This window comes from Lathyrus oleraceus, chromosome 3 (assembly GCF_024323335.1).
Source record: "Lathyrus oleraceus cultivar Zhongwan6 chromosome 3, CAAS_Psat_ZW6_1.0, whole genome shotgun sequence".
Lineage (NCBI taxonomy): Eukaryota > Viridiplantae > Streptophyta > Magnoliopsida > Fabales > Fabaceae > Lathyrus > Lathyrus oleraceus.
Genome location: NC_066581.1, coordinates 231,993,156 through 232,065,244, shown reverse-complemented (window position 1 = coordinate 232,065,244; position 72,089 = coordinate 231,993,156). Strand labels below are relative to the sequence as shown.

The window sequence follows — 72,089 nt, the reverse complement described above, 5'->3', positions numbered from 1 at the left end:
TTTTCCATCATGATTTCCAAGTTGGATTTCCTAGGGGCGTTATTGTTAGGTGTAGATGGGATTGGCTTTTGATATCCCGGAGGTATAGCTGGGGCTTGATTCGGAGATTGTCCAGGTGTGTATAAAGCATTATTACTCTTATATGAAAAATTTTGATGATTCTTCCAATTTGAGTTATAGGTTTGCGAGTAGGGGCTTCCTTGAGCATAGTTTACTTGCCCCGCTTGGATTCCTGTTAGGAGTTGACAATCTGCAGGAGTGTGACCTTGGATTCCACAGACTTCGCAATTCTGAGTTATGGCAACCACGGTGGCTGGAGGTGATACATTTAAACTTTCAATTTTCTGGACCAGAGCATCCACTTTTGCGTTAACATGATCAAGGTTACTTATCTCGTACATGCCAGTTTTCGTTTGAGGTTTTTCTACCATTGTTCGTTCGCTTCCCCACTGATAGTGGTTTTGAGCCATGCTTTCGATAAGTTGGTAAGCATCAGCATAAGGTTTGTTCATTAGTGCACCACCTGCGGCGGCGTCTATTGTTAACCTCGTGTTGTACAAGAGACCATTATAGAAGGTATGAATTACTAACCAGTCCTCTAAACCATGGTGTGGACAAAGTCTCATCATGTCTTTGTATCTTTCCCATGCTTCGAAAAGAGACTCGTTATCTTTCTGTTTAAATCCATTTATCTGGGCTCTTAACATAGCTGTTTTGCTCGGCGGAAAATATCGGGCAAGAAAGACTTTCTTTAACTCGTTCCATGTGGTGACTGAGTTGGAAGGAAGAGACTGGAGCCATCTTCTAGCGCTATCTCTTAACGAGAAAGGAAAAAGACGAAGTCGAATTGCCTCTGAAGTGACACCATTAGCTTTAACAATATCAGCGTATTGGACAAATACGGATAAATGAAGGTTTGGATCCTCGGTAGGATTTCCAGAGAATTGGTTCTGTTGCACTGCTTGTAACAGTGAAGGTTTAAGTTCGAAGTTGTTTGCTTCGATTGCGGGTGGAGCAATACTCGAATGCGGTTCATCTTGCGATGGAGCGGCGTAATCTCGAAGAGCACGAGCTAGTTCTGCCATCTCGGGTATCGGCGAAGGAAGAAGATTTTTGAGATCAGGAAGTTCGACAGGAGGGAGGTTGTTTGCAGCACGATATTCCCGAATTCATCGTAAGACTCGGAGATATAGTTTGATATCGTTGATTCGTAAGTAGAACGGCTCGCCTTGTGAGCGAGTATGTGGCATACAAATCAACGAAAGAAAGAAAAGAAAAGAAAAATAAGCCTTAGTCTCTACAGCGTAACAGAAGAGTTACGATATCGACTAAATAAAAGTCCCCGGCAACGGCGCCAAAAACTTGATCGCGACTTTATGAGTCGAATTTGGGGTACAAACTGCAAGTGCACAGTTCTATCGCGTAGTTTTAAAAGATATCGATCCCACAGGGACTTATGAATCGATATACCGTTTTCTAAGGTTACTTCGTAAAGCTAAGGCGGGTAATACTTCGATTGTTTGGGGAAAAGTTAAAACTAAAAATAGGATCTAAATTAAATATCAACTAAACGGATATCGGTATGCAGTTCGTCGTAATTAGGGAATCAATTCTTCGTTGGTTTCTTGGTTTTAAAATAAATCTTTTCAGTTGACACTTTTGATTAAAAGTCTTATCTCAAACTCTCGCTCTGTTGAATAAACTATGATTTTATATTAACGTAGCTGTCACTTATTAGTTAAGTCAAAAACCACTTTTTGAAAACAATAGAATCCGTAGAAACTCTTTTTAAGAAAACACTAATCGTTTAAACACCCTTGTCTCAAACTCTCGCTCTGTTGACTTAGGTTATATAATTAAATTCAAATGCTTAACTCTCGTCCTCACATTCAACCTTTAAAATTACTTTTTGAAAAAGATTAGAATTTAATTAACTCTAAAAATTGCTCTCACCCTGATCTAGAATTAATGTCCAATTTACACTGTCCAGTCAAAAACTCAAACTCTCGCTCTATTGATTTTAACTTCTTTATGTCTTTTACTTTCGTACAAAAACCTTGTTATTAAACCTGTAAATTGAGACCGTGAAAAGAGTGATTTTAATTTTAAACTTAATTAAACCAACTTAGTTTTGATTCCTTCATTCCGCTTACTCTACATACCGATACCTAAATAAATTAGCCAGACATGCTAAACAGATCTAAATAATTATCATGCATAAACAAATTCATCTCAGGCAAATAATATAAATCAACAATAAAGCAGGGCATATATAAATTCAAACAATAATTAAAGAACCCGAGTAATTAATAGCAGTCTTGAACATCCACCACAGACCGGTTGGATTTGTTCTTGAATTCTTCAATCAGACAGAAAAATAAAAGTGAAGGAATAAAAATCTAGGGTCTAACGTAAGGTTAGATCTAGTGAAAGGTACACAATAGTTTCCGGTGTAGAAATTATTGTGCGAAAAATTAATTAATTGCTGGAAAAGAAAATAGAAATTGCCAAGGAAAAAAACATATAAAGACTGTAAAAATAATGCTGTAAAATATACTTGCACTGCTGGAAGAGAAAAAGCGCGAAAAAGAGAAACAGCGAAGAAGAGAGACGTAGGGTTTGCCAAAAAAAACTACTATTTATATTGGTCACTTGTTGTAACTGTTTCCAAAGGTCTTCCGTGTAAAGATTCTTCACGTTGCAAATGGTCAAGCGTAACAATAGGCCTCAACGTCTTTGTTGCGCTTCTGAAGCCAAAAATATAGGGGAATGGTGTGACGTCCATCACACCATGTGTTACGTTCGTAACACAAGTAGACATGGCGTGACGCTCGTCACAGCTTGTGTGACGCTCGTCACAGGCGCAGCGCCTGTGCTTTTGGGCTGGGCTTTGGCTTGGTGGAATTTGCTTCTTTTCATTTCTTTTTGCACCTCTTTTTCTTCCTTTTTCACTTGTGCTTAAAATAAGCTACCTGAGATAAATAGAAAGAAAATACCAAGTAATATCGAATAAAATGAAGCAAATTGAAGTAAATAATAATATAATTTAATTAAATCGAGTCCTAGAATGTGATATTATTTCATGTTATCAAAGGTCATTGATGAATTAATTAGCCTTTAGACATTAGAGATTTCATTGGTCAAATGAGGGAATGGGAAAGAATAGGGATGAAGATGAAGAGGGAGGGAAAGATATAAACACAAATTGATCATGGGAGGAATTTCATCAAATCAAAATCATTCATTCATTTTGGGAGATGAAATGTACATTTCATCAATCCCCTAAATCCAATGATTTTGATCCAACAAAAGTCAAATCAACTTTGACCAAGGCCCAAACAGAAAGTCAAACATCACAAGACCCTAAAAATGGCTCAACAACATTTTTAAACATTTAATCAATTAATAATCAATTTAAAAATGAATTAAAATACATTTTAATTTGGTCAAAACCTAAAATCCCTTCAAAGCACCAAAAAAATGGCCAAGGAATTTATCCTAGGTCAAACAAGGTCAAAGGACCTTAGACCAAAAAATTCATGATAAAGTCAGAAGTATTTGTATATAATTAAAAATATGCACAAAAATATTTAATTCATGAAAAATATCAAAATTAATCCAAAAAAATAATCTTAATTCAGAATACGGAGGAGAAAAATATTTAAAGATTTTTGGTGAAAGTCCCATATTTTTTGGATTAAAAATGAAATTTCTATGAATTAAACAAAATAAATGGATTAAATGAAAAATCAGAAATAAAAAAGAAAATAGAAAATACAAGGGTCATCAGATCTCCCTCATTAATTGAGGTGGCATATCTGATGGTCACGCGTGTGCTATCCATGGTGGAGTCAAGTCAATACAATGCACGCGTGGTAATTCAACGGAATGGCTCAAATTAAAACATTTAAACATGATTAGATGGTCAGGAGGCGTGCCAACGTATCACCGGAGCTAGGGCTCCGGTCTTCTTCTTCGGTGGACCTCACCGAATTGGTCCACCACCAACCACCACAAAAATAAAAAACAAGGACATGGATCCACATGAAAAATGCTCAGGAGCTCGAATTTGGCCTCAATTTTCTCCAATTCCAAGTATATTGAAAGATACATGGATTTGAATTTTGAGGATCGTGAACCGAGTTGCTTCGATTTGACCTCAAAGCAACTCAATCTTGTTGCCTACATTGGTAGGACTTCAGCCGATCAAAAATCAAAGAGAATGGTGAATAATTGAGAGAGAAACGAAGAGAGGAAGTTTCTGAAAAATCACCTTCGAGGAGCTTGATTCTTGCTTCCAGTTGGCCTTGGCTTGACTTCAGATGCTTGCAGGAAGTGAATTGGATCAAAAAATGTCTTGGATTCTTGGAGTTTCAAATTCAAAACAGAATTGAAATTGAAACTTGATTTTCAATTGAAAACCTTCAAGTTTGTCCTCTAATGGTGAAGGGCAGGGTTGCAGGATCAAAGCTTGGGCAAGGTGTCCGCAATTCTGAGCAGAAGGGGTTGTATTTATAGGCCAAGCAATTGATTTCCACACACTTCTATCAAAATTCCAAAAGTAGTCATTCTCACTTGCATGGATGGATTGGCGTGTAATAGGCCCATGAAGTGATGTCAAAAGGTCCAAAATTGATCATGAGCAATGCTGAAAGTGTATCATGAAGTCATGCAATTGGAATTGGGAAATGATCATGAGATTCATCCTAATGGAACCTTGAAAAAAAGCCATACGCAAGTCATTCAATCATTGGCCAAATGAAGTGATTTTGGATTTTTTGGAAAGGTGAGATCAAGAGGAACAACTTTCATGTTTACCACTTTTCCATTTGAAGTGTGTATCATGATGCATTTTGAGGCGGAAGTTTGGAAAATCAAACATATTTGAAATTTTTCCAAATACCAAGTCAAATGTTCACTTCTTCCACCTTGAATAACTTTTGCTATGGGCTTCAAATGGAAAAAGTTACTTCATAAAAGTTGTATCTCTTTAAAACCTCTTAAATTTGGTCACAAATTTGAACTCATTTGGATTTGGCATGAAGGAGTTATGCATTTTAGAAGTTGAGGAAAATTGCTTGTTCAATGGTAATGGCCCAAAATGACCTATAATGTTTCCTCTTGGAACATGTCCTTGCAAGTAGAATTTGAAGTTTCTAAAAGAATAAAAAGTTAGATAAGACATCTTGAATTTGATCATGAAACTTGGATGGCCTTGATCTCATAAAAATTGAGCAAGTTATGGTCCTTGGAAGTTGACCTCTTAACTAGGGTTCAGACAAAATGACCTATAATCGTTCACCATAAAAAATGACTTTCCAAGCAAAACTAGCTCTTTACCTCAACATTAATGTTGTTTGGAATGTCATAAGGAGTAACCTTTTATATTGTAATCATTTTCATATGACAAATATTGTAGGAGATAGGGTCTAGGGAACCCTAGTTTTGACCAGTTGACTTTCTCTGGTCAACCACCATGAACCAACTTTAAAACTTGAAGTTATCTTGATCTCTTAGACTCATGGAGGATCATATATGTATAATATGATGTATAATTAAGTATCCCTTTAAATATAAAATGTTGAAGAAACTTGCTTAGGAAGTCATACAAGATACCTAGATGAATTAGGGCTTCCTAGGAAAACAAGCTTCAAATTCTTGATGAATTCTTGATCAAAATGATACATGAAGAACATGGAGACCCATATATGATGTCTAGAATCAATGTAAACCATCTTTTGATTTATCGCCTTGCATTAAGGGTCTCAAACCCTAGATGTGAGCTTGATGAGGTATTGGTGGATGCACACACTACATACAATAGGAACCAAGCTATACATAGACATATTTTGGTATTTTGGTTAGTAAACAAATAAAAATGAAGTATGATACAATCAAATGTGCTTGGTGATCTCTCCCAATACAAACCCAATGAATGAGGGGTGAGGAAGATGCCAAAGTGTGATCCCAAAGTCAATGCATATGATGAGATAACATGAGGGATCTTAGGGTCAAAATTGGGGTCTTACACCAACTCGTAGGTCAACTTTACCTTTTGCAAAATCTCTACTCCTTTTTAGTCCCTGCACGTTGGTACAAATGTGAGAACTGCATTCAGTATCTAATACCCATGATGCAGAAGTAGATAGATTAATTTCAATAATAAAAATACCTGAAGTTGAAGTCTCTACTCCATTCTTCTTATCTTCCAGGTACTTTTGGCAGTTTCTCTTCCAATGTCCGGTCTTACCGCAATGAAAGCAAGTGTCATCCTTTGTTATGCCTCCACTAGGCTTCAAAGCAGGAGCAATGGGTTTGGGTTTGGCAACTTCCTTGCTTTTCCCTTTAGCGCCCTGCTTGGTGGGCCTTTTGTTCTGTTTCTTTCCATTTCCGGTCATCATAATGGACTTCCCTCTTGACTTCAAATTCTGCTCAGCAGTTCTTAACATGCCTAGCAGTTCAGGAAAAGTTTTTTCCATATCATTCATGTTGAAATTAAGGACAAATTGACTGAAGCTCTCTGGCAAGGATTGCAAGATCAAATCAATCGCAAGTTCCTTTCCAAGGGGAAAACCCAACCTCTTAAGGTTCTCCACATACCTAATCATCTTGAGCACATGTGGACCTACAAGGGCTCCCTCATCTAACTTGCCTTAAAAAGGGCTTTTGAAAGTTCAAACCTTTCATACCTTGTCTGATCTTGATAGAGCATCTTCAGGTGTCCGATCATATCGAAGGCTTCCATGTTCTTATGTTGCTTTCGCAACTCTGAGTTTATGGTAGCTAGCATGAGACAAGAAGATTCATTGGCATCACCGACATGCTTCTTATAAGCATCTCTTTCTTCCTTAGATGCAGAACTAGGAGGTTCCTCTTTAGGAACAGGTTTCTCCAAGACATACAGCTTTTTATCATGCTTGAGGACAATCCTCAGATTTTGGTGTCAATCTAGAAAATTTGTCCCATACAATTTTTCCTTATCAAGGATTGATCGTAAAATGTTGTTAGATGTGTTTGTTGTCATGGTAATCTACATGAAAAATATGAAAATATAAGTATCATTAAAATAACATATTTAATTAGGCCTTTAATTAAATATGCTCCCACTATTTTACTCAAAACAAATGACCCTCACCATTTGATTCGAAAAATCCCGTTGGAAGATTTTCTAGTAGGTCGAGATCCATATTTCACTTTGTTTTAAGTCTGCGTACACGGATTACACAAAATTATGTTATTTAGGTAGGAACTCCTTCCAATTGTATCTAATACAACTCTCGAATATTTTAGTTTGGTGAATAACTCCTTATTCGAATCCATCATATGGGTCATATCTAACTCTTGCGTCTAAACGTATATAATCTTATTATAATTTGTTTAGTTAAGTTTGACCCATTGTTTTAGAAATTGGATATTACAATTATCCCATCGCACCTTACTAATATAGAACATGCACCTCGCGTAGGCGAAACCTACATTATTTGATACTAATCTTGATGAGTGCTAAAACTTCGAAAGTATAAACTTTAATTTGAGAGAATTTGTAATTATTTTGATCTCACCGGATTATTTATGATATAAATTGTCTCTCACATGCATCAACATACATTCACATGCATCAACATACATACAAAATGAAACAGTTATGGCCCCTAGCGCAACTGTTCTCTCAAGCCAATGAGAGAACCTAAGCTAACCTAATAACGATCTAAGCTTCTCCAAGCAAGATCTTCAAGGTTATCCTCATTTGATATTGTATTCTTCTCTTTCTTCATAATGTTACATTACATAAAAGAAACTCGTTTTACATACGAGGGAGTGAGATGAGAAAAGAAGTTACATTAACATATTAAAAGAGAGGCACGACACGCAGGTCTTATTTTAAAATCCAAAAAAAAAAACTAAGGTCATAACTGATCACCACAAGACAATAATAATAAACACATTATTATTATTAATTTAATTTTTGTTAATTAAATAAACCAAATTAAATTTCGGTGATTGATCACACTACGCAGAGTTAACTCGGGGTTCTATTTCCCCGATCATGAACCCTAATGCAGCAATTTCATACCATCAAACACACTTCGATTGATAATTCACTATGATTGATCAACACGTCATTGCTTCACCATACTAATGTCGGATTCCGAAGCAAATGATCATTGATCGCTCAAAGGAATAACAATTATTAAGTGTTTGAATGAACGAAATAGAAACAGTATATCATATATACAATATTTTGCATCAGAATTACCTATATCATATATATAAATTGATTGATCTCATTTGTGTAACCTATGGGAGATCGATGTATCGCTGCTTCACAATACTAACGTCGGATTCCAAAGCATAGTCAACATCAATCATCCAAATCATACACACATGATGCCAAATTTAATTACTCATTTATTATTTAATTCATTATGTCTTTTAATCGTATTAATACAGAAAATACAGAAAATAAACAGCTATCAGAAGCATGGTTTTGTAGGTGGCTCTGATACCACTAAAGGAAAATTGCGATCAAAACGCAGCAGAAACTAAAAAATTTCCTTTAGTGATCCTTATGAATGGGCATGATCAGTGATAGAAATTGTTACCTCTTGTGGCGATTGAAACCTTGATGTAGATCTAAGGAGTGATCACGAGCGTTGAATGGTGACAACGCCTCTACTCAGCCCACACGAACGGATTCCTTCAATCTCAGTGCTAGCTGCTACGAATGAAGGCTTTGAGTGAGAGAGAGAGCAATGAAATTTCATCAAGTGAAATGCTTATGCACAAAGGTTATATATATATATAACCACTTGTATAGGCTGCAAGCTAAAAATACCACTTAAGTGTATGTGACCCACAACTTATAGTATATCGAAAATCACTTAAGCGTGTGGTACCTTACCATATTTCGTATTCTACTTAAGTGCACCGTACCTTACGATATTCTACAATTCACTTAAGTGCATTGTACCTTACGATGTTCCTTATTTACCCTGTCTCTCATCAATCGGTTCTTTTGTGTGTGGCCCTGTAGGTTTTCATAATATTGGCAATTATATTAAATCATTTATTTAACAAAATAAACAGTGAGCGGTATCTAGCAACACATCACTGCTACCCAAGACACGAAAATGTCAGGTGATCTGACAAATCCTTTTTTGTGATAATACTTGTGTGTACAATTACCATTTTTGCCCTTATGTTTATATTGAACACAAGGTATAGACTGTATCATCCTTGTCCAGTTCAATATTGGGCCCTTAGACATTTATCATGTTACGCGGCACGGGCAAACTCCATCTAGGTCACTCATGTCCCTCAGTGTCACACCCCGATTTTGACCCAGAATCATCAATTTAACACATTTATCATAGTCGTTGCATCTTTGTGTATCATAACATGTATTCCATATCGCATAATGCCTAAAATGTAAATCGAAATAAATTTTCGGATCTACAGAAAAACCGGTTGAATCAATTATCAAATGTGTGTCAAAACAGCGGGCGAAAAAGTTTCAAAATCAAGCTTGCAAATATCAGTTTTATAGATCTACGTTTCGTGTAATTTAATCTGGTGTGCTCGTTTTATTTTGTCGACTACTTTTTCAGTCGAATTTTAAATAGTCTGAGCCTTTTAACCGGTCAAATTTTATTTCAAAATTGGCTCAAACGTTATATATTTCCGAGAGGTTTATTTCGCACCGATCATTTTGGTGCATTTAGTTTAATTTTTCAAGTACTTTCGTGCCCAAATTGTATTCATTTTTATCCCTTTTAATTTTTGCGTTTTGTCAATATGTGCTAAACAAATAAATAAGATTAGTCATGTTTTCATTTTAATTTTATTATGTTTATTTAATTTATTTGAGTTTATTTGTTTTGAATAATTTAAATTCTTTTTAATTCACAAGGACATTTATGACATTTGTATTGCATGAGTAACCCTAAGTTTTGGTATAAATAAGAATGTGGAAGAGGAGGAACGGAGGGCGAATCCCAATCAACATGTGGCGACCCCTCACATCCAACATCATTCTCATTTTCAAATTAGAAAAATAAAAATAGAGACAAGGCAAGTTGGAGGGAGAGAACACGTTTTCAACATACCACCTGCAACATTTCCTTCTTCTTTTCAATCACATCTTGCATCTTTTCTACATCACATAACATCATCTCATTATTTTTTACCTCTTAAAACTCCAACATCACCTCACTTTCTCTTTCTCAATTAGACTTGGAATACTCTCTCTCTCTCTCTCTCACTTGCATTGAATAAGAGATGGAAAAAAATCATATTTCATAGGCTAAGATCCAACACGGTTTTGAGAGGACCATTCATAATAAAATTATCTCTCATTTTGAAAAACTGATACATTGATACCACTTGCAACCTAGACACTATTTCTTCATTCTTTTGTTTTTTTCCTTACACAGTAGAAGGAATACATATTTGTATCAACACCAACCTTTATCCATTCTTCAACAACACCAATAAAAGCTTCAAACATACTCACACTTATTTCATGTTAAATAATGTGTAGAGAGAAAGAAACAACACAAGTCCAAATCTCTACAACCTCTTCCCACACCATATCATCTTAATTTCTACACACAACACCTCACAACTTCATAACAATAAATAAACCATTTCTATCCACACCAACCATATACATACATTCATTCTGATTTTTTATTTATTTATAACTTTATAATATATATACTTGCAGATTTTTTTATTTTTTTAATATTTTTATAATATATATACTTGCAGATTTTTTATTTATTTATAAGTTTATAACATATACATACTTGCAAAAAATTTAATTATTTATAATTCTATAATATATATATTTTTCCAGTTTAAATCTAAATAAAAAATGAAAAAAAAACGTAAAGTAATATATATATATATATATATATATATATATATATATATATATATATATATATATATATATATATATATATATATATATATATATATATATATATATATATATAATATATATATATAATATATATATATATATATATATATATATATATATATATATATATATATATAATATATATATATATAATATATATATATATATATATATATATATATATATATATATATATATATATATATATATATATATATATCTATATATATAAGTCGATTTTGTTAGTTTTATGTCGATTTTGTTTTATATTTTATTTTATTGTTAGTTTTATGTCGATTTTGTAATAATATGGATTCATTGTGAATAGCATGTGTGTGTCGTGTTAAATTTGTATATTTTTTTTATTATTTTGAGTTGATGTAAAAACTATAAAAGTGCTATAATGATAATATACATATTTGATTTGTTGTTTGATTTTTCATTGTGTTGCGATTCGGGAGTTAAAATCCAATTTGACTTCCGAAAATCGCTTGGACGCATAGATTTTGTTACTCGACTTCTTATAAAGTGATTCATATATGAGCCCACTTTAAGTTAGTTTAGAGAAAAATTCGGTTTGCTTTCGATTTCGGTTGGATTTCGGTCTCGTAGCTTACTCTTTGGCCTTCTTACAATGAGCTCTTAAGCAACATCAACTTAACTTTCAATAATTTCAAACCTCTGTATTTTAATTATTTTAATTTATTATTCAAGACATTTTCATAATTATAAATTGGAAGAAAAAGATTACCTGGATGGAATATCCAGTCGTAATCCTGAATATTAGGCCCAAGTTGTAAGAGCTTTTAAGCCATATGTATTCGTCTTCTCTTCAAAATACTTGTAAATATTCAAACTTCTTTTCTCAATAAAATTGAAAGAAAAAGATTACCTGGGTGAAAGTTCCAAACGTAGTCCCGAGTATTAGACCCAAGTTGTAAGAGCTTGCAAGTCATACATATTCTTCTTTCAAGCCCAAAAATATATTCAACCAATCAAACTCTTTTTTTCTCGCCGTCGTGCGATCTTCAAAACATTTTCATAAACGAAAGACATCTTGTCTTAAGATGATGCAAATCAATGTTTCAGCCATAATTGTTAAGTTGAGATAAGCGATGTTTTTCCGAATGTTGATTTGTAAATCCATTCGATGTGTGGTATACGTTCGCTCCTCGTCTGTTTTGGGTAAAACAATGTTTTTGTCGATTAATACAATATAGATTTCGCTAAAATTGACCAACAAACAAACATTTTCTACCTAGAACTACGTAAGTCTTGAGTTCTCTATTGCACCTGGAGATACATAGGAGCACGATTTGTAAATCTTGTCTGGCTCATTAATAAAAAGCTTAGGTTTAGCCCCCTTCGTTGCCAAAATCCAAAAACATTCTTCTCTTTCCTACTCTTTATTTCCCACTTAATAATTTGAGAAGCCTAACATTTCAAACTAACACTAACGCGCACAATAAACCCAACGGTTCCCGTTGAGTACAACGGACGTGAGGGGTGCTAATATCTTCCCCTTGCGTAATCGACTCCCGAACCCTGATTTGGTTGCGACGACCATAATCATTGTCGTTCTTTCTTGGGTTTTATCGATATTTCCCCTTTCCTTTTTAGGAATAAATAAAGTTCGATGGTGACTCTGTTTAGTCCATCATGCGAGCGTGCGATTGTGCTTCGCTTAAGTCGTGTTCTCATTTTTCGAGGTGCGACAAATGGCGACTCTGCTGGGGACGACAGTTTCCCTAAGTGAGTCAAGCCTAGTTAGGTCATTTGTGTGCCTTTGTTTTTTTACTTGTGTAGTTTTTCTTGCTTTTGCTATCTTTATTGTCATATTGATATAATCTATTGTATTGGTTCCATTATGCTTTGATACTTGGATACTCTGATTGCAAACCTTGTGGGAAAGACTTTTCACCCGAGTCTCGAGTAAAAACATAAGATAGGACGAGGTTGAGTAGTGCGGGTCCGCGAGATGACTTTCTCGTTGGGTCAGTGCCAGAACCTTACTTAGAGTAGATCCTTGGGAGGATGTTGTTGTCCGGCAAGTAAGTTGTTGTAAGCTTCGATATTTTCATTAGGATCCATGACTCTAAGTACCATTTTCAGAACCTTAATCATGTGTCCAACTAGCAAAGATGGTTGCATAGTGTGGGTCCGTGAGATGAATTTCTCGTTGGATCGATGCGAGAACCTCAATTAGAGTAGATTCTTTGGATGAAGTTGATGCTCGACAAGTAAGTTGCCATAGGCACCACATAGTCTAATGGATCCATGACTCTAGGAACCTTTGTAACCCTAGATCATACCCGGTGAGAACCTATTCTTGGAAAGCAATTAGATTCATCAGTACCTCAGACTTTTGAACCTGTGCATTGAAAAAAAACAAATATATATGGCTTGCATTACATTCATTCACATTCCATTGCATCTGCATCTCATCAGAATGCATGTCATTTTCCAGACAAAATACAAAAAATACTCATCCATCCTTTGTCCATGATCAGCAAAGTGATTCCCGGCACGCGTTTAGAACAAAGAACCATGTCTCAGGAAATGATGAACGAGCTAAGGAAAAGTCAAAAAGCATTGAAAGAGGAACTCAATCTTTTGAAGAGCCAAATAGGATGGGCCGTGGAAACCCTGCAAGCCTTATTGAGAAAAGAGGGTCATCCCATGCCCATTGTAGTAACGGAGGGAGCTACTACTTCACATCCATCGGGTGTTACCCCAAGTCAAGAGAAATTCTATGTGGAAACTCCTCATCTACCAGCATATGGACCTCCCATAGGATGTCATCATGAACAACCTTTGGCTATTCCTCTTCAAAATCACCGAAGTCAGGTTCAGAGCAAAAATCAGAATCAGAACAAGGGGAACAAAGATCACAATGACCCAATTCCTGTGCCATATAGCAAGCTCTACTCGCAGCTGATCGAGAATGCTTTGGTGACCCCTCGAGCTCTCACACCTACATCACCATACCTTCCATGGTACAATCCAAATGCAACATGTGAATTCCATAAAGGGGCAGTGGAACATGACCTAGATTCTTGCTTAGCGTTGAAGGCCTTGGTACGAGAACTGATTAACAAAAAGATCTTAGTCTTTGAAGAAGATCACCCAAAGGTCAAGTGAGGATACCATATTGGAACAATGGGGCACTCCATCGAGAAATGCAAGAGTTTTAAGCTCAAGCTGCAAAGATTGATTGACATAATGTCACCAACGCTCAAGGAGGAAGGCTCGGGTACATATATCTTGATTTCTGGGTCAGGTAATGAGAAAGGCAAAGAACCCCTGAAACCCCTTAAGGTTTTGTACCACAAGGAAGAGGTCGGGGATGTGGCTAACGAGATATCATCGTTTCCTGGTAAGAGAATTGACGTATCGCCTTGGATTTCCAATGTTATGAACCATGCCAACAGAAGCAAAGGATATGTGAGTAGTGAATCCAAGAGGGTTGTGTTCAACGATGAGATTGAAGGAAAAGAATTTGAAGATCGTCGTGCCAATGTCAAAAAGCTTGTTGATCTCAACCTTCAAGTGGCTGAAAACGAGCATTTAGCAATGCCCAAAGTGCCCCACCAGCAACCACTACTTTTTGGTCTTCATTACCAACAATCTTGGTTTGCTCCTCATCCAAATCAACGAGCCCAAGGCCCGAGATATCGAAATCAACATTAAAATCAGCCTAGGCCTCGAAATAACCTGGAAACAAGAAATGATCCTCGTCATCCAATCCTCATGACATATAGCCAACTTCTACAACCTCTGATTCAAAATTCATTGGTGGTTCCCAAGTCTCTCAAGTCGGTTCCACAACCTTATCCATCCGGATATGACCCAAATGTGCAATGTGGATATCATGTCGGATCAGAAGGGCATTCAACTGAAGACTTCAATGCTTTCAAAGCCAAAGTATAATAACTGATTGACAACAGGTGCATAGCCTTTCAAGAGAGAAGCTTGGTGGTGAACGTCAACCTATCACCCGGATAAGTGCGAAGACCTCAAGGGGTGTCCCCCGAAGTTAATGGATCAAGTTTGAAGAAGTCATTTCCCTAAAGCTGACAATCATTTCGCTGTTTCAGCATTTCTTTTGTAATTTCCTTGCATGTTGATTGCTAGTTGCTTTAAGCATTGTTGTTTTCTTTGAATTGGTAAGATTAACGAAATGTTTATGCATATTTTGAATTAATCCATTCGTATTCACTCGTTTTTCATTTATGTTAAAAACAAAAACAAAATACTTCTATCATTTACTTTTGTTTATCAAACCATTGTGTTAACAAAGATTGGAAGGAGGATGATGAAAACGAAACACCTGAAATTGTTGTGGTATGCTTTTGAAGAAAACCTTATCGATGATGTAAGGCATTGTTTCAAATCCCCAAACACCGAAGAGATAAGGAGTTAATCCCTAGTCAACCACTTTGAGCCTAAAAGTTGGTGTTTCTTTCAGATTTAAAAATCCTTAATCTTAACTAGGGGAAGGATAGTTATGTTCAGATAGTAATGTGCATTCAATTTTCAAGAGGATTCGTCCATCTCTATACATCCTCCGAAGAAGTTCAACCACTTGTTATTCTTCGCACACATCTTGAAGTGTTGTGGAAACTGAGAAAATAAAAAAATTATAGTAGTTCTTCCTCATCCACCAATAACATGGTAGTCACAATTTTTCAAAAAAGAAAGAAGAAAAAGCCCGCTAAGTCAAACACCACAAAAAAAATGACTTAGGCAAAAATCAGGGCATTACGGTGGACCAAAGGCTTCAAAGAAGCGGTCCAGGAAAAATTAGGGATAAAGAAAAACAAAAAAAAAAGGTCCTCAAATTCTCAACAAAATAAAGCGAAATAAGGTGACTACCATTTCAAGAAAATTAGTCTTGAATCCTCATCACACCTTTGAACCCTCTTGGAAGTGGAATGCGTGTGTCGAATTAACTGAATGTAGGAATTGGAGATCATCAAGAAGAAGGGATGGGTTAAAATTAAATTTGAGTGTTATATCCTTTTGTCTAAAAAAACCGTGAACCATGCCACATTACAACCCTTAAAAGACCTAATTGAGGTTGGGTTTATTCTGAAAGCATACTACAACAAGGTTGTGTTGAACTGACTCCAAAGGATCTTTGTGAATCATTTGATTGCACCATCTTGCAAACTGTGAGTGAATAGATCATCGTTGTGTTCTTATCAGTGACCCACTCCCTATATTTCACCCGTTCGTATCAAAAAAATTTGATTTCAAATTTTGGCATAAGCACTGCATTAAGATTACCATTTATGAACGAACAATCTTATTTGCGAGTCAGCACTTAGCATCAAAGAAATTCCAACAATATATAGTTGAGGAATTTGATAAAGTGAAAGAAGTACAATCAGGGCAAAATCACTTTGAGTATCAGTCAATCCAAGCCAATCACCCTAAGGGTTAGTTAGCCAAGAGTAATTTGCTTCAAGACTCAGACCGGGGCAAGCCACCTCAGAAGCTCATTGAGTCCAACTATCCAAGGACAATCAATCAGAAGTCTACCATTCCAGGTTTTGGTTAATTAGGGTCAGACCATTGCGGTAATCAAATGTTGTGTCAAGCCATCTCGAGATCATTTCATGTCAAGTTGTTTCAAACTAAATTTCAAGGTGAACATTTTCAAAGACCCAGTAGACTGGGGCAAGATGATCCAGAGAGGGACAAACCCCCTTCATGTTTTTAAGCTGCTCAAACAAATTCTACCATACACCAACAACTATTGAGTTTAAGGCGAGTGCCTGAAAATTATGCTAGCACGATTCATTAATCCTCCAAACGGATCTCGTTGGCTAAGTTGTGGTTGTCAAGCTTGATAGAATTCTCCTTTGACAACATCTATCACAAAATATTTGGTTGAGTTCTCGGTGTTGAGGAATCATGACTTCCATGAAAAGCCTTTACAAACTCCCAGTCCCCTCAAGTGTCAACATTCTCATATTATGATCATTCATATATCATGCATAAAAAAAATCCAAATCATGCATAGCCGAAATGTACTTCGTGCTCATTTTGCATTGACCCAGGTCTTGTTGTTGATCCTATATCATTTGACCTCTAATTCCAGTTTGTCTTTGGTTCCCTTAAACCATCATCCGGTTTTCGCAGTCATTTTCAAGTCCAACTCAGTTGGCACCTATCAAAAAAATTGTCCATAAGGTTCAATTCCTTTTTGGATTATCCGATGAATTTCCGGATTACTCCTTTGTTTATTGATGTATCTCCATAACTTGTCTGATGTAATTCTAGATGTTTCCCCACCTATCTGATGTATTCTCGGATGTGTCTGTATTCTGATGTATTTCCAGAATTTCCTTGATGTATTACCAGATGTGTTTATATTCTGATTTATTTCCAGAATTTCCTCGATGTATTATCGGATGTATCTATATTCTGATATATTTCCAGAATATCCTTTGTAATTCTGATGTATTTCCAGAATTCGTTTCTTTTACTCTCCGATGAATTCCTGGACATGTCATTTTTGTTCTGACGCACTTCCAAAACCCATATGTCAATCCCTGGAATTATTTAAAGACTCATTGGTGTCTCCTAAAATTCAGTTGTTACTAGGAATTATTCCAATCTCAGTGGTTACTAGAACTTATTTTAAATCGAATTATCGTTGGCATCACTGTCACTCCGTTTCTAAATACAATCGTAATTGGTATCTGAAGTTTAGTTGTTGCCAACATCATTTCAAGTCTAATTGTTGTTGGCAAAATCCTTTAAAAGATGGTTGTAATCCATTGCTTACGATCAAAGTCCAATTGTTGTTGGCAAAACCCGTTAAGAGCTGGTTGTAATCCATTTCTTAAGGTCAAAGTCCAATTGTTGTTGGCAAAATCCATTAAAAGTTTATTGTAATCCATTGCTTACGGTCAAAGTCCAATTGTTGTTGGCAAAATCCGTTAAAAGTTGGTTGTAATCCATTGTTTACGGTCAAAAGTCCAATTGTTGTTGGCAAAATCCGTTAAAAGTTGGTTGTAATCCATTGCTTACGGTCAAAAGTCCAATTGTTGTTGGCAAAATTCGTTAAAAGCTAGTTGTAATCCATTGCTTACAGTTAAAAGTCCAATTGTTGTTGGCACGTACATAGAGTTTGATTACCATGTCTTTCCTGATGGTTCCGTGAAAGTCATGTATGACTCATCATCTTGAGGAATTCCCAGAAGCTTGGAGGTTTTTCGTGTTAGAAAACTCCAATGATGTTGGTTTTATTTGATTTCTTTGTAAAGAATCATCGTAACTTTTTGCGTGGATGATCTACTTTTAAGAAGACTCTCGCTTATCTTTGTTTTGCATAAGTTCCCTGTTAGAAATCTCCAAAATTGTCAGATGTATCCTAAAGTGTTCGGTCATGTATGAACTTGTTGATGAAACTTGATTTGTTTGTTTTCCAATATTGTCAGGTCATGTATGAACCTGTTGCTGAAGTTTTCTATGGGTTTTCTAGTGTCGTCAGGTCACGTCTGAACCTGTTAACAAAATCTCTTTGAAACCTCCTGAATTGTCAAGTCATGCATGAACCTATGGATATACTTTATTTGAATTTTCCAGTGTCGTCGGGTCATGTATGAACCTGTTGATAAAACCCCCCTTTGATTTTTCCCAAGTGTTGTCCAGTCATGTCTGAACCTGTGGGTGAAACTTTCTTTGAATATCCTAATGTTGAGGTCATGTATGAACCTATTAATTAAACTTTCCTTGATTCCGGTATTGTCAGGTCATGTCTGAACCTGTTGCTGACACACTTTGAATTTTCAAACGATGTTAGGTCAGGTATGAGCGTGTCAATGGCCCTTTCTTTGTTTGTTTTCCAATGTCGTCAGGTCAAGCATGAACCTATTGATAAAACTCCCTTTTGATATCCCTCGGCATTATCAGGTCATGTTCGAACCTGTTATTGAAACTCTTTGAATATTCCAATGGACAGGTCATGTATAAACCTATTGATGGAATTCTTTGATTTTTTTCAATGTTGTCAGGTCATGTATGAGACTGTTGATGGAACCTTTTGATATCCCCTAGCATTGTCAGATCATGTTTGAATATGTTATTGAAACTCTTTGAATATTCAAATGTTGTTAGGTCAGGTTTGAACCTGTTTTTGAAAATTCTTTGAATATTTTGGTGTTGCCAAGTCACGTACAAACCTATTGTTAAAATCTCTTTGCATATTCCCATTCGTCTTTCCTCCAGCAGGATTGTTATCCCCAATGAATTTTTACCCTTATTTTTTGTTTTTGTGGGTCACCTTTACCATATGTCTCCACCATTCCCCAAAGATCTTTGTTTCATTCTGCATTCATCATAAAACATCCTGCTATGGTTTTGAAGGTGAGAAAAACAAGAAAGGGGGGGTTTGAATTGTTTTGGAAAATAAGCGCTTTTTCTAAATGAAAATCACACAAGGAATTTATATTGGTTCGCTTATAACACAAAGCTACTCTAGTCCACCCGGCCAAGGTGATTTCGCCTTCAACAAGGACTTAATCCACTAATCTTGAAAGATTGATTACAAACAACGTCTAAGAGAAAGATCTCTTAGTCCTCTCAAGTATACAGACTGCACTGAGTCACTTGAGGAAATACAACAAAGATAAAGACTTATGTAATCTAGAGTGCTTCTAAGATAAGCAAATATTACAACAGTAAGAACAAAGTGTTTCACGTACTAAGCAAAAGCTTCGTGAAGATTGAGAGAATAAAACGTGTTTATGTGTGTTGATGTTTCAGTAAATTCTTCTCTCTTTTTTTTTCAATGTTGATATGCAGTCCTTTATATAGAAGAGAAGGAGCCGTTGAAAAATCATAGCAGATAATAACTCTTGAATAATAATTAGTGCCATAACTTATGTTGCTTGTTGCCAAAACAACTTTCTCTCCTTGAATGACTACTTTCCAAAAATAGTTCCTTTTCATTTGAATTTTGAGTTAACGTCTCTTTCTGTATTAGGAAATCCATTTCCATAACTTTATTTGAAGTTAACGTTACTCTTCCTTATTTAGCAATTCCATAATCAGAGTCTTCGTGTTTCTGGAGATCTTGGAATCTTGCTATCTAACTTCTGATGTTGATCTTTTTTGAGTTCTGATGGTTTCTTCAGATAGCGCTGAGAATTTCTGGAGTTTGACATACCGTTGTTCAGAGTCAAAACTTCTAGAGCGTACTTCTTGTTCAGATGCTTCTGATATTTTGCTGTTTTGCTCAGAGTTAGACTTTCTTGAACGTGTTTCTACTTCAGATGCTTCTGGTCTTCTGATAATTTGTATCTGATATGATTATGTATCTGATGATTTCTTCCTTCTTTCCTTAGAACCCTGCACACTTAGAAACTTTTCGTTAGGGTGCCATTTTTGGTTTCATCCTTTGTTATCATCAAAATCATGGAATCTGTTGTAGAACAATTTTTGTTCTTACAATCTCCCCCTTTTTGATGATGACAAAACAAACTTAATTAGCAGATGAAACATAAACAATATCAGATCAGATAGACAAGAGCTCCCCCTGAGATAGGCTAGGGAGTTCAGAAGTTCTTACCAGAGCTTCCAAGCAATGAGGTTTCTTGATACCTTCTGCAATTTCTTAAGTCTAGAGTTAGATAAATTTATTTTTAAGAAAAATATGTAGCAGAGTGCTTAAGGTATTTAGACAGTATTTTCATCAGAGCTATTAATGATTTCTCCCCCTTTTTGTCAGAATCAAAAAGACAGCAAAAAATAATTCAAGAGAAAAACATTGTATTTAGATAAAAGGCAAAAAGAAAACAAGTAAACATCAGAAACAAGAAAAGCAAAAAACAAAATCCTAAGTGCCTAGGGGTTTGGAGGCGGAGGCATTCTCTGAAGCAATAGAGCTAGCATGTTCAGAATGTTGTCGTTGACAGTGTCTTGTTTATCCATTCTGGCACGGAGTTCCTTCTGATCTTTCTTCAGTTCTTCTAGCGTCTGGAGAACCATAGGAACAACAGATGAGGACTCTCCCTGAGTCAGAGCCTGCTGTGCTTCAGCAGCGGCCTTTGCTTCAGCTTCAGCAGCAGCCTGTGCTTCAGCTTCAGCAGCAGCCTGTGCTTCAGCTTCGGCAGCAGCAGCAGCATCGGCCAGAGCCTTAGCTTCAGCTTCCTTTGCCCTTTCTTCCTCTAGCCTTCTGGCTTCTTCTTCAGCTTCTCTTGCTAGTCTCTCTTCCTCTAGCCTTCTGGCTTCAGCTTCTCTTGCAAGTCTTTCCTGGAGTCTTGCCTCAGCATCTCTGATGTAGCCATTTCTGACTTGCTCAGAGATGTTCTTCAGCTTAAAAGCCTCAGAGGTCATCCAGCCAATGACTTTGTTCCAGTGTGTCCTTACAGAGTCAGGATCATCACTGACTTCAGAGTTAATGGTCAGAGACTTGACCTTTTGTACTGAAGCCCCTGCGACCAGCATTATGGCTTCCTCAAGGGTAGGTACGGAAAGGTTAGGTTCAGAGGTTTGAGGTGAAGAGGTTGGAGGGCTGAGGTTTAATGTTAGAGGTTCAGGTTCAGCTTCAGGTTCAGGTTCAGCGGAGGTGTTTGGGGGGTGATATCAGAGGTGTGGAGGTCAGAGGGTTGAGTTTTAGAAGGTTGGTCTTCAGAAGGGATGTTGGTTGTTTGTTCTGGGGGAGGTGAAGTTGCTTCAGATTGTGTTGGTTGTTGTGAAACAAGGTTTTGAGCCTGAATTTGGGCTAGGGTTGGAGAGTTAGGGTCAGAGTATTCTGGGTCAGAGGAGAGGTCAAGGTATGGAGGTGATTCTGGGGCTGAAGATGATGAAGAGGAAGTGGTAGTGTGAGCAAGATTAAAATTGGGTAGAGGTTGTGAAGTTCTGGTTGTGGAAGGTGGGGTTTCAGAGGATGTGTATATAGGTGGTGTTGGGAGAGGATTAGAAGAAGCCATAAGTTGTTCAGAGGGAATAGAAGGAGCATACGTACCAGTAGTTACTTGCAGAGGCGCTGGAGATCTGGTTCCAGAAGTTTCTCCTATCCTTGCTCTCTTTGCCTTTGAAGACTTATTCTTAGAGGGACCTCTTTTGAATCTGACAAAGTCTTCTTCTGAATCTAGACAATCTTCCAATCTGAAATCAGATATGTCGACTCCTTCATCCTTCAGACGTTGCATGTAGAAGAGGATATCGTCTCTGGGTTCATTCTTGAAGAACCTTGCAAGACCATGTGGCAGCTTCCTCTGATCTTTCAAAGCGTCCCAGGAGGTGTCCAGCGTGGGTCTGACTTGAATCTCTTTCAAGATTCCCATACTCTTGAGATTTCTGGCATTCAGAGGCCTCCCAGTATCTATCGCCAGATCTTCCATCAGCTTGTTCTTCTCCAGATGATCTACCAGCCCATTTTCGATGAAAACATCAGACAGAAGTCTTCCCAGAGGGATGTAGGCTCTGGGCTTCATGTTGTTTCTTGTCTCCCTTACAGAGTCTCTGAGATATCTGAAGAGTAGTGCAGGAAGGCAGAGCTTCACACCCTTGTGAATGCAATACAGAATGCACTTCTGATCTGTATTGATGTAGTCAGAGGAGTTTGATGCTGGGCGATGATGAATGGTTCCCAGAATGATCTTGAGCCATACTCTGAGGTTCTGATGAAGTTCTTTATTCTTTGAAGGATTTCCTTCAGTGTTGAGTTTGAAGATGGTTGGGTTGATTTCTTCAGCAATGCGCCTTGACCTAGGGTTGATGTTGTAAATCCTTTTTCCTCCATCTTTCTCCATGTTCAGTAAAGAAGCAATTGAATTTTCAGTAATCACTATCTTTACCCCCAAAACATTGGAGACGATGAAATGGTCATCAGCGTCAGCAAATCTCCAGAATTCTTTGATGAGATTTGGGTAAACAGGGCCATACAGCCTTTGGAAGTAATTTTCCCACCCTTGTAGACGGAGTTCTTCAGTAAGATCTACTCCATTTCTCTTCATGTTGTCGAAGTCCACTAGAGTTTCACACAACACTTCCAGTCCCTCAAAGGGAGTTGCTAGGTTAATATGAGGTTGACGATCAAGAACATGGGGTTCCTTGTACACTGGAGTAATGGAGACTCCTGTAACTGTTGGAGTTGGAATGCTTGAACTTTGGGCAGTGGTGTTGGATTCCATTTGTTGAGAAAAGTTGAAAACTTGTTGTTGTTGAGCATCCATAGTTGATGAAGAAGGAGATGAAGATGAAGAGTTTGTAGAAATGCTTCAGAGAGGGTTTGAGAGTGAGTGAGAGTGATAAGTGTGTGAAATGTGAGAGGAGTGTTTAAATACCCTAAATGAAAACACATGCAAAACGACACTCAATTCAGCGTTGGCACAAAACACAAGTTAGCACGCTTGGGGAAAAATGATTAAAGCTCATTAATGAATGTCTAATCCCAACAGTATGCACACTGCTCGAGGAGATCTTAAACGTTTGCCCTTTGATTTTCTTCTGGACAGCTGTCTAGAAGTTCTAGGGTTAGACGCTAAGTGCTCCACGTGTTTTGATGTATCTGATCTTCAGGAATACCAAAGGATTGGTTCCTGGAGATTTCTAACTCAGATATCTTCTTAACTGGTAGAAGTATCAGAGTCAGAGGCAGAAGCACATTTGTTTATGTCAGAGTCTCATTTTATATCTTCAAAGCCACATTTCATTCGGGGCAATTTTGAATGTTCAGATTTTCTAAGATAAAAAGAAATCTATCTTCAGCTAGAGGCTTAGTAAAGATATCTGCCCATTGATGATCTGTATCAATGAACTTCAATGTTACTATCCCTTTCTGAACATAGTCTCTGATAAAATGATGTTTTATTTCAATGTGTTTAGCTCTGGAATGTAGAATGAGATTCTTACTTAGACAAATGGCAGCAGTATTATCACAGAAGATAGGAATGTTACTCTCGAAGATTTGCAGATCTTCTAACTGATTCTTCATCCAGAGCATCTGAGTTGTGCACAGTGATGCTGAGATATATTCTGCTTCTGCAGTAGATAGAGCAATAGTTGACTGTCTCTTGCTAGCCCAGGATATCAGATTGTTTCCCAGAAGCTGGCAATTTCCAGATGTGCTTTTTCGTTCTAGTCTATCTCCTGCATAATCTGCATCACAGTAACCCGAAAGTCTATACTCTGATGTTTTCTCATACATCAGGCCCAGGTTAGGAGTTCCTTTCAGATACTTGAGAATTCTCTTAACTACTGTTAAATGAGATTCTCTAGGATCTGATTGGAATCTGGCACAGAGACAGACACTAAAGAGAATATCAGGACGAGTAGCAGTCAGATAGAGAAGAGAGCCTATCATACCTCGATAGAGCTTCTGACAAACCTTTTTGCTTACTTCTTCCTTTTCAAGAATGCATGTTGGATGCATGGGAGTTTTTGCAGAGTTGCAGTTTGCCATGTCAAATTTCTTCAGAACATCTTTAATGTATTTGCTTTGATGAACATATGTGACCTCTGAAGTTTGGTTAATTTGAATTCCCATAAAGAACTTTAGTTCTTGCATTAAGCTCATTTCAAATTCTGCCTGCATTAACTCAGAGAATTCTTGACAAACAGAGGCGTTAACTGAACCAAAAATAATATCATCAACGTATATCTGGCATATCATGAGATCATTGTTAAGGTTCTTACAGAAGAGTGTGGAGTCAACTTTCCCTCTGATAAAATTGTGTTCCAGAAGAAAATTGCTTAAACGTTCATACCAAGCTCTGGGAGCTTGTTTAAGTCCATATAAAGATTTTTTAAGTTTAAAAACATGTTCTGGAAAATTTGGATTTTCAAAACCTGGAGGTTGGTTGACATACACTTCTTCTGAAATATAACCATTAAGAAATGCGCTCTTGACATCCATTTGATATAATTTAATAGAATGATTAATAGCAAAAGATACAAGAAGACGAATAGATTCTAACCTTGCGACTGGAGCAAAGGTTTCATTATAGTCAATACCTTCTTGTTGACTGTAACCTTGAGCTACCAGTCGAGCTTTATTTCTGACGACTTCTCCTTTCTCATTCAGTTTGTTTCTGAATACCCATCTGGTTCCAATAACATGAGTGCCTCTGGGCTTTGGAACAAGATCCCAGACATCATTCTTTGTGAATTGATCTAATTCTTCTTGCATGGCTGAAACCCAGTCGTTATCTTGAAGTGCTTCATCACAGGACGTAGACTCAATCAGAGACACTAGTACCAGAGGAGTATCTTCAGAGGTCCTGAAGGTAGATCTGGTTCTGACAGGTTCGTCTTTGTTTCCCAGAATCAAATCTTCGGATACATTGATACGAATTTTAACTTTCTTTGGGATTTCTGGGGATTTAATTTCTTCAGAGTTCTGAGTAACAGTTGCTTCTGGAGCTTTATCAGATCCTGCAAGAGTGATTTCTAAACCTGCAAAATTTTCAACTAGCTTTGACTTTTCAGGGTCAAGCTTATCATCAAATCTGACATGAATTGATTCTTCCATAATTTTGGTTTCTGTGTTGTATACTCTGTAGCCTTTAGAACGTTCTGAGTATCCTAACATAATACCTTTCTGTGCTTTGGAATCAAACTTGTTTAGATGTTCTTTAGTGTTTAAGATAAAGCAAGAACATCCAAAAGGATGAAAATATGAAATGTTTGGTTTTCTTCCTTTACACAGTTCATAGGGAGTCTTTTCCAGAATAGGTCTTATAGAGATTCTATTCTGAATGTAACACGCTGTATTTACAGCTTCTGCCCAAAAGTGCTTTGCCACATTAGTTTCATTAATCATAGTTCTGGCCATCTCTTGGAGTGTCCTATTCTTCCTCTCTACAACTCCATTTTGTTGTGGAGTTCTAGGGAAGGAGAAATCATGGGATATTCCATTAGAGTCAAATAATTCCTCAAAATCTTTATTTTCAAATTCTCCACCATGATCACTTCTGACTCTAATCATTTTAGAGTCAAATTCTTTTTGCACTTTGGAGCAGAAACTAGTGAATACAGAGTGAGACTCACTCTTGTGCTTTAGGAATTTCACCCATGTCCAGCGGCTGTAATCATCAACAATGACTAGTCCATACTTCTTTCCATTGACTGATGCTGTTTTCACAGGACCAAATAAGTCAATGTGGAGAAGTTCCAGAGGCTTAGAGGTAGAAACAACATTTTTCTTTTTAAAGGATGTTTTTGAAAATTTTCCTTTCTGACATGCTTCACACAGAGCATCTGAAGAAAACTTCAGTTTAGGTAGGCCTCTGACTAACTCGAGTTTATTTAGCTGAGAAAGTTTCCTCATGCTAATGTGGCCCAAGCGTCTATGCCATACCCATTGCTCTTTATGAACAGACATCAGACATTTAACATTTTGTTCTTTTAAATCAGAAAGATTAATTTTATAAATGTTGTTTTTCCTCTTGCCTGTGAAAAGGACAAAGCCATCGTTCTGATTAATGGCTTTACATGTCTTTTGATTGAAGATTACATCATAACCGTTATCACTTAATTGACTTATGGATAACAAGTTATGCATTAATCCTTCTACGTAAAGGACATCAGATATAGAGGGAAGAGTACCATTACCAATAGTTCCGGAGCCTCTGATCCTTCCTTTCTGATCTCCTCCGAAGCCTACAAATCCAACGTCTTTAAGTTCCAGACTTTGGAACATAGACTTTCTTCCCGTCATGCGTCGCGAGCATCCAGAGTCCAGGTACCATGACTGGTGTCTGAACTTTGCTGCATAGGATATCTGCAACATAAACAATCTTATCTTTCGGTACCCAGAATCTCTTGGGTCCTTTCTGATTAGTCTTCCCAGAGTTTCTCTTATAACTTTGGGTTTTCTAGCATTTTCAAATTTTTGTTCTTGTGTGTGTGTATAGTGATATGAAAATGGAGATTTAAGTTGGTCACTAGTAGAAGTTTTAACTTCCTTAGGATCATACCCAATTCCCTTTTTATTATTCTGACTGACTCCATAAATCATGGATGCCATAATACTCCTACCTATTCCATTTTTCAGAAATTCTTGAAAGGCTTCTTCGTATTCATAAATTATTTTATTTGAAGTTTGTGGTTCTTGAGACAACGCTTCTTCTAATTCTAAGCTTTTTCTTTTTGCTCCATCTCTTTCTAATGTTAAAAATCTGATTGTATCTTCTCGCGCTAGAATTGTCATCTCAAGCTTGCCACATTCTTCGAATTTTGCTTTAAGACAGCCTTTTATATTTTTAAGCTTTTGTTTTAATTTCTGATATGAGCTAAGAGTTTCTGACAAGCATGATTCTAGATCAGATCGAGAGAGTTCAGAAAATACCTCTTCAGATTCTTCATCTGAGCTGCTCCTGGATGTGGTAGCAATAAGTGCCACGTTGGCCTGTTCATCAGAGTCAGATTCTGATGACCCAGATTCACTATCATCCCAGGTAGCCATTAATCCTTTCTTTGTCCTGAAGGTATTTTTCTTGAAGTTTTCTTTTCTAGAATTGTCTTTCTTTAGCTTGGGGCATTCATTCCTGTAGTGACCTGTTTCTTTACATTCATAACAAGTAATATCTTTGTTAGTTTTACCTTTTGAGGTTGATTCTGATCGATCCCCTCTGGGTCTTGGTCTTCTGAAGTTGTTGTTCCTCTTTTTCCAGAGTTGTTTAACTCTTCTGGTCAGGAGGGACAATTCTTCTTCATCATCAGAATCTTCTGGTTCAGAGTCATCAGTATCTTCAGTTTCTACCTGAAGAGCTTTGGTTCTGTCAGGTTTACGTCTTTCATATCTGGACTTTAATGCTACGGACTTGTTCCTTTTCTGAGGCTCATCTTCCTCTAGTTCTATCTCATGGCTTCTGAGGGAACTGACAAGTTCTTCAAGACTGATATTGTTCAGATCCTTTGACAGCTTCAGAGCAGTAACCATGGGTCTCCATTTCTTTGGCAGACTTCTGACTATCTTTTTGACGTGGTCTGCAGTTGTGTATCCTTTGTCTAGAACCTTGAGACCTGCAATCAGAGTTTGGAATCTAGAGAACATTGCCTCTATGGCTTCATCATCTTCCATTTTGAAAGCTTCATATTTCTGGATAAGCGCCAGAGCCTTTGTCTCTTTGACCTGAGAGTTTCCTTCATGAGTCATCCTCAGAGAGTCAAGTATGTCTTTGGCTGTTTCTCTGTTGGTGATCTTTTCATACTCATTGTAAGATATAGCATTGAGGAGTATGGTTCTGGCCTTGTGATGATTTTTGAAAACTCGCTTCTGATCATCTGACATCTTACTTCTGGGAACTTCAGCTCCATCCTCTGTGATAGGAGGTTTGTATCCATCTGTGACAATGTCCCAGAGATCAGCATCATAGCCTAGAAAGAAACTTTCAATTCTATCTTTCCAGTAATCGAATTTCTCTCCATCAAAGACAGGAGGCTTAGCATTGTAACTATCCTTTTCATTTGTGTGGGCCATAGTTTTTCTCGTTCTGGATCTCTCTACACTGTTAAGTGTTTGATTAGAAAATCAATAACAGAGGGGGGGGTTTGAATTGTTTTGGAAAATAAGCGCTTTTTCTAAATGAAAATCACACAAGGAATTTATATTGGTTCGCTTATAACACAAAGCTACTCTAGTCCACCCGGCCAAGGTGATTTCGCCTTCAACAAGGACTTAATCCACTAATCTTGAAAGATTGATTACAAACAACGTCTAAGAGAAAGATCTCTTAGTCCTCTCAAGTATACAGACTGCACTGAGTCACTTGAGGAAATACAACAAAGATAAAGACTTATGTAATCTAGAGTGCTTCTAAGATAAGCAAATATTACAACAGTAAGAACAAAGTGTTTCACGTACTAAGCAAAAGCTTCGTGAAGATTGAGAGAATAAAACGTGTTTATGTGTGTTGATGTTTCAGTAAATTCTTCTCTCTTTTTTTTTCAATGTTGATATGCAGTCCTTTATATAGAAGAGAAGGAGCCGTTGAAAAATCATAGCAGATAATAACTCTTGAATAATAATTAGTGCCATAACTTATGTTGCTTGTTGCCAAAACAACTTTCTCTCCTTGAATGACTACTTTCCAAAAATAGTTCCTTTTCATTTGAATTTTGAGTTAACGTCTCTTTCTGTATTAGGAAATCCATTTCCATAACTTTATTTGAAGTTAACGTTACTCTTCCTTATTTAGCAATTCCATAATCAGAGTCTTCGTGTTTCTGGAGATCTTGGAATCTTGCTATCTAACTTCTGATGTTGATCTTTTTTGAGTTCTGATGGTTTCTTCAGATAGCGCTGAGAATTTCTGGAGTTTGACATACCGTTGTTCAGAGTCAGAACTTCTAGAGCGTACTTCTTGTTCAGATGCTTCTGATATTTTGCTATTTTGCTCAGAGTTAGACTTTCTTGAACGTGTTTCTACTTCAGATGCTTCTGGTCTTCTGATAATTTGTATCTGATATGATTATGTATCTGATGATTTCTTCCTTCTTTCCTTAGAACCCTGCACACTTAGAAACTTTTCGTTAGGGTGCCATTTTTGGTTTCATCCTTTGTTATCATCAAAATCATGGAATCTGTTGTAGAACAATTTTTGTTCTTACAGGTTTATCTTATGTCTGATCATATTCTTAGCAAATAAAAAAACAAAAAGAGTCATAACATCTCATCTCATATCATACCATTTGCATTTCAGGATAAAAATCCGGGTTTTCTTAGTATTTAACTATCTCTCACTATGATCATATGAAGAGTGTCCTGCTTCATATTCTCTAGTTAAAGATACTTAAATAGGGGCAACTGTCACACCCCGATTTTGACCCTGAATCACCAATTTAACACATTTATCATAGTCGTTGCATCTTTGTGTATCATAACATGCATTCCATACCGCATAATGCCTCAAATGTAAATCGAAATAAATTTTTGGATCTACAGAAAAATCGGTTGAATCAATTATCAAATGTGTGTCAAAACAGCGGGCGAAAAAGTTTCAAAATCAAGCTTGCAAATATCAGTTTTATTGATCTACGTTTCGTGTAATTTAATCTGGTGTGCTCATTTTATTTTGTCGACTACTTTTTTAGTCGAATTTTAAATAGTCTGAGCCTTTTAACCGGTCAAATTTTATTTCAAAATTGGCTCAAACGTTGTATATTTCCGAGAGGTTTATTTCGCACTGATCATTTTTGTGCATTCAGTTTAATTTTTCGAGTACTTTCGTGCCCGAATTTTATTCATTTTTATCCCTTTTAATTTTTGCGTTTTGTCAATATGTGCTAAATAAATAAATAAGATTAGTCTTGTTTTCATTTCAATTTTATTATGTTTATTTAATTTATTTGAGTTTATTTGTTTTGAATAATTTAAATTCTTTTTAACTCAAAAGGACATTTAGGACATTTGTATTGCATGACTAACCCTAAGTTTTGGTATAAATAAGAATGTGGAAAAGGAGGAACGGAGGGCGAATCCTAATCAACATGCGGCGCCCCCTCACATCCAACATCATTCTCATTTTCAAATTAGAAAAATAAAAATAGAGACAAGGCAAGTTGGAGGGAGAGAACACGTTTTCAACATACCACCTGCAACATTTCCTTCTTCTTTTCAATCACATCTTGCATCTTTTCTACATCACATAACATCATCTCATTATTTTTCACCTCTTAAAACTCCAACATCACATCACTTTCTCTTTCTCAATTAGACTTGGAATCCTCTCTCTCTCTCACTTGCATTGAATAAGAGATGGAAAAAAATCATATTTCATAGGCTAAGATCCAACACGGTTTTGAGAGGACCATTCATAATAAAATTATCTCTCATTTTGAAAAACTGATACATTGATAGCACTTGCAACCTAGACACTATTTCTTCATTCATTTGTTTTTTTCCTTACACAGTAGAAGAAATACATATCTGTATCAACACCAACCTTTATCCATTCTTCAACAACACCATTAAAAGCTTCAAACACACTCACACTTATTCCATGTTAAATAATGTGTAGAGAGAAAGAAACAACAACTCCAAATCTCTACAACCTCTTCTCACACCATATCATCTTAATTTCTACACATAACACCTCACAACTTCATAACAATAAATAAACCATTTCTATTCACACCAACCATATACATACATTCATTCTGATTTTTTATTTATTTATAACTTTATAATATATATACTTACAGATTTTTTTATTTTATTTATATTTTTATAATATATATATTTGCAGATTTTTTATTTATTTATAGGTTCATAATATATACATACTTGTAAAAAAATTATTTATTTATAGATTTATAATATAGTTTTATAATATATATATTTTTCAGTTTAAATCTATATATATATATATATATATATATATATATATATTACTTTACATTTTTTATTTTATATATTTTTGCTTTACGTGGGTTTATATATATATATATATATATATATATATAATATATATATATATATATATATATATATATATATATATATATATATATATATATATATATATATATATATATATATATATATATAAAACCTGTAACACCCCGATGAAATAAGGATAATTATTTAATTTAAATTAATAGTATATTTATTAATTTAATTAAATAATTGGATTATTATTATTGGATTATTATTATTATTGGAATAAAAGTTGGAATTAGAAAAGGTCCCATTTGGTAAAAAGGGTTATTTTCACGTGAAAAGGAAAAAGAGACAGAAAGGTGGAAAAAGAGCCAGAAAACAAGGGTTGAAGAGAGGAAGAGCTTGAAGCTGAAGGATTGCCGGATTAACTCAGGTAAGGGGGTTTATCGTCGTTTAATGGGTATTATGGGATAACATGTAGTGGGTAGTGATAAACCATTGATTTGACTCTGATTAGAATGATGTATGCTGAAATTTGTGAAATATTAGATGAACGAAATTTGGATTATAATTGAAGGAAATTCGTAGGAATTAGATGTAATAATGTTAGAATTTGTGAAATGGAATAGGGTATGATTTGTGTTAGATGATATGAACGAATACTGTGTAAAAATTGGACTGTGGGAGGTTGGATCTGAAGAATCTCGTAGCAGAGAAAACCATAGCAGATCTGGAAATTGGTTTCTGGTCATACGCGTATGGCACTAGGCAATACGCGTATGAGATGGTCTGGTACGCGTATGGCACTAGGCAATACGCGTATGGATGAGGAAGATGATGTTTTGAACGTGGTTTGGTCTCTGTTGGTACGCGTATGGGGAAGTGGTACGCGTAGCATACGCGTATGAGACAGGTGATACGCGTATGGGATTGGCTGAGAAATGGGCCATACGCGTATGGGACTAGGCAATACGCGTATGGGCAGAATTGTGATTTTCTGAGCTGTTGTTGTGCAGTTTTTTGTTGTTGTTCAGTTGAGTAATGTAAGTTAGCTGATGTATGATAGAGTAGGGATCATTTCCAGTTGTTTTGAGCAGTATAGGTATTAGTAGAGTGTGCTAATACTGTGATTGATTATGTGGCATGACATGATATGATTATGTGATAAATATGCTGATGATGTATGATTGTATGCATAATGTTGTGAATGTATCTGTTATGTATGCAATTGTGAATGGACTGTTTATGGCTTAGAGTGTGAGCATATGTCCATCTTGGATTGTTGTTGATGTTTGCATGCTAGGTGATTTAGCGTGCATAGTATGGCCTTTATGGTGGTAGCTAATTCCCATGGTGAGGAATTAGTGAGGGAGTTATTGTGGATTGTTGTTGATGTTTGCATGCTAGGTGGTTAGCGTGCATATCATAGCCCTTGGGGTGGTAGCTAATTCCCATGGTGAGGAATTAGTGAGTGAGTCACTAGGTCTCAAATGAGTGGGACTAGTGAGCTTGGTAGCCGTATCTGGATTTGATCGGTGAGGTTGAACTATATGTTCACGAATAGTCGGTACCGCATGCATGGAGTCTCATTGCATAATGTATGTATGTATGGCGTATAATATGAATGGATGTATTCCAATATTATACGTGTTGTTTTGGTGATTGTGTGAGTATGATTTTGGAGTTGATAGTGCCGTTACTGATTGTGTGATCTGATTGGGGTGATTGAATGTGTTAACTTACTTAACATTACATGATAATTTATAATGCTTATTATATCGATTGAGGAACTCACCCTTACAACTATGTTTTCAGGTAACGAGCAGTGATTGAGTAGAAGCTAGTCCTTGGAGTCTAGTGTAGTTCCTTAGTGGGTCATGCTCTGGTAGATGTAACATCGGGACGGGATGTTTTACTTGTTTTTCATTGATGATTGTTGAACAAGTTTACATGTAATGTGTTACATGTTTTGCATTGTTGTTAGACTTTATCCGCTGCGAATTATGCAAATGTTTTATTTTAATTAAATAAATGAGCATGACAAGATATTTTGGAAAACGGTGTGAAGTGTCAAGTGTGACACCCTTAAATTGCATATCTACTCTGATTTATGTTTTGATGTTTTAATTTAATTTTGGGGTATTTTAGAAGGGTGTTACATTAGTGGTATCAGAGCATGGTTGGTCGAGTCGAGTCGTAATTATTCTTTTTCCCTGTACGTGATAGGTGTTGTGTAACCCTATCAGTACTTATCGTTTAGCTTGTTGGGTTTTCAGAATAGAGATGGCTGGAAGAGGTAGAGACGATGTTGTGATTGCTGAGGCTCTGGGTATGCTAGCTGGAGTACTTGGAGGGAATCCGAATGTTGTGGGACTGGGAGCTGCTCGTCAACTGAGTGAGTTCCAGAAGAACAATCCTCCAATGTTCAAGGGAGCATACGATCCAGATGGTGCTCAGAAGTGGTTGAAGGAGATCGAGAGGATCTTCCGAGTGACTGAGTGTGCCGATAACCAGAAGGTCAGGTTCGATACGCATATGCTGTCAGAGGAAGCAGATGATTGGTGGGTTGCTACCCGCACTGAGTTGGAAGCTGCTGGGAATGCTGAGATCACTTGGGCGGTGTTCAGGGAGAGATTCCTGAGGAAGTACTTTCCAGAGGATGTCAGAGGAAAGAAAGAGATAGAGTTCTTAGAATTGAAGCAGGGCAACCGGTCTGTTACTGAGTATGCTGCTAAGTTCACAGAGCTGTCGAAGTATTACACTCCCTATGATGAGGCTACTGGGGAATTTTCAAAATGTGTGAAGTTTGAGAACGGGTTACGTCCCGAGATCAAGCAGGCTATTGGATATCAGCGGATTAGAGTGTTTTCGGACTTGGTTGACTGTTGCAAGATTTTTGAACAGGATACCAAGGCCAGAGCGGAGAGCTATCAGCAGAGGGTTGATAGGAAAGGCAAGAATCAGAATGATCGTGGGAAACCGTATGCAGCTGGCAAAGGTTTCCAGAGGCAGAGTGGGATGAAGAGACCTAGTGGGGGAGACTCCAGTGCCCCTGCTAAGTGTTTCAGATGTGGTCAGGCTGGACATCGTATCCATGAGTGTACCAGTACTGAGAAGAAGTGTTTCAAGTGTGGAAAAGGTGGTCACTTGGCTGCAGAGTGCCGGTTGAAGACTGTGACTTGTTTCAACTGTGGAGAGGTGGGTCATATCAGTCCACAGTGTCCTAAGCCGAAGAGAGAGAACCAGTCGGGGGGCAAGGTCTTTGCTTTATCGGGTTCTGAGACTTCTGCAGATGATCGTTTGATCCGAGGTACGTGTTATATTAATGGCTTTCCTCTTGTAGCTATTATTGACACAGGTGCGACTCATTCCTTTATATCTTTGGATTGTTCTGTGAAACTTAAATTAGAGATATCTGAGATGCATGGTAGTATGGTGATTGATACTCCTGCGAAGGGTTCAGTGACTACTACTTCAGTTTGTTTGAATTGTCCTTTAAGTATTTTTGGTAGAGACTTTGGAATGGACCTTGTGTGTCTTCCACTAGTGCAGATTGATGTTATCCTGGGTATGAACTGGTTGGTGTTTAACCGAGTTTATATCAACTGTTTTGATAAGACTATGATCTTTCCTGAGATTGAGGAAGGAAAGAGTTTGTTTCTATCAGCAAGGCAGGTGAATGAGGCCGTAGCAGATGGGGCAGAGTTGTTTATGCTGTTAGCAACTTTGGAGGCTAAAGATAAACTGGTGATTTGCGATCTAGCAGTGGTGTGTGATTTTCCTGATGTGTTTCCTGAAGAAGTGAATGAATTACCGCCAGAGCGTGAAGTTGAGTTCTCGATTGATTTAGTACCTGGTACTAGGCCGATATCGATGGCTCCGTACCGTATGTCTGCTGTTGAGTTAACTGAATTGAAGAGTCAGCTGGAAGATCTGTTGGATAAGAAATTTATTCGTCCGAGTGTGTCACCGTGGGGCGCACCAGTGTTATTGGTTAAGAAGAAAGAAGGTACTATGAGGTTGTGTGTGGACTACAGGCAACTGAATAAAGTGACGATCAAGAACCGGTATCCTTTGCCGAGGATTGATGATTTGATGGATCAGTTGGTTGGTGCGAGTGTGTTCAGCAAAATAGATTTGAGATCGGGGTATCATCAGATACGTGTGAAAACTGAGGATATTCAGAAGACTGCTTTCAGAACAAGGTATGGACATTATGAGTATTCTGTAATGCCTTTTGGTGTGACTAATGCGCCTGGAGTATTTATGGAGTATATGAATAGGATTTTCCATCCTTACCTAGACAAGTTTGTTGTGGTGTTTATTGATGATATTTTGGTGTATTCGAAATCGGAAGAAGAGCATGCTGAGCATTTGAGAATGGTTTTAGGAGTTCTACGAGAAAAGAAGTTATTTGCTAAGTTGTCTAAATGTGAATTTTGGTTAGAAGAGGTTAGTTTTCTTGGTCATGTGATTTCAAGAGGTGGTGTTGCTGTTGATCCTTCTAAGATAGAAGCGGTATCTAAGTGGGAAGCTCCGAAGTCAGTTTCTGAGATAAGGAGTTTTCTTGGACTTGCAGGTTATTATAGGAAGTTCATTGAGGGATTTTCTAAGTTGGCGTTACCGTTGACGATGTTGACTAGAAAGGGGCAAGCGTTTGTTTGGGACTCAAAATGTGAAGAAGGTTTCCAAGAGTTAAAGAGAAGGTTAACTACTGCTCCTATTCTGATATTACCAAGTCCTTCGGAACTATTTGAGGTTTACTGTGATGCTTCATTGTTGGGTTTGGGTGGTGTTTTGATGCAGAATAAGCAGGTTGTAGCTTATGCTTCGAGACAACTGAAGGTTCATGAGAGGAACTATCCGACACACGATTTAGAGTTGGCAGCTGTGGTCTTTGTTCTGAAGTTATGGAGGCATTACTTGTACGGGTCAAGATTTGAGGTTTTCAGTGACCATAAAAGTTTAAAGTATTTGTTCGATCAGAAAGAGCTGAATATGAGACAGAGGAGATGGTTGGAGTTTCTGAAGGATTATGACTTTGGTTTGAATTACCATCCGGGTAAAGCAAACGTAGTGGCTGATGCATTGAGTCGGAAATCATTGCATATGTCTATGTTAATGGTTAAGGAATTGGATTTAATTGAGCAGTTTAGAGACTTGAGTTTGGTGTGTGAGAGTACTCACAATAGTGTTAAATTGGGAATGTTGAAGTTAACGAGTGGTATTCTGGATGAGATTAGAGAGGGTCAGAAATTCGATGTGCTTTTGGTTGATAAGTTGACTCTAGTGAATCAAGGTCAAGGTGGTGAATTCAGAGTTAATGAGAATGGTGTTTTGAAATTTGGTAATCGGGTGTGTATTCCGGATGTTACCGAACTTAAGAAGAGTATTCTGGAGGAAGGACATCGTAGTGGCCTGAGTATTCATCCTGGGGCTACGAAGATGTATCATGATTTGAAAAAGTTATTTTGGTGGCCGGGAATGAAAAGAGAAATTGCGAGTTTTGTTTATTCTTGTTTGACTTGTCAGAAGTCAAAGATTGAGCATCAGAAGCCGTCTGGGCTAATGCAACCGTTGGCTATTCCAGAGTGGAAGTGGGACAGTATCAGTATGGATTTTGTTTCTGGTTTACCGAGGACAATTAAGAATTTTGAAGCTATTTGGGTGATTGTTGACAGATTGACAAAATCGGCTCATTTCATTCCGATCAGAATGGATTATCCGTTAGAGAGATTAGCTGAGTTGTATATTGAGAAAATTGTAAGTTTGCATGGTATTCCGTCGAGTATTGTTTCGGACAGAGATCCTAGATTCACATCGAAGTTCTGGGAAGGTTTGTAGAGGGCTTTGGGAACTAAGCTGAGATTGAGTTCTGCATATCATCCGCAGACTGATGGTCAGACTGAGAGGACGATTCAGTCACTGGAGGATCTTTTGAGGGCTTGTGTTTTGGAAAAGGGAGGTGCTTGGGATTGTTATTTACCTTTGATTGAGTTTACCTACAACAATAGTTTCCATTCGAGCATTGGTATGGCACCGTTTGAAGCTTTGTATGGTAGGAGATGTCGGACACCTTTATGTTGGTGTGAGTCCGGTGAGAGTGCTGTGATTGGACCGGAGATTGTTCAACAAACTACGGAAAAGATTAAGATGATTCAGGAGAAGATGAGGATTGCTCAGAGTCGTCAGAAGAGTTATCACGACAAAAGGAGGAAGTCACTTGAGTTTCAAGAGGGAGATCATGTGTTTCTTCGTGTTACTCCGATAACTGGGGTTGGTAGAGCTTTGAAGTCGAAGAAGTTGACACCTCGATTTATTGGTCCTTATCAGATTTTGGAGAGGATAGGGGAGGTAGCCTATCGTATCGCTTTACCGCCGTCACTTGCGAATTTGCATGAGGTTTTTCATGTGTCTCAGTTGAGGAGGTACATTCCTGATTCGTCGCATGTGGTCCAAGTAGATGATGTACAGGTGAGAGATAACCTGACTATTGAAACATCACCTATGAGGATAGAGGATCGAGAGTTGAAGCAGTTGCGGGGTAAAGAGATTGCTTTGGTAAAGGTAGCTTGGGGAGGACCAGCAGGTGGCAATGTGACTTGGGAACTTGAGAATCAGATGAAGGAGTCTTATCCAGAGTTATTCGCCTGAGGTATGTTTTCGAGGACGAAAACTCTTTTAGTGGGGGAGAGTTGTAACACCCCGATGAAATAAGGATAATTATTTAATTTAAATTAATAGTATATTTATTAATTTAATTAAATAATTGGATTATTATTATTGGATTATTATTATTATTGGAATAAAAGTTGGAATTAGAAAAGGTCTCATTTGGTAAAAAGGGTTATTTTCACGTGAAAAGGAAAAAGAGACAGAAAGGTGGAAAAAGAGCCAGAAAACAAGGGTTGAAGAGAGGAAGAGCTTGAAGCTGAAGGATTGCCGGATTAACTCAGGTAAGGGGGGTTTATCGTCGTTTAATGGGTATTATGGGATAACATGTAGTGGGTAGTGATAAACCATTGATTTGACTCTGATTAGAATGATGTATGCTGAAATTTGTGAAATATTAGATGAACGAAATTTGGATTATAATTGAAGGAAATTCGTAGGAATTAGATGTAATAATGTTAGAATTTGTGAAATGGAATAGGGTATGATTTGTGTTAGATGATATGAACGAATACTGTGTAAAAATTGGACTGTGGGAGGTTGGATCTGAAGAATCTCGTAGCAGAGAAAACCATAGCAGATCTGGAAATTGGTTTCTGGTCATACGCGTATGGCACTAGGCAATACGCGTATGAGATGGTCTGGTACGCGTATGGCACTAGGCAATACGCGTATGAGATGGTCTGGTACGCGTATGGCACTAGGCAATACGCGTATGGATGAGGAAGATGATGTTTTGAACGTGGTTTGGTCTCTGTTGGTACGCGTATGGGGAAGTGGTACGCGTAGCATACGCGTATGAGACAGGTGATACGTGTATGGGATTGGCTGAGAAATGGGCCATACGCGTATGGGACTAGGCAATACGCGTATGGGCAGAATTGTGATTTTCTGAGCTGTTGTTGTGCAGTTTTTTTTGGTTGTTCAGCTGAGTAATGTAAGTTAGCTGATGAATGATAGAGTAGGGATCATTTCCAGTTGTTTTGAGCAGTATATGTATTAGTAGAGTGTGCTAATACTGTGATTGATTATGTGGCATGACATGATATGATTATGTGATAAATATGCTGATGATGTATGATTGTATGCATAATGCTGTGAATGTATCTGTTATGTATGCAATTGTAAATGGACTGTTTATGGCTTAGAGTGTGAGCATATGTCCATCTTGGATTGTTGTTGATGTTTGCATGCTAGGTGATTTAGCGTGCATAGTATGGCCTTTATGGTGGTAGCTAATTCCCATGGTGAGGAATTAGTGAGGGAGTTATTGTGGATTGTTGTTGATGTTTGCATGCTAGGTGGTTAGCGTGCATATCATAGCCCTTGGGGTGGTAGCTAATTCCCATGGTGAGGAATTAGTGAGTGAGTCACTAGGTCTCAAATGAGTGGGACTAGTGAGCTTGGTAGCCGTATCTGGATTTGATCGGTGAGGTTGAACTATATGTTCACGAATAGTCGGTACCGCATGCATGGAGTCTCATTGCATAATGTATGTATGTATGGCGTATAATATGAATGGATGTATTCCAATATTATACGTGTTGTTTTGGTGATTGTGTGAGTATGATTTTGGAGTTGATAGTGTCGTTACTGATTGTGTGATCTGATTGGGGTGATTGAATGTGTTAACTTACTTAACATTACATGATAATTTATAATGCTTATTATATCGATTGAGGAACTCACCCTTACAACTATGTTTTCAGGTAACGAGCAGTGATTGAGTAGAAGCTAGTCCTTGGAGTCTAGTGTAGTTCCTTAGTGGGTCATGCTCTGGTAGATGTAACATCGGGACGGGATGTTTTACTTGTTTTTCATTGATGATTGTTGAACAAGTTTACATGTAATGTGTTACATGTTTTGCATTGTTGTTAGACTTTATCCGCTGCGAATTATGCAAATGTTTTATTTTGATTAAATAAATGAGCATGACAAGATATTTTGGAAAACGGTGTGAAGTGTCAAGTGTGACACCCTTAAATTGCATATCTACTCTGATTTATGTTTTGATGTTTTAATTTAATTTTGGGATATTTTAGAAGGGTGTTACAAAACCCACGTAAAGCAAAAATATATAAAATAAAAAATGTAAAGTAATATATATATATATATATATATATATATATATATATATATATATATATATATATATATATATATAATATATATATATATATATATATATATATATATTGTGTTAATATTGTTTTTATATTTTATTTTATTGTTAATTTTATGTCGATTTTGTAATAATATGAATTCATTGTGAATAGCATGTGTGTCGTGTTAAATTTGTATTTTTTTTTTATTATTTTGAGTTGATGTAAAAACTATAAAAGTGCTATAATGATAATATATGTATATTTGATTTGTTGTTTGATTTTTCATTGTGTTGCGATTCGGGAGTTAAAATCCAATTTGACTTCCGAAAATCGCTTGGACACATAGATTTTGTTGCTCGACTTCTTATAAAGTGATTCATATATGAACCCATTTTAATTTAGTTTAGAGAAAATTTCGGTTTGCTTTCGATTGCGGTTGGATTTCGGTCTCGTGGCTTACTCTTGGGCCTTCTTACAATGAGCTCTTAAGCAACGTCAACTTAACTTTCAATAATTTCAAACCTCTATATTTTAATTATTTTAATTTATTATTCAAGACATTTTCATAATTATAAATTGGAAGAAAAAGATTACCTGGATGGAATATCCAGTCGTAATCCCGAATATTAGGCCCAAGTTGTAAGAGCTTGTAAGCCCTATGTATTCGTCTTCTCTTCAAAATACTTGTAAATATTCAAACTTCTTTTCTCAATAAAATTGAAAGAAAAAGATTACCTGGGTGAAAGGTCCAGACGTAGTCCCGAGTATTAGACCCAAGTTGTAAGAGCTTGCAAGTCATACATATTCGTCTTTCAAGCCCAAAAATATATTCAACCAATCAAACTCTTTTTTTCTCGCCGCCATGCAATCTTCAAAACATTTTCATAAACGAAAGACATCTTGTCTTAAGATGATGCAAATCAACGTTTCAGCCATAATTGTTAAGTTGAGATAAGCGATGTTTTTTCGAATGTTGATTTGTAAATCCATTCGATGTGTGGTATACGTCCGCTCCTCGTCTGTTTTGGGTAAAACGATGTTTTACCAACAAACAAACATTTTCTACCTAGAACTACGTAAGCCTTGAGTTCTCTATTGCACCTCGAGATACGTAGGAGCAGGATTTGTAAATCTTGTCAGGCCCATTAATAAAAAGCTTAGGTTTAGTCCCCTTCGTTGCCAAAATCCAAAAACATTCTTCTCTTTCCTACTCTTTATTTCCCACTTAATAATTTGAGAAGCCTAACATTTCAAACTAACACTAACGCGCACAATAAACCCAACGGACGTGAGGGGTGCTAATACCTTCCCCTTGCGTAATCGACTCCCGAACCCTGATTTGGTTGTGACGACCATAATCATTGTCGTTCTTTCTTGGGTTTTAACGATATTTCCCCTTTCCTTTTTAGGAATAAATAAAGTTCGGTGGTGACTCTGTTTAGTCCATCATGCGAGCGTGCGATTGCACTTCGCTTAAGTCGTGTTCTCATTTTTCGAGGTGCGACAGATGGCGACTCTGCTGGGGACGACGACTTCCCTAAGTGAGTCAAGCCTAGTTAGGTGATTTGTGTGCCTTTATTTTTTTATTTGTGTAGTTTTTCTTACTTTTGCTATCTTTATTTTCATATTGATATAATCTGTTGCATTGGTTCCATTATGCTTTGATACTTGGATACTCTGACAGCAACTTTGAAGATTTTTTATTATTAATAAATCATATATTATAATTCATTTTTAAATACCCACAATAGACCATACACATTAGTCATTCATTAATAAGATCGAATTGTCAAATAAAGTGTTGGTAAATCATACATCAATGTTCATAAAATACAACAAACCATACAAATTTTCAAAATGTTAATATGAAAATACAAATAAAAATATCATTATAGAGAATATTTAACGTTCATGTTCCTCCTCTGCCTCCTATAGTCCAACACATATTGTATATCGGCGAAACATTCACGACATGGTCCCACTCGCCTATTCTTCCTTTAATATCTCCTAATGAGTTGACTTAGGAGGATCTCCTATATCTGGTGTCTTGTAAGAATTAGACACTCTATAAAATCATTGAGTGTAACCTTATACCATATTTCATGGATAAGAAGATACCTCGTGAGGATCTTTGATACTCAATTTAGTATCCAAGACAAACTTCAATTTCAAAATTCCATTCAATGTTGTTACCTCCGATCATTAAATCATCAACCTAGATTAATAAGGGTATTTGCGAGTTTTTTATTCTATTGGTTGTTGTCTTGTTTTAATATATATGTTTTTTGAGATAAAAGGAGGTAATCCATTCTTAATAACACAAACATATATAGTGTACCCAAGTTTTCTAGGGAGGCCATAGTTGGTGATGGATGAAGATTGCAAAGAAGAGGTAAGAACGATATATAGGAAGTAGAGAGAGAAATGAAATAAAAGAATGAAAGAAAAAACATGATTTTGTTATCTAAGGAGATTTGATGATAATGGAGAAAACTCTATACGACCAATAGTAAAGAGCTTTTGTGGGTGGGTTGGGTAAAGCGATAAGTTTGATGATATGCAGATAAAATTACCTCTGAGCATAATCTTGAAGATAGATGGATGAAGCAAACATGTGGTGAGAAGTAATGGAATATTAAATGTGAGACACATTAAATATAAGAAGTGTCTTTCTAAAAACGTAAGTTGTCAAGTTTTATTGAACTATTATGCGAGTAGATATTGCATGCTTCTCTAGCAAGAACCTATTAAGAGGGACAGATAAATTGAATCATAGAAAGAGAAATAAGCATCAAAGTTACAGAAATTCTAAACATCTATTAGTAAATAAAAAATCAATCAATCTAGAATTTAACAAGAGACTGAGTGAAAGAGACAGACGCCTAGAACAGTACCTATCATAAAACTTAGCCAGAAAAATCTGTCTGCATTATTTTGAATGCAAGTGGAGTTTACACATTATACAACAAACACACTTGCCAAATATTTATACCACAATGAGAAAGGAAGTGCAAGTCAGTCCCTCATTTCCAGCATCAATGATTGCTGCAAACCAAAATGGAAGGCAACCAACTGTCCTCCATATCACTTCAAGCCTCAAGGTAAACAACCAATCAAAAGAGAGGACCTGAAATAAAGACCAGCTTATGAATGAATATAACTATGATTTTATTCATATTTATGGTAAACCAATGTGTGTGTTGTGTCTGCCGTCTGTGTCATGTCAGGCGTCTACGTGTCTCTGTTGTGTCTGGCGTGGCGTCTACGTGTTTGTGTTGTGTCTGGCCTCCGTGTCATGTCTGGCGTCTACGTATATGTGTTGTGTCTGGCGTCCGTGTCATATCAAGAACGAGTGCTGGATCGTAAGATCTTACGCGTCAAGGATGTCTGAGAGTGATACGATCAGAGAAAAATCATTTTGGTCTTCAGTGTGGTCACTCAAGGTCGAGCTTTTTGAAGCAAGATCATAAAAAAAGTGTTTGGGCCTTTTTTTTTGCCTAAATTATAATTTTCATGTTTGTGTATGTATGTATAAATATATATGAAATTACTATTTTTCATTTCGATAGGATCTTAAGTGCCGTGCTAACAATCCGGATTTTACGATCTTGCACAAGCCGACCGATCCTACGTAAGATATCGTGCTTGACTACATTAATCTACGTGTCTGAGTTGTGTCTGCGTCCGTGCAGTGGTTCACATAAGCCTATGATTTTATTGGTTCAAAAATTCCAAACAAAATTCAACAAAAAAGTATGAAGAGTGAGAAGAAAACCTCTATGCATTAAAGAGCAAAAGTCGGCATTATGGTTTAACATGAGTCATTTCTGTGATCAGTTTCTTTAGTTGCATTTATTTCATCAACAGTGACGGGCCTTTTAGCAGATTCTCTGACTTCGAAATCAGCATTGCAGCTATGAAGAGACTCTTCAGTTGCATCTTCAACTGTGATGCTGTGGAAATTCAAAACTGTGGCAACAGATGTTCGAGCTGAGTCCTTTACGTTTTCATCGACACTGTAGAATGGATCATACGAGGCTCGTCGCTCCTCATCATCTCCAAACTTCAGGTCATCCTCAAAATTATCAAAATCAAAATTCCGCAGAAGTTCGGGAATCGGAAAACCACCATCATCTGCACGCATTGATCCCATTTCAACATCAAGTTTCTCCTTTGGTGTCAAAATTTCGTCCACAATATTCGGAGTCAATGAACCAGTTGTCATATGTTCATCTTGCTGTACAAATGATCGGAAATTATTCTTTGAAGCGGGAATACTGGAACAGAGTGTTTCTCCAATATTTCTCACTGATCCCCTGTTGTATGGATTCCCCTTTTTATCATATTGGTACCGGAAGTTTTCATAAGTTGTCTGCACAATAAAAGAAATGCGGTGGAGACGAATCAAAAATCAGGAATAATTACAAAATTTTATGCATTTTGAGGAATAAAATAGTCACCTGATTTGTACAAATGAGATAGAAATGGAAAGCTGTGAGGCCCCCGACAAACCAGACAGCAATGAAGCAATATATAATGAGAAAATCCGATACATAATCATGTGAGATTGCGTCCCAAACATTGTTCCTGGTCTTGGAAAGATTGACCCAAGAGAACACAAAGACATATAGGCACAAAAAGGTTGATGTTGTAATAAACATGAAGAAGTGCCGATAGTTTCGCTGCAATTTTGTTACCATGTACAACGGTTAGTTCTTGTGACAAATGAAATAAACAAACAATTCACATTTCTGTTTCTGACCAATAAAACTAATCCAAACAAAAAATCTAAGAAAACATTTTGCAGTAACGCTGACTTACTCTTCCGATGCACTGGCCAACCCAGGGACAATGATGATCAAATCTCTGGACACAGTTGTTGCATATAGAACAATGAGAAGTACGAGGGGGTCGATAAAGCAAGCATGTATCACAAAACTTCACTTTCACCGTGTAACCATTAACCATTACATCTTTAGTTCGAGGTAGTTTCAAATGAGGGGTTGAACCATTAATCCACTCCATGGAAGGAGTAGGTATATTAAATGTTTCGTCGCATTCTGGAGGTGTTGAGTTTCTAGGAATAATTCCAGGATCTCTCGCGGAAGTCAAGAGGAGGAATAGGAAATCCTGCACATGAGAGTCAAGTTACATATCACTTTTAGATTTTAATTTTTCAAAAGAGAAAGACGTTCTAATCGTAATCTACGAGGAGAGAATAGTGAAGGGAATCTACCAGAATAGTGAGAGTTAGACCGACAATCACTACGGGACACCAAAAAACATGACCACTACTTGCATTCTCATTCTTGGCTTTAAGATACATCTTGACACAAAATGTAATCGCAGGTGCAGCAATTAGGAACGATGTAAGGAACAAGGAAGCTACATCAGGACCAAAAACCAGTCTCCCACCACAGAGAAACTTCTGAATAACAAGAAGCGAAAAAAACAAAGCAGAATTAGTAAAGAATAGCATGTTCGTCTTTGATTCAAGATACCTATTATCTAATCACATGTAAACAAAATAAATTTACTTATTTTCAATCCAATACAACAGCTTAAAAGCTTCCAAAGTGTTCCAATTGAAGTGGCACAGGTACCTCAACAGCTTCACGATATCAAAACATCATGGGTTTTGCAATACGATACCGGACATAAGGGAAAATAAACAACAACCAAACAAGTTTAACTACCAGATATCTGCAATCGCAAGCATCAGTCAACGTTCGTAATTTACTATAAAAGCAAATTTAGCATATGTTTAGCTCCGCGTCAGAACATTCAATCTTGCACCATAGACTGTTCCCACTGTGATTCATCAAAGCTCAAAAACTAAGCTTCCACATCAACGTGGCAGCACCGCAGAACCAAACATACGCATAGTATCGCAAGCAAGTAAGCATCCAATACACAAAGACTCGCCAATCATGCATTAAAAGCAATAACAATCATGCTGAAAACCCCTTACCATGGCAACAAGACATCGATAGAAAAGTAAAAAAATGTAACAAACAAAGACAAACAAGTTCAAACTGAAATAGAATTGATATCAAACAGAAGCAATGAACACCATATACAAAATCAAATTTTGATGTCATAATTATGAACTAATAACCAAAAGAAAGGGTAAAAAGCAAATAAGAACTGACATTGCCTCCTCTCCAAACTTGATAGAGCCTCCTCGGTTTCATATCATGGGCCCCAACTCCAGAAGGAGGAGACCCAAATTGCTGACTTCCATTCCTAATCATTGCAGCAGCACCACACGTGTGTCACCGAAATTGGTTTCTAACCTTGACAAAACCCATAAGAACCCAAATCAAGCAAGCTTCAACCCCGATTCAGAATCTTGTTAAAAATCAAAAATTTCGATCAGGGGTTCCTACAATTATCCTATTTCTGCAGTGAGAATGGAGAATGCAGATGAGAGAGAGAGAGAGAGAAAGAGAAGTTTGTTGTTTGGAATCACAGCAGAGGAATTGAGAATGAAGCTGTGACACCAAATTACAAACAGGAAAATTTGATCGAATGAAGGGATCAGAGGAGGAGGAGAATCTCCACGACCCTTTTTTCTAATAGAAAAAATTCCTGAAAGTTTACGAAATTTCCTTTCTCTCTCTAAAAGTGTTTTTCTCTCTCCTCTGGGAAGGAAAACCAAAGTGCTGGCAGCTTAAGGTGTTCTTGGGCGGATGTTTCAATTCTTTGCGGCTTTTACGCGCGTTATGTTTTTCTTTTCTGTCGCAACAAATTTCTTTTATATTAATTAAGACATATATATTTTATCATAAATGAAAAAGGGAAACAATGCGATATATTCGAACCGGAAAATATCTTATATATTTTCATATTAGTTTATTATAAAATAATTTGTAACTAATTTCTTTTTATAGGTTATCAATATCTAAATTAATTTTATGATATTAAACATTTTTTCACTAAAAAGGACACTTGCAATGTATTTAGACAGTACATGTAGTACATGTATAAAGACTTTATTTTTAAGAAAAATTACACTCACACGGTCTATTAAAATAACATATTTTTTTCTAATTTTAAAATATATTTTAATTTTTTGTGATGTCTATTAAAATTGGATCCATATTGACTTTGAAGCATCAATTTTTCAAAATCATAATAAAAACTCGATTACCAAACAAAAGCTTAATATCTCAATTCACTTAACAATTACAGTAACTATTTTAATAAAACATTTTAATAAGACTTATTTTATCATAAAAATAGTCCATTCAATTATTTTCTTAAAACATGTGTAAGTATATTTAATACTTGTTTTGGATCTACAGTATCGATCTCTGATCGTTCTAGAGCGATCACATATACTCTTTTCGGTATCCTAAGACGGACATCCTTATGATCTCAAGAGATCTCAACCGTAAAATACATTCGACGACTCTCTGCAAAGGACGGTGAGCAAATTTGTAGTTCTTTATTTTCCTCTCTCTATAAAGAGAATGCACAAAATTGAGGTAACAGTTTTCAAATCCAATTTCATTTCACTCTTCTTTCTCATATACTAACTCGAGCATTGAAGAGCTAACCTTGCAGGTCCATCCACTCCACCACATCGGAAACTACGATCTTTCATCAGTGTCACTCATCTTCTTATTTATGGATCTAGAACGGAACAATGACGCCATTTGTAGGAATCGATTGTTGATTTCTACGATTTCCACAAACTCACATTCATTCTCTAATTTTCGTTGTTCGTAATTTGTTTCGATCACCAGATCAAGTCTTCGCAATCAAACGCGAGAATCTATCGTGTTTTGATCAAGAGGGCCCGACTAACTAAATATGTCAAGGGATGGAAGTAGGACATAGAAGAATCACCTAAGATTAAATCTCTCTCAAAGACCGTGACGGCCAGGGAAAATGGAGAAAGCAAAAAGGCAGTTAAAGGAAATTGTCCATACATTTTCGGTATAACCGAATGAGCACCTCAGTAAAAAAAACCCTTCCAAAGGCACAATGAAGAGGAAGATCGAGAATTGATGATTGTCTACCATAAGGAAGGAAGCATGTCGGCAAAAGTTCATGATTGTCCTATGTTAGGATTCTTGTACTAAAAAAAAGTCTGAGGCATTCCCAACAAAAATTTTCCCTTTTGATTATCGCTACAGTTGGGATATATATATATATATATATATATATATATATATATATATATATATATATATATATATATATATATATATATATATATATATATATATATATATATATATATATATATATATATATATATATATATATATATATATATATATATATTCTCTTTCTTCCTCTCTTGTATGTTTCTTTATCTCTCTTTGTTTTAGAGTGATCATAACAGGGGTAACAAAGATGATATGCATGATTGCGCATCTGATACAAAATTCACGTATTTTTACAATTCTGAAGAGTAGAGTGTCATACCCTAATTTTGTCCGAAAATTTTAAAACTCTCATTTTGTGAACTTTGAATTGAACTTGAATGACCATGAAATGAATTGAATCTTGTCTTTCCCTAAAAAATCTAAGCTTCGAATATTTAAATTGAAATTGAAACTCTTGAATGAATCTTTGGAAATCTGAGTGAAGCTTGATCTTGAACATGATCATGAATCTTGTATGAAGAAAAAGCCTTTTATTTTGAACTCAAACCAAACAACTAAAGGACTAATGTATGGGAAAAGTCCCATAAAGAAATTAATCAATCATAAACAAACTTCCATGATTGACCATAGTGATACTTGCAATCCCTGATTAAATTAAATATCAGGATGAAAACCACATGATCCATAAGTACCAAAGATCAAGCATTAGGGTTTCCTGGCTTTAAATTCAAGAGACTTTTCATCATTAGTCAATGTATCATAGGATGCCCTAGCTTTGGATTTCAAGGAAACCTTAGCCCTATGTTGATCATAAACATCAGAAACCTTTGAATCCATGATGTTTGCTTCAAAAAATGCAAATGGTAAAATGAATGTGTTATGATGCCAATGAACCACAAACCAAAAGTCATATAAAATGAAAAGGGGAGGGAAAATTTTGGGGTATGACACATCACAGCTGGAGATACGTAGGAGCGAGATTCACATCTCATCAAACACTATAATAAAAAACCCAAAAATATATTTGTCTTGCTTTGAACTACGAAGTTTTGAGTTTCTCATTATACCCGAGGATACGTAGGAGCAAGACTCTCAATCTTATCAAGCACCCTAATAAAAAATATTGCGACCCTTTTTATTTTCCTTTTGCACTTTCAATTACTCGAAGAAAACAATTAACATAAGCGCTAACATTCAATCACGAATTTAACAAAAAGGTTCTCATTGAGTACAACGGACGTGAGGGATGCTAATATTTTTCCCTTTGCATAATCGACCTCTGAACCCAAATTTGGTTGCGATGACCATCTTCTTTTTTCTCTTGAGGGTTTTATCAATATTTTCCCTTTCTTCCAGTGGAATAAATAAAGTTCGGCGACGATCCTGTTCGAATCATTTTTTCTGCGACTTAGCGAAGGATCGTATTTTTCGAGATGTGACATAGAGCACATCAACTCCATACTTTCACATCTCCATTTTCAAGTATCTCTTTCTTTGGTACGATTACGTGGTGCCAAGACGTCCCCCCGTCTAGTAGAGAGACAAGGGAGAATAACCTAAACATATTATGAGTAAGCTCGGAGATGAGTTCCACCCCCCCCCCCCCAAGAAGATTATGAACAAAGGTTAAATTTGACGTCAAAACATTAGTAGAGGTCTCCTCGTGAGTGTGAGCAAGTAGAGAATATAAGACATCTAGAATCTGCATGAATAGAGTTACCTCTCTAGAAGCACCATCCTTAGTGAGACAGGTTCATTTTGGAGAACCTTCATCCCGAGAGGAGTGTTGATCTTTATTTCATACCCTCTTTATTAAAACTTGAGGAGGGGTCGACTCCCCCAAAGTTAAATGCATGCAACATCCATAAGTTGGTTTATCTCAGTTGCATGAGTAGAAGTTTCAGCAACCGAGGTAGGAGTTGGGGCCGAAGCAGAAACAATGGTCGCTAGATGAGCCTCATTCCTTTAAACATATTTTAGTATTTAAAAACTTAAAATAATAATCAAACATATTTTAAAATTTTAAAATAATATTTGACCATATTTAAATATTTTAATTTGTTTAAATATAATTAAAAATTCATAAATATTTAAATTTGTTTAAATATTTTTTTAAATAATATTTAATTTTTAATAGTTTTAATATTTTAAAATATTTTCAATTTTAGTTTATATGAGTATTTATTTAAACATTTCTTCTCAAAACAGCTCATGACAAAAACAACAATATTTAATTTTTAGTTTTTTAAATAATATTTAAAATGTGTTTAAATATTATTGAAAAAATTAAATATTTTAATGTGTTTCAATGTTATTTTAAAAAATTAAACATGAAATTTGTTTGAATATAATTTTTGTTTGTATAATTTTAAATGTATTTGAAAAATTAATATAATTTAAGATTTTAAACTTTTTTAAATTTTTTCATTTATAAGCCAAAATTTATCACATGACATAAATGTTATCACATAGATGAACGAAGAAAACATAAATTATATATTTATAGTAGAATCATCTATCTAAAATATATTTTAAGGGAATTAATCACCTGTTCTTAAAAGATTTAGGGCTCTTACAGTTGAAAGTGAATTACAAAATTTACTAATGTGTAGGGATGAATCTTCTAAAGATAATTGTTGAAGTATGTCTCAAAATTTTAAGTGATAAAGAAAAAGAAAATATACTTTGAGAATGATGTAAACCCAAAATTCGTAAATCTATACAGGAGGTCGATAGAAGGCGTCATAATTGTAAGTAAGTGGTTTGACGAAGGTGGCCAGGGACGACATGAGACGATTGCTAGAAATCAAAAATTGATAATGATGATCGGTCGAGCGGAGATTCAGTTCAGTTTTGTTTGTGCTTTAATCATCATGTTCTGTTTTTTTATCTTCTTTGTTTCGGTCCATGGATCAATTCATTAATGGGTTGAGTTTAGGACTTATCGTAGATTTATTGAGTTTCAACCACTATAAATATGTATCTCTTGTATATTTTCCATCATAACTTTCAGAATTTTAGATATGAAGATAAAGAGAATGTTTGAGAATCCTAGTGGTAGTCTTAGGGGACAAAGGTAAATTTTTAAGAGTGTGCTCTTGGAATTTAGAAAACCCTTGAAGATATATAAGGAGGATCGGAAAACATTTCTAAACACTATATATATATATATATATATATATATATATATATATATATATATATATATATATATATATATATATATATATATATATATATATATATATATATATATATATATATATATATATATATGAAAAATTTGGAAAACACTTTAATAGAAAATAGAATTTGTTATCAAGAACTTAGGTGACTATTTTATTCTAACTCATTTGTAACCTTTTATAACAATTCTTGGAAGGATAATGAATTGAAGAGTTGTTCTCTCCTCCAGAGTAGATCTTTTGATCGAAATGGATAAAAAAGTTATTGTGTTTATTGTTTTTTACTTTATCTTCTTTTGTCAAATTAAATCAGTGTCTTATTGATTAGAAAATTATTTTCTTAAAGACTATATATTTTGGTTGTCATTATCATTTGTCACCGCACATCAAATTAAAACTCTGAATAATGCTTTGCAATAGATTTTAATTATTCCAACCGTTTTTTAAAACAATAGCTTTCATTTGCCCTACTCCTTAACATAAATTGTAGATAAAATTAGATTTAGTATTTTTTTTTAAAATTTTTTTGGTTTAAATTCATATAAATGTTCTACTCTAAATATATAATATATGTAATTATCTCTTTCTGTATACACTTAAATAAAACAAACTAAAAAATTAGTTGAATATTATTTAAATTTGTAATTCTTTTATCCAATTTAATTTGAATATTATTAGTTGAATATATAATTTTACACTTTTAGATTTTTCTTTAAAAGCAACAACTTTGTGATAGACACATTAGATACTCATACAAAACATTAAAATGATATGTGTGTTCCTCCAATTATAATTGCTCAAATACATGTATTTTTAACTAATATGAGACTTCCCCACATTACTCATACTTGTTATTTTCAATATATATATATATATATATATATATATATATATATATATATATATAAAGAAAATACTACTTAAAAAAATTAAAAATTGTAATTTTAGTTTGTATGTATTTAATAATATTCAAATACATTTAAAATATTTTCTTTTTATTTCTTAAAGTTTTTTCGATAATTTAATGATAAAAAATATCATCATATATTTAACTCATTTTAGCTTATGCATTTGTATTAATACTAATATAAAATATTTATAGCATTTAAAAGTGTTGAGATTTTAAAGTTTGATATGATTGTGAATTATAGTTTTGTGATTGTGGTGCGCATCATGTCGACAGATAAGACACGCGCATATATAGTGGGTGGGTGCGCGCGCATGAATGTTGTTGAGTTCTATCTTATCTTAGAGTATGTCTACAATATTCTCTATTAAAATAAAATCATTAGTACTTAGTTGACGAAATGCTGGAACCAGATATTCTATATGCTGCTTTCAAAGCTGGCATTTGGCTCAACGTTACATTAACAAACAAAAATACACTTGTTACTTGCTCCTTCTGTTTTAACCTTCAATTTTCCAACTCATACGGTTTGTATTTTTCTGTTGTGTTGTTATCCATTAATCAGATGCGTTAATTAGTTAGTTTAAGGTAGCTGGTTTAATTAAGGAAAGATACTACTCCATATACAAACCAGCAAACTTAACTAATTGTATCTGATAAGAGTCATGTCCCATTAGGGTGCATATATGATACAGAAATATTATTTATATAAAAGACAACCAATAACTTAAATGACATTGGATAAAAGACAATTAAAAACCTTGTTCATTTATAAACGATCTATTCAGGACAGCTTGAAACAAAATCATATGGATTCACGTCCGAATTTGTATGTTTACCATACCATCTTTTACTAACTTCATTCAAGTTTTATAAAACTTATAACTTTAAATAAATAAATATATATATATATATATATATATATATATATATATATATATATATATATATATATATATATATATATATATATATATATATATATATATATATATATATATATATATATATATAGCAAATACTAATATTATTAAATTGATAATTAGATTTTAAATTCAAATCCAAGATATAACAGAGGAGGGTGAAAATGCTCAATTTACTGCAAAGTATTCTCAAATGACTGCAAGATTATCCCAAGGTTGATGCTCTTACAGTCAGGCAACTGCTAAATTAGAGAAGTGTTTTCAAGACGTAAGGACTCTATTTTTGTCTGAGCAGACCATAAATTGCCCTGAGAAGCAGCTAAAATTTGGTTTTTCCTCGCCATGGCTCTCACCAAATATGTCACCTGGCTGACTAGAGAGCCAGAGAGGTTAAAGGAGGCCAAATGATCCTTTATCTCAGTAAAAGTGGTAGAAGCTATATGTATTTCATGCATTATATTGAAACTTCGGATCACGAACATTCTCCTTTAGTCGTTGCTTCTTAACATGGTTTTACTCTGACCATAGAGCTTTCCAGTGCTCAGCTCCACCAAGGACCAAAGCAGTGAAGGCACGCCGGGCATACTGATCCATACTCGTCAGTTCCTCCTTTAGGGCATACCTAACCAAATTGACAAAATATATGCAATCCTCTTCCAAAGGATGAGTTCGACGATCTCTAGAGGAACAAGAGCTCAACCCCGCCATCAACGGACGGGCAGGAAGCCCCAACATACTCGGCAGTATTAGAAGCATGTTCAAAGTAACTTCACTCCATATCGATCATATTCCCCATTTTATGCGTTAGAGTTGTACTTCATCCTTCATCCAATATTCACATAACCGATGTCATAATAAATACATTATGAATAAGCATATCAAAGATAAAGATGTCAATATCTCACAAAACTTACCAAATATGATTTTTCTTTCTGAGAGCATGCCTCCATTGGAAATTAATAATCAATGAGGCGCTGCAAGCATTTCCGATCGGGGTACCACCCTCGAAGTAACCCAAGTTGCTAATAAAGCTCATCAATCGTTTCTTCTAGTACAAATCTTATATAGTGAGGTTTTCCTCCTTGTATAGATATATGTTATTACCAATAAGAAAGTGACATTCAATCTAGTACTTAGGAAAAAGTCTGGCGCATCTCACAACTACTCCGTCTCCAATGGCAAAAACCATATCATGAGCTTTTGGGCCGATGGAAATGACTAGAAAGAAATGATCTGCAAAAGGTTATAGTTCAGGAAGAGACCCAAAGCCACGCATAGACATCTCCAAAGAAATTAACCCCTACTTCGCGTCTGAGCCACAAGACCACGACGACATTTAAAGAGATGAAAGAAAAGAGTCATTGAAGGTTTTCCTTTTAGGCACTCGTACTAGAATTGGCAGACATTCACATACGCCATCTGGAGGGATTAAGTTATGAAGAAGCCATCGCCATATCTTTAGGACTTCTATCTCAAAGGCAATGAGGGTAGGCGAAAGCCCAGAGCGGAGAAAAAACATTCATAAAAAGGAATGGCACAATTAGTGTATTCACTACATATCTTGTCATTTTCAGTAGGTCTCAGAACACCCCAGTTAGATGATGAGCCAACTTCAACAAAGGCTCCATTGAGACAACCGTTCTAGGAAAAAACATAAATGGTGAAAGAGTAAGCAGAATCCATCTAAGAAGATATACCACTCTTTTGGGGGTTTGTGATCACTCTTATGTGATTTTTTACCCATAATGCACTAACTTTCCAAATGTAGGGAAACAAGGTATCCAAAGAAAGATAACCGCTAAACTGGAAAAAAATGACTTAAAGAAAAATAGCGCAGACTCTTCAAAAGTTATACTCTAGCAAGCAAATATAAGTATACCCTTTCAAATGCGTCAAATCACTCACACACAATACTCAAGTGTTTTAGTTCTCAAGAGTCATAATAATGACACTTCTGAAGTATGGCACATTAAATGTGCGAATCTCCAGAAAATGTAAACTATCACTATTGCAGGTTTAAAATACATAAAGGGTGTGGTTGGTATCCTAGGTTAACATGGAAAACCATCACCCTACTACACTTTGGCAAGGTCTTGAGGGGAAATTGTTCAAGACCGACCATATCAACCTCGACCGACCACCAGGAGGAACTTCACTTCTTCCATAACCTTCCCAGCACACGAGAATCAATCTGATAGTAGACATATAGGATCAAAGCCTCGGGTGCATCCAAATGCTTTACGCAATTCACTCCCAACTAATAGTAAGTTAGTTATTCCCTCTTTACTATATATAGATAAGGCGGAAAATTCAGGTAACAAGTTTCAAACACAATTTGAATTTACTCTTTTTTCTCACATACTGACTTTAGCGTTAGAGTGCTAACCTTACAGGTCATCCCCCCCTCCACCGTGCTGGAAGCTCAAAACCACCATCACTTCTGATCCTAACTCCATTTCTGGTTTCTGAACAGAACAATTTCCGCTCTGGAAGGCGACCTCGCCTAAGCTCTAAATAACAAAAAAATCCACAATGCAAAGATTTTCATAAATGAATCACCAAAGGGCGTGTGCATAATCATTAAAGAAAAACCCCTAAGTGTGTGGCTACAACTGGCCTATAAAGGGCGGATGATTGTGAGAATACAAAGACAAAATTGAATTCACCCCAAGCAATGCATGAAGGACTCAACTTAAAGGATTTCCAGAAGGACTCAACTTAATGTCTCTCCTAAGAGACACAACTTAAAGTCTCGCTTGAGGGACTCAATTTAAAGTCTTTTCCAAGGGACTTAGCTTAAAGTCTTTCCTGAGAGACTTAACTTAAAGTGTTGCCTGAGGGAATCAACTTAAGTTCTCACATAAGGGACTCAACTGAAAGTATCACCTGAGGGACTCAACTTAATGTCTCTTCTGAGGGACTTAACTTAAATTTTTTCCCTAGGAACTCAACTTAAATTCTCACCTGAGAGAATCAACTTAGAGTATCTCCCGAGGGACTCAACTTAAAGTCTCTCCTGAGAGAGTCAACTTAAATTTTCTCCTGAGGGAATCAACTTAAGTCTTTCCTGAGGTACTCAAATTAAAGTGTTTCTGAGGGACTCGACTTAAACTCTCTCCTAAGAGACTCAACTTAAATTCTCGGCCCATGTTGGTTGCCCTATGTATCACAATCAATGTTACTCTTGTCATGAGCACGTGAAATATCAGAGCAACTAAATCACTTTTTCCTTTCCAAGCTCTTATGCTTGAGGAACTGCGTACCAATATAATTTAGTAGGCCTTAGAGGAGATAACCTAATAAGAATAAGGAAATATCATACATGTTAGGGGACAAGATATTGCATATGACTTTAGGTCAACCTAGGCTTTACCCATGACGTCAGGCGTTAGGCAATACCCGCCCGACAAGAATACCTAGTTACTTAATTGGGCTTAACCTATCCAAATTATCTCCATTCATATAGTTAATAAAGGCAATGATGTGTCCCAAATGCCAACTAACTAAGAGTCAGTCAAAAGGAGTAAATTGCTCTCCTCACGATCCAAGAAGAAAAATTCCTCCTATGACCACATTCTTTAGTCAACAGGATAATGCAAGCCACTAATTAGACCCCTAGCCTAAACCCAAGAAGTATCTATAAACACTATGGACTTGTATAATTCATTCATGACTATGCAGTTGTTTTTATTAAGCATGACTTCATAACAACTGTCACAAAATTGACTAATGATCAGTAGGTTATGTTTAAGTCCATCTATAAGTCAAACATTATTAATTGAAATATATGAGTTGTCAATAGTACCCATACTAGTGATCTTTCCTTTCTGGTTTTCTCCAAATCTGACAGTTCATCCCTCTTTCAGAGTTAGGGTTTGGAACATAATCTTTTCTCCTATCATATGTTATGATCATCCACTGTCCAAGTACCGTGATTGATGCTTTGCTTCTCCCTTGAAGCATATCTGTAGAAAAGACAATTTGAGATTTAGGTACCCATAATCTTATGGGTCTTTTAGGGTTATTTCTGACAGGTTTCCTATTGTTTTATACATTTTCTCTCATATGATAAGGTTTAGGATTATTCAATACTTTTAATTTAAAAGTTTGTTGTCTTGAATGAACCATGACCTTAGGTTAAGAACCTTAGTTCTTGCTATCTTAGGTTTTGGCTTCTTCAGAACCTTTGACTTTAAAGTCTTAGGCTCTGGTTTCTTTAGAACCTTTGACTCAAGAACTTTAGGTTCTAACTGATTCAAAACCTTTACATTTTCAGCAACAAGTACAAAATAAGAGTCAGGCCCTCTATGAGTGGAGCTTGAAGAAGAAGGATTTATTGGTTTACTTAAGGTCTCAAACCCTGGATTAAAAGTTTTTTGTGAGTAACCAAGACCTTCCCTTTTGCTTATACTTACTCCAAAGATCATGGAAGCATGTTTAGTTCTACTGAAGCCATTTATGATAAACTCTTGAAGAGTCATTTCATGTTCATCAAGAGGTTTATCAGACACTTTATTTACTAGAGCAATATAATCTTTCTCTAGAGATTCATTTTTATTTTGAACATAATTTAATTCTTCTTTCAAAATATCATATTGCTTTTTCAATATTTTCATGTGTATTGGTTTCTATCGACATCTTCCCATGAGATCTTGAACAAAAGTAATTAAATCAAAACGAGATAATTTAGAAAATACCTCATCCTCATCCTCAGACTCTGAACCAAAATCTAAGTCAGATTTTGCTTAAGAAGATGTAAGTGAAGAGAATGGCGATCCAAAACGCAACAGAATTTAAAATTTTCTCCTTTAATGATCCTTACGAATGGGCATGATCAGTGATAGAATAGTTACCTCTTGTGGCGATCACGAACGTTGAACGATGACAACGCCTCTACTCAGTCCACACGAACGGATTCCTTCAATCTCAGTGCTAGCTGCTACGAATGAAGGCTTTGAGTGAGAGAGAGAGAGAAACGAAAAATGCAAGAGTTACAATGCTTCTACCCAAGGGTTCTATTTATAGAACCACTTGTGTGGGCTTCAAGCTAAAAAGCCCACTTAAGTGTATTTTGGCCCATATCTTATAATATGCCCAAAATCACTTAAGCGTATGGTACCTTACCATATTTTGTATTCCATTTAAGTGCACCGTACCCTACGGTGTTCCTTAGTTACTCTATCTCTCATCAATCTGTCCTTTGTGTGTGACCCTGTAGGTTTTCGCGACGTTGGCAATTATATTAAATCACGCATTTAACATAATAAACAATGAGCGGTATCTAGCAACACATTACATTTACCCAAGACACGAAAATGTCATGTGATCTGACAAATCCTTCTGTGATAATAATTATGTGTATAATTACCCTTTTTCCCTTATGTCTATATTGAACACAAGGCATAGACCGTGTCATCCTTGTCCAGTTCAATATTGGGCCCATAGACACTTATCCTGTTACGTAGGATGGGCAAATTCCATCTAGGTCACTCATGTCCCTTAGCATGTGTCGTGGAGTACCCATCAACTGTCTTTATGGTCATCCAGTTACGGACAATGTTTGATCAACAATAAAGCACTCGACTCTACATCTAGGGTCCATAGTGGTTTCAGGTCGAAGGGTGGTATACACCATTATCACCATGAGAATAACTTATGACACTTTGCATAACATTCTATATAGTATTCTCATAGCGGGTCAATTCAGTATAAATATTACTCTTAATATTCATACCTATGTTTAAGACTTGATAACTCTTTATCCATGATCCATGAGATGTGATCATCAGTCTATAAACATAATAGTCTTCATGCTTTAATGTTATCCCACTTCACAATAAAGCTTGACTACGGATACTTTAAGAATAGTGTCCTTATGTTTAATGTGATCTCATGATTAAGTCATACTTGATACATTAAACGGACTAGCTATTCCAGGGACTTTATTAAACAAACATAATAAAGAAAAAGCCTTTTATTATTAATAAATAATTCGATACAAGTACCAAAAGTATTGGCCTCTAGGGCTTACACCAACAATCTCCCACTAGTATTAGAGCCAATCAGGCATACCCCTAATGCCCATAGATCTAGTATGTCCATCATGCTTCTACTGCGCAAAAGGCTTTGTCAGTGGGTCAGCAATATTGTCAAGTGTAGGTACTCTACATATTTTTACATCTCCTCTATCTATTATCTCTCGAATGAGGTGATAACGCCTAAGTATGTGTTTGGATCGTTGGTGAGATCTAGGCTCCTTAGCTTGTGCGATAGCACCATTGTTATCACAATAGAGACCAATGGGATCCACAATGCTAGGAACTATGTCAAGTTCACTAATGAACTTTTTGATCCAAACAACTTCCTTTGCTGCACTTGAGGCAGCAATATACTCGGCCTCGGTTGTAGAATCAGCAATTGTATCTTGCTTTAAACTTTTCCAGCTCACAGCGCCACCGTTTAAGCAAAACACATAACCAGATTGCGATCTAAAGTCATCCTTATTTGTCTGGAAGCTAGCATCGGCGTATCCTATTACAGCCAACTCTTCCTGACCTCCATATATCAAGAATGAGTCCTTAGTCCTTCTCAAGTACTTAAGGATATTCTTGACAGATACCCAATGGGCATCACCAGGATCAGATTGGTACCTACTCGTTGCACTTAAAGCATACGAGACATCTGGTCGAGTACATAACATGGCATACATGATAGATCCTATTGCAGATGCATATGGAATCTTATTCATGCGATCCCTTTCTTCCTTAGTGTTGCATTACGCGAAAAACCGGCGGGAAAACGAAAGCAACAGAGCCACCACCGTGCGTTATTTATCTCAAAAGAGGGAAAGGAAACGCTCGAAGTAAACCTGGGAAAGACGTGGTCTCGCGACCAGAGAATGATGGGATCGGAAGTCGGTTATGCGAAGGGAAGGTATTAGCACCCCTACGCATCCGTCGTACTCGACGGGATCCACGCACAAAAGGAAGGATAAAGGTTGCTAAACACTGCTCACAAACATCAAACACTGGCTGAAAAGAGACACAGAAAACGACGAAAGAAACTAACTCGGCAGGATATCGCATCCTGGGCCTACGTAGTCTGTCAGGCACAGACATCAGAGTCGACGTAGTTCGGGACAGGGGGAAACGTGCTCGCTAGGATGTCGTATCCTATGCATATGTATCTTCTCGGACTAAAGAAGAATCAGAGCACTCGTAGCTCGGCTAACCCACGCCAAACAGAACCACATAGGAAACCGACTGCCAATCGCTGGACTTATGTCAGACTCCACACAAAACGGCAAACATGGAAACCGAATGCCAATTGCTGGACTTACATCAGACTCCGAACCAACAAACACACACAGGAAACCAACTGCCATTCGCCGGACTTATGTCAGACTCCTCACGCACACAAAGGGTTTAACCGGACGCTGAATCGTCAGAAGCAACAACAAAGTTGAACAAACAAGCTAACAGGGAGTCTGGTACTCGAGCCTGCTAGCTGTCAAGCAAACGCACACAAAAAAGGAAAAGGGTGCCCGGAGAGATCTCGCACGATCTCCTGCCTACGTACCTCATCTGGTATGAGGATCAGGGCGACGTAGTTCCCCTTAACAGGGGAGAAACTCTCTCCTAACCAGAGACTGGGAAATGACAAACTAGAAGGGAGACTGACTCGAGCCTAATAGTTATCATGCAATCCACAATGGTCCTAGGTTGAGGTTTCTATCTAACTTGCACAGGCAGCAAGCTATCCTAAACATCATAAGCAAAGCAAAGCAAACATACACACAATTAGCATACACTATATACAAACAAAGTGGGCTCACACAAGGTTAGGCTGTGAAACACAAGCCAACCGGAATCGGGTGTAGTTAGCTCTTAACCCTAACATTGAGAGTTAGGGTGAAGCAGATGAAATGGGAAGTGAGGATAAGACCTCACAGCTCTTATCCCTAGCCTGGGAGAGCTTCATACAAATGAAAGTGTGGGAGTTCAGAAAGTTGGAACTCTTCTCCACATATGATTGACTCAACAAAGATCTTGGGTTAATATCCACAATGCATCAACATGTAATGTGAGCAAAGGGATGACACACTGACTAGCAGGAGATGGACTACACATCTCTTTTATCTGCCAATTGCCTTATCAAAGGTCTTTTCCTGCTTGGCACAAAAATAAACAAACACAAGCATTGCCTCTTAAGGAGGACTTCAGATAGGTGTCTGCCCAAGTAACAGGGCAGGTCTTCCAGACTACATGAAGTCAGAGATGTTATACCTCAAATGGTTAAGCAACCAAGCAACAGCAAAAACAAGTTCAAAGAACTTAAGCAACTAAGTCAGTACACAACTCACAAAGTCAATCAGACAGTTAATAGTCAACAGTCAACAGACATAGTCAAACAAGCCAAGCATCAATGAGCAAGGCACAAGCTCAACTCAAATGAGCTAAAAGCAACCTAAAAAACAAGTCAAGATTAGATAATCATCAACCAAATGATCCCATTCAAGCAAATGAATCAATTCCCTTATGACCATATGCTCCTTATCCTGAAAACAAAGCTCAAACATAAGCATCAACCACTAGGACAAGGCCTAGGATCAAAGAAGGAGAAATAATTCAAAACAGAACATGAAAATTGGCATGATTCAACTTCAATCCAATAATAACATCATCCAAAAAGTTCCACATCCATATCATGCACCAAGTTCATTTCACAAATCAAATAAGGCAAGGCATGCAGATTGGAAGCTCATTGAAGCAACAGAATGAACACATCCACATTAAGTCCAAAATGATTCAATAAATCTCAAGAAAAATCATGGCTAAACAGCACACACAACATGATCAGCACACCAAAAATCAAGGCATTTGGACAAGTCTAAGCATGGAAATCAAATTCCATAAGGCAAGGCAAGCACAAACAAGCTCAATTAGGGCACAAAATGCTACATCAACTTAACACAAGCCTAAAACAGAATTGACAAATGATAAATGCCTCAAACCAAAGCCAAAATAAACTTCAAAGTGTTTAGAGACAATGTGCAAAATTTCACATTCATATGATAAAGCATAAGCATTTCACAAATCATTGAAGTTCATGACAATCCAAAAGTTTACAAATGACAGTCCAGAAAGAAAAACCTCAATCAAATCAGAAATGATTCCAAAAATTCCAGAAAAATTCATGATCATTCACAACATTCATATCAAGCATAATACAAAATATCATGGCAATTGGAGATCATTTGATAGGGTAAACACGTAGCACAAGATGAACATCACAAGGTGTGACACAAATTGTCACACCTAACTTAGAAAAATCATAACTCAGCAATAGCAATTGATAAAAATGCAAACTCAATACCAAAATGTCCAGCAAGATGTCTAGTTTCACCATGTAAAATTTCATGAGCATTGGATAAGAATTGAGCATTTCACAAAACATATGGCAAACAAGGTCCAAAAAGCATACATGTGAACAATCCCTAAGCAAGATTAAAATCCATCCAGGCACAAATTATGGAAAAATAGTCCTAAAAAACTAGAAATCATGAGGAACAACATGCAAAAATTCCCAGGTCATTTGGATCAATATTCATGGAGTTATGAATTTTCTAAGTGAAGAAAACATTTAAAACAAAACATGAAAGCATGGCATGAATGGATAGCATAACATGAACAAAAATGCAAAATGCCAATTGGAGATGTCCATCAGCCGGGATCAAACAGAGCGCGTTTTTGAATTAAGGCTCTTAACAATGAAATGTGCCGTTTCATTAAAGTTGCGTGGCAAGGCAAAACAGCGAGGACCAATCATAATGCCATGTAACTGCCAGCGTGGACCAATGCATGGCTTATAACAACGAAACACATGCAAAACACACTATCCAGGATCAAACAACATTCTGGAACAGAAACCCTAAGTTCTTCATCATGTTCATACGTGTTCTTGAGCTCAAGAACAAAATCGTCCAGAAATTCAAAACAATCACACCATTGGATTCGTCTTTCAACATACAACACTAATCTAAACTCAATTTAACCTAACTCCACATGTATCAAAAGATTCGAGCAAAAGAAGTTTCACATGTTAAACCTAAATCTAACATATCTCACTCATCTCTTCATGGATTTCATGGATCTAAAGTTCAGTGTGATCAGCATTAAAGGATCTACAACATGCATACATCAATTTCATGAATCATGAGAGTCGAATCCTGACCTTAATGAAAGTGCAGAAGTGAAACAGGTTGATCCAAGCCTTGCTAAGCACAAACAGTTCTTCCTCAGCTCTTGTATGATGGTTTGGATGAATGCTTGATGCTTAACCTTGCACGATTTTGCTTGAATCTTCAATTGCCATTAATGGATGCAACCTTCAACAGTCCCAAATTTGCACAAAATCCTCTTGATCCTGCTTCAATCCAGCTCAAAAATGCTTCTAGGTGATGCTTTGGTCAAGAAACATGCAATGCTTTTGAGGAAAATTGAAGAAAAGTGAGAGAAAAAGTTTGAAGAGATTTGTGAATTAGATCTAGATCTGAGAATTCTGATGTGTTAATCAGGAAAACAGTTATGCTTTAGCTTTTATATGGTCTGTTAATGAAGTTTGTTAATCACAATTAAGCAATGCAAATGAATTAGTGGAATTGAAGGTGTTTTGGCCAATTTTGCAAATGCACCCTATATGCATGAGAAGAATAGAACAGTACACGAATTATGCTTCCAATTCACTTCAAATGTTGTTCTTAGCCAAATGCAAGTGATACAATATGAAGAAAATGCACAATTTTTGAATTTGGAATTTCCCTCCAAAATTCAAATGAAAATGCAAATATTTTTGTGATCAAAATGCATGGCTTATGATGCATGAATTGGATAGTACATGTCAAGAGAGAAATGTTGCACAAAGAACCACTCCATTTGGCCTTATGGTTTGAAAGTTATGCCTTCTTGAAGTTCAAATTCACTTGACCAAGATTTGACCATATCTCTTCAACCACACATGAGAAATTCATGATCTTGGACTTTTTGGAAATGGGAGAACAAGATCTACAACTTTCATGTTCAACAAAATTTCATTTGAAGCATTCTTGATGATGTAATCTTGAGGAGAAAACCTTTCCATTTTTGGCAATTTTGAATTATAAGTCACTTTCTATTTTTGGAAAGTTTTGTCCTGACTTTATTTTCTTCAATGTTGATGTTTGAAATGTCAAATGAGACTTGTTTGAACATGAATGAAGTATTTCTAACCACTTCCCACCTTCAAATCCAACCGTTGACTTTTGGTTGACTTTTGTTGACTGATAGACAGATGAATTTGAGCCTCAATCTCTTGATGAAATGGCTCCAAAATGAAACCCTAGCTTACACAAGCTCCAAAAAACCATATAATGACCCCTATCTCCATGAAAGACCCCATCTCCTTGCAAAACCCTGATAGGCACAATACAACTGATTAGGGTTGACCAGAGGTCAAAACCCTAATCCCAAGGAACATGATCAGGCACAATGAACCTCTTAGTGATGATAAGACCATGATGATGGTGATGTACCATTTCAACCAAGATAAAGATCAACCTCCTTTAGGAACCAAGAAACCCTAATTGAAGCACAAACCCTCAGATGGCTAGTGATCAATTCATGAGACCCTCAGGCCTGCATCTATTAACCTCTCAATCTTCTGATAAAGACCTAGGAGGATGACTTGCTTAATGTTTCCACATGATATGCAAAGATGCAATGACTAATGCCCTACAAGATGAAATGCAATATGCTAAGCTAGTCCCAAGAGAGGAGGGCAAATTTTGAGGTGTTACACTTAGTTGAAGGGAATTGTGTTTTTGATAGACACAGGCCATGTTGCATAGGTATGAATCCTTTCTTGGAATCATGCATGTTAAAGCGTCTCAGCACTTTGTCTATGTACGTACTCTGAATTAGGCTAAGCAGTTTTTGTGATCTATCTCTATAGATTCTGATTCCTAATATATAGACTGCTTCACCTAGGTCCTTCATAGAAAAACATTTCCCCAACCAAGACTTTACTTGTTGCAGGGTAGGGACATCGTTTCCAATGAGTAATATGTCATCTACATATAATACCAGGAACACGATCATGCTCCCACTAACCTTCTTGTAGACACAAGGCTCATCTTCGTTCTTGATGAATCCATATTGTTTTACTGTTTCATCAAAATGAAGATTCCAGCTTCTTGAAGCTTGCTTCAATCCATAGATTGACCTTTGTAACTTACATATCTTTTGGGCTTCTTCTGGTATGTCAAATCCTTCAGGTTGTGTCATGTACACATCCTCAAGAAGATTCCCATTAAGGAAAGCAATTTTGACATCCATCTGCCATATTTCATAATCATGATATGCAGCGATAGCAAGTAAAATCCGAATAGATTTAAGCATTGCAACTGGTGAAAAGGTTTCATCATAGTCAACCCCATGAATTTGTTTATATCCTTTTGCAACTAGTCTTGCCTTATAGGTATGTACCTTACCATCCATGTCAGTCTTCTTTTTGAAGACCCACTTGCATCCTATAGGGTTAACTCCTACAGGAGGCTCTACCAAGGTCCAAACTTGGTTTGTGTACATGGAATCCATTTCAGATTTCATGGCTTCTAGCCACTTCTCAGACTCGGGACCAGTTATGGCCTCTTGGTAGGTCACATGCTCATCTTGATCCATGAGTAATACATCACCTTGATCTGTTATGAGATATCCATATCTCTCAGGTAGGTGACGTATCCTGCTTGACCTACGCTGGTCTTGTTCTACTTGAGCAGGTTTCTCTTCCACAACTACTTGTGTTTCCTGCTCTAATTCCTCCATAGGTGTATCGATGCTTTGTGATTCTTGAATTTCTTCAAGCTCTACTTTAATCCCACTGATTCCTTTGGAAATAAAATCCTTTTCTAGGAAAACTCCAGTTCGAGCGACAAACAATTTGCCCTCTGAAGGATTGTAGAAGTAATATCCTCTTGTTTCTTTAGGATACCCCACAAATAAGCATTTGTTAGATTTGGGCTCAAGCTTAGTTGAAATTTGTCGTTTCACATAAACTTCGCAACCCTAAATCTTCATGTAAGACATATGTGGTTTCTTACCACTCCATATCTCATATGGTGTCTTTTCAACCTTTTTGGATGGAACACGGTTAAGTGTGTAAGCTGCTGTCAACAGTGCATGTCCCCAAAAGGAGTTTGGAAGATCGTCGTGACTCATCATGGATCGGACCATGTCTAACAGGGTTCGATTTCTTCTCTCAGATACACCATTCCATTGGGGTGTTCCAGGAGGAGTAAGTTGGGATAGGATCCCACACTCCTTTTAGATGGTCATCAAACTCTAGGCTTAAATACTCACCACCTCGATCTGATCGAAGAGTTTTAATATTCTTACCTAGTTGGTTTTGTACTTCATTCTTGAATTCCTTGAACTTTTCAAAGGACTCTGATTTGTGTTTCATTAAATACACATAACCATATCTACTGAAATCATCAGTAAATGTGATGAAGTACTGAAAACCTCCTCTGGCTGGTATGTTCAGTGGTCCACATACATCAGTATGTATGAGGGCCAGAAGATCATTAGCTCTTTCACCTTTTCCTGTGAATGGAGACTTTTTCATCTCCCAAGTACTTTGGGCAGTTTCTCTTCCAGTGTCCGGTCTTACCGCAATGGAAGTAGGTGTCTGCCTTTGCTATACCTCCACTAGGCTTCAAAGTAGCAACGATGGGTTTGGGTTTGGCAACTTCCTTGCCTTTCCCTTTATCACCCTGCTTGGTGGGCCTCTTGTTCTGTCTCTTTCCATTTCCGATCATCAGAATGGACTTCCCTTTTGACTTCAGATTCTGCTCAGGAGTTCTTAACATGGCTAGCAGTTCAGGAAGAGATTTGTCCATATCATTCATATTGAAATTTAGGACAGATTGACTGAATCTATCTGGCAACGATTGCAAGATCAAATCAGTCGCAAGTTCCTTTTTGATTGGAAAACTCAATCTCTCAAGGTTTTCCACATACCCAATCATCTTGAGCACATGGGGACCTACAGGGGATCCCTCGGCTAACTTGCCTTGAAAAAGGGCTTTTGAAACTTCAAACCTCTCATGCCTTGCTTGCTCTTGATAGATCATCTTCAGGTGTTCGATCATATCGAACGCTGCCATGTTCTTTTGTTGCTTTTGCAATTCTGAGTTCATGGTAGCTAGCATGAGACAAGTAGTTTCATTGGCATCATCGACATGCTTCTTATAAGCATCTCTTTCTGCCTTAGGTGCAGAACTAGGAGGTTCCTCTTCAGGAACAGGTGTCTCCAAGACATACAACTTTCTATTATGTTTGAGGATAATCCTCATGTTTCGGTGCCAATCCAGAAATTTGTCCCAGACAATTTATCTTTGTCAAGGATTGATCGCAAAATGTTTGTTAGAGGTGTTTGTTGAGATTAATGAAAATATAAGTATCATTGACATATTTAATTAGGCCTTTAATTAAATATGCTCCCACTATTTTACTCAAAACAAATGACCCTCATCATTTGATTCGGAAAATCCCGTTGGAAGATTTTCTAGTGGGTCGAGATCCATATTTCACTTCGTTCTAAGTCCGCGTAGGCGGATTACACAAAACTAGGTTATTTAGGTAGGAACTCCTTCCAATTGTATCTCATACAACTCTCGAAATTTTCAGTTGGGTGAATAACTCTTTATTCCAATCCATCATATGGATCATTCCCAACTCTTGCTTCTAAACATATATAACATTATTATAATTAAGTTTGACCCATCGTTTTAGCAGTTGGATATTACAATTATCCATCGCATTTTACTAATATAGAACATGCACCTCGCGTAGGCGAAACCTACATTATCCGATACCAGTCTTGATGAGTGCTAAAACTTGGAAAGCAAACACATATAATATTATTATAATTAATTTAGTTAAGTTTGACCCATTGTCTTAACAATTGGATATTACAATTATCTCATCGCACCTTACTAATATAGAACATGCACCTCGCGTAGGCGAAACCTACATTATCCGATACTAGTCTTGATGAGTGTTAAAACTTGGAAAGCATAAACTTAATATTTAATTTGAGGGGATTTGCAATTATTCTGATCTCACCGGCTTATTTATCATATAAATCGTCTCTCACATGCATCAACATACATTCACATGCATCAACATACATATATAATGAAACAGTTATGGCCCCTAGCGCAATTGTTCTCCCAAGCCAATGAGAGAACCTAAGCTAACCTAATAACGATCTAAGCTTCTCCAAGCAAGATCTTCAAGGTTGTCCTCCTTTGGCACTGACTTCTTTGCTTTCTTCATAACATCACATTACATAAAGAAACTCGTTTTACATACGAGGGAGTGAGATGAGAAAAGAAGTTACATTGAGAGATTAAAAGAGAGGCACGACACGCAGGTCGTATTTTAAAACCCAAAACAAAATAAAGGAAAACTAAGGCCATAACCGATCACCACAAGACAATAATAAACACATTATTATTATTATCAATTTTAATTCTTTTAATTAATTAAAACCAAATTAAATCTCGACGACCGATCACATTACGCAGAGTTAGCCGAACGGGTGAATTTTGCCTTGCGTTAACCGGTTAACCATATACGTTAACCGGTTAACACTGTTTGAAAATCTGTTCATAATTTGTATTCTGTTTTACGTTAACCGGTTAACCAAATACGTTAACCGGTTAACACTGTTGAAAAACTGTTAGAAAGCTGTATTCCGTTTCGCGTTAACCTGTTAACCATATGCGTTAACCGGTTAACACTGTTCGAAAAAGTGTTTAGAAAGCACAACTCTTGTGCAGTCACAACCCCAATCGCATAACTCTCTGACAACACAACCCTTGTGCCGTCACTAACCCTGATGCACCAATTTCAGACCGTCAAACACATCTCGATTGTTGATTCGGTATGATTGATCAACACGTCATTGCTTCACCATACTAATGTCGGATCAAGAAGCTAACGACCATTGATCGCTCAAAGGAAAACAACCATTAAGTGTTTGAATGAATGAAACAGGAACATTATATCATATATAATGTATTTTGCATCAGGATTACTTATATCATATATATAACTTGATCGATCTCAATTTAATCTTTGATTCATTCTGTCTTTAATCGTATTAATACAGAAAATAAACAGTTATCAGATTCATGGTTTCGTAAATGGCTTTGATACCACTGAAGGAGAATGGCGATCCAAAACGCAGCGGAATTTAAAATTTTCTCCTTTAATGATCCTTACGAATGGGCATGATCAGTGATAGAATCGTTACCTCTTGTGGCGATCACGAACGTTGAACGATGACAACGCCTCTACTCAGTCCACACGAACGGATTCCTTCAATCTCAGTGCTAGCTGCTACGAATGAAGGCTTTGAGTGAGAGAGAGAGAGAGAGAGAAACGAAAAATGCAAGAGTTACAATGCTTCTACCCAAGGATTCTATTTATAGAACCACTTGTGTGGGCTTCAAGCTAAAAAGCCCACTTAAGTGTATTTTGGCCCATATCTTATAATATGCCCAAAATCACTTAAGCGTATGGTACCTTACCTTAATTCGTATTCCATTTAAGTGCACCGTACCCTACGGTGTTCCTTAGTTACTCTATCTCTCATCAATCCGTCCTTTGTGTGTGACCCTGTAGGTTTTCGCGACGTTGGCAATTATATTAAATCACGCATTTAACATAATAAACAGTGAGCGGTATCTAGCAACACATCACATTTACCCAAGACACGAAAATGTCATGTGATCTGACAAATCCTTCTGTGATAATAATTATGTGTATAATTACCCTTTTGCCCTTATGTCTATATTGAACACAAGGCATAGACCGTGTCATCCTTGTCCAGTTCAATATTGGGCCCATAGACACTTATCCTGTTACGTAGGATGGGCAAATTCCATCTAGGTCACTCATGTCCCTGAGCATGCGTCGTGGAGTACCCATCAACTGCCTTTATGGTCATCCAGTTACGGACAATGTTTGATCAACAATAAAGCACTCGACTCTACATCTAGGGTCCATAGTGGTTTCAGGTCGAAGGGTGATATACACCATTATCACCATGAGAATAAATTATGACACTTTGCATAACATTCTATATAGTATTCTCATAGCGGGTCAATCCAGTATAAATATTACTCTTAATATTCATACCTATGTTTAAGACTTGATAACTCCTTATCCATGATCCATGAGATGTGATCATCAGTCTATAAACATAATAGTCTTCATGCTTTAATATTATCCCACTTCACAATAAAGCTTGACTACGGATACTTTAAGAATAGTGTCCTTATGTTTAATGTGATCTCATGATTAAGTCATACTTGATACATTAAACGGACTAGCTATTCCAGGGACTTTATTAGACAAACATAATAAAGAAAAAACCTTTTATTATTAATAAATAATTCGATACAAGTACCAAAAGTATTGGCCTCTAGGGCTTACACCAACAGTAAGATCCATAAAGGAAAGGTTGGCTTGCTCTTCATCCTTTTAAGAGTCTTCTTCATTTTCAAGTTCATCTCATGTTGATGTAGCGGGGTATTCGTTACCATTAGAGATATTGATTAAATCCAAGGTAAACCATACAAGTCGAGTCGCCACCGCACTTCTATTTATCCAAAGGAATGGTTAGAAAGCGAACAAAAACCTAAAAGTTTTAACAAAAACTAGTAAAAGAAACAGAGATCTGGGTAAGGGGTTGGTTATGAAATGGGAAGGTGTTAGGCACCCAAAACATCCTAGGTACTCCTAGGGAGCCCTTTTCACACTTGTGAAGGTTGTTGTCTTGTGAAAAGTTTGTTTTTGCAAACATGATTGAAGAGATGAGAAAAGAATATACAAGTTTATTTACATTTTGTGTTTGAATGGATAAACCCATTGCCGACGTACCATCTTATAAAGATTAGGATCAAAACCTCGTAGTTCGGGATAAAAATCTCAAAATGAATGAGTGGATTGATTGGTCCAAAAGCCTTAAGGTCTTTTGTTATCAAAGGGAGAAAACTCAACCTAAAACCACAAGTCCACCATGTGAGGATAACTTCAACATGCTAGTGAGGGGTTAACCCTATAATAAGCATGTAAGGATCATTGTCCATCACTAAGGACAAAGGTGAATATTACATCTACCACAAAGATAACTCAAACCTAATAGCTAAAGGTTATGGAAAAAATTTGATTAAGAAGTGGCCATTGAAACCACAAAAGAAATTTGAATGGGTTATATTTACCAATTAGAAGTATATACAAAAAATGGTCAAAGTGGATTAAAAGGTTCAATTCAAAATAAGTATTATGAAGAGAAGGTTTGAAAATCAAAAGCATAAGGCTTAGGTTTCTAATGTTGAAAACAAATGGAAATGTTTGCACAAAAAGTTTTGGCTTGGGTTAGAGTGGAGAGAAGAAGAATAAGGGCTAAGTCCTAAATGAAATAAAAAGGGGTAAAGGGATAAGAAAATGAACCACACTAGGAGTTCCTCTCTTGAGATCATATTGATGATCCAAGTAGCTCCCATCCTTTGGAACAAAGCAACCACAAAGCAAATATCTCAAGCAATCAAACACAAGGTCATGCTTTCAAGAATCCTCCAATGGCTTTGGCATCTCTTTCTTTAGATGAACATGGCAATGGTCCTCCAATTAAGCTCAAATGGGGACTCCTAGCACAAAATCACACACATCAAAAGTTTCATGAAGTAAAACAAAAAAATGGACATGAGTGAGTTTAGAGATTTGGTCCTTCCAATCCATCTTCATCATTACGATCCTTTTACTCCAATTTTTGCATAAGGAAGGGTCCTAGAATCTA

At 36.5% G+C, this 72,089-nt stretch overlaps 1 protein-coding gene and 1 non-coding gene across 2 annotated transcripts; one reads left to right on the top strand and one right to left on the bottom strand.

Moving 5' to 3' along the window:
* The first annotated feature begins 600 nt into the window (after positions 1 to 600).
* LOC127133318 (small nucleolar RNA R71) lies at positions 601 to 707 on the top strand. Its single transcript, XR_007807302.1, has one exon. It is a non-coding gene; the product is annotated as a small nucleolar RNA R71 (small nucleolar RNA).
* Positions 708 to 42,845: 42,138 nt separating this feature from the next.
* On the bottom strand, positions 42,846 to 46,791 carry LOC127126510 (probable protein S-acyltransferase 4). Its single transcript, XM_051055445.1, has 6 exons — positions 46,201 to 46,791; positions 45,285 to 45,476; positions 44,870 to 45,178; positions 44,509 to 44,730; positions 43,824 to 44,420; positions 42,846 to 43,175 (listed from the first exon to the last, which is right to left on the bottom strand). Exons 1-5 carry the CDS (start codon positions 46,300 to 46,302, stop codon positions 43,860 to 43,862), a joined length of 1,386 nt encoding a protein of 461 aa, XP_050911402.1. The 5' UTR covers positions 46,303 to 46,791; the 3' UTR covers positions 42,846 to 43,175; positions 43,824 to 43,859.
* Between the last annotated feature and the right edge of the window lie 25,298 nt (positions 46,792 to 72,089).

What these genes read in the sequence shown, in the direction of transcription:
- LOC127126510 (XM_051055445.1), bottom strand. Translation starts at nt 46,302, where the DNA reads ATGATTAGGAATGGAAGTCAGCAATTTGGGTCTCCTCCTTCTGGAGTT. An exon ending in AAGTTTGGAGAGGAGGCAAT is followed by an intron (nt 45,477 to 46,200) that starts GTCAGTTCTTAT and finishes CTTGTTATTCAG; the next exon opens with AAGTTTCTCTGTGGTGGGAG. An exon ending in TTGGCCAGTGCATCGGAAGA is followed by an intron (nt 44,731 to 44,869) that starts GTAAGTCAGCGT and finishes ACAAAATTGCAG; the next exon opens with CGAAACTATCGGCACTTCTT.